The sequence below is a fragment of the Macrotis lagotis genome, chromosome 2 (assembly GCF_037893015.1).
Source record: "Macrotis lagotis isolate mMagLag1 chromosome 2, bilby.v1.9.chrom.fasta, whole genome shotgun sequence".
Lineage (NCBI taxonomy): Eukaryota > Metazoa > Chordata > Mammalia > Peramelemorphia > Peramelidae > Macrotis > Macrotis lagotis.
This window is the reverse complement of record NC_133659.1, coordinates 7,582,963-7,654,458: the sequence shown is the minus strand read 5'-3', so window position 1 is coordinate 7,654,458 and position 71,496 is coordinate 7,582,963. Positions and strand designations below refer to the sequence as shown.

General features: G+C 44.1%; 2 protein-coding genes across 2 annotated transcripts; both read right to left on the bottom strand.

Annotated features, from left to right (window-relative positions):
- Window positions 1-13,876: 13,876 nt before the first annotated feature.
- LOC141512338 (BOLA class I histocompatibility antigen, alpha chain BL3-7-like) lies at window positions 13,877-16,650 on the bottom strand. The gene is made up of 8 exons (XM_074221192.1): window positions 16,558-16,650; window positions 15,905-16,177; window positions 15,489-15,761; window positions 15,010-15,285; window positions 14,823-14,927; window positions 14,326-14,358; window positions 14,130-14,174; window positions 13,877-13,994 (listed from the first exon to the last, which is right to left on the bottom strand). The coding sequence occupies exons 1-8, from the start codon at window positions 16,622-16,624 to the stop codon at window positions 13,990-13,992; spliced, it is 1,077 nt and encodes a 358-aa protein (XP_074077293.1). The 5' UTR covers window positions 16,625-16,650; the 3' UTR covers window positions 13,877-13,989.
- An 11,504-nt stretch (window positions 16,651-28,154) lies between these two features.
- On the bottom strand, window positions 28,155-46,217 carry ZRANB2 (zinc finger RANBP2-type containing 2). The gene is made up of 10 exons (XM_074221190.1): window positions 46,059-46,217; window positions 43,118-43,170; window positions 42,921-43,029; window positions 38,864-38,946; window positions 38,702-38,778; window positions 38,025-38,159; window positions 33,925-34,094; window positions 31,597-31,683; window positions 29,572-29,730; window positions 28,155-28,269 (listed from the first exon to the last, which is right to left on the bottom strand). The coding sequence occupies exons 1-10, from the start codon at window positions 46,112-46,114 to the stop codon at window positions 28,206-28,208; spliced, it is 993 nt and encodes a 330-aa protein (XP_074077291.1). The 5' UTR covers window positions 46,115-46,217; the 3' UTR covers window positions 28,155-28,205.
- Window positions 46,218-71,496: the final 25,279 nt, after the last annotated feature.

Sequence of the window (71,496 nt, the reverse complement as noted above, 5' to 3'; positions counted from 1 at the left end):
TTCTTTTCTAAGAAAACCCCAAATATCTCACAGAGTCAGACACAAATCAGCTTCAAAATAAAAAAAGAAAGAACTGAATTATTAGAACACGAAGGAATGTTTCTGTTTGTGATGGGTTCTGAGTTCCCCAGCAGATGAAAGATGAATTCCTAGAGTTGCTTTTTACAGAAACACAGCCTGGGCACCTTTGGAAGCCTTAGCCTCTTGTCCCATCGACCCAAGCAGGAAAGCAGTCAGCTTCAAATGTGATGGAGATCATGTGGACAAAACTGGAAAGGGCCTTGGAGATGATCTCCTTTATTCTGCGCATGGCAAAAGTGAAGACCAATGATGCTCAGAGCTTTGTCCAAAGGCATAGAGATAGGAAGTAGAAAAACAGAATCAGCTTGACCCTATCCATGTAAATCCCAGCCTCTTGCACCCCATGTGTGTCTAGAGACAACGCTGGCCTGAAATGCCCATGAGAAATGACACTATGTGGAAAGGCAGTGAGAGGAGAATAATTCAGTTTTTTATCTGGTTCTGCTCTCAGACTATTCAGACCAAGTTCTGCCTCATCTTTCTTATTTTGATCCCAAAGGAGCCTAAAATAATTTTCCTCAAAAACAAACCAACCAATTCCTGCCATTTCTCCCTGAGCCTCCCTTCTCTGCGGTTGGACTGTCTGGTCCACCAGTTTTCTAGGAAGAATGGAGACAAGTCCTTGGATTCTTCCATTCTTTCAGGGACAGATCCCCTGTGAAAGATCAGGAAGAAGTCTCCTCAGTCCTTCTCTCCCTCAGTGGTTTGGACTCTCCTCTCTCAGAATGGTCCTTGTCCCTACCCCCCCCCCCCAAGCTGCCTCCGTTAGGCCACATCTGCAGTTCAGGCTGGGGCTCCACATTTTAGAAAGGTATAGAAAATGTGTCTGGTGGAACATGGCTAGAAGACAAGGACCGGCCTGGTGAAGGGACCAGAAAACTTGCTGTAGAGAATTGGTGGGAGGAACTGGGAATGTTTCCCCAAGGAGAGGAGCAGCCATTGAAGAGACTAGAGGGGTGTCTTCAAGTATTTCAAGGTTTGGAAACAGAGGTCAAGAATGATGATTCTTCTGTTGAGTAATATGATACTTCCAATGAATTTAAGAATCATCATTTCGTTTCTAGAAATCCTTTTGGCAGGCAGCCTCTGGGCCAGGGAGAACAATGACAGGTCCTGCATTTTCCCTGAATTGTGCTCTTCCAGGATAAGTGAAATGTATCAGGATGTAACCCCTCTTTTGCCTAAAACCCCAGATTATACAATACAATTATACTCACAGGACTCCTCCTTGGAGGGTCACGAGTAATGTCATTGTTGTAATGTCCTGCATGCTGGATGTGGCCTGGGAAGATCCCTCAAGTCCCAAATCTGAATGTTCTAAAATCCCCCTGCCCAGGTCTGATCATATAGCTAATATCTGGCTCCAGAACTGCAAGGAGAGCTCCAGGGACCAGGGCAATCCCAAGATTCACAAATTGGTTCCCTACAAAAGACATGATTGATAAAGTGCTATCTGATGCACCAGCCCTCAGCCTCTGGCCTGCTTTGTAAGGACCAGGTTAGAGATGGCATAGAAAAAGCCTGGATAATGTTAGATAAATTGTCACAGGTCAATTAAAAAAAACTCCCTTTGTTCGGATGGATTCCCAACATGAGTCTAATCTGACAGTCAATTATATTGTCACAGACTGTCAAAAACAGGGCTCAAGATTCGCCAGGTGGGCAATTCTCCCTTTCCAGAAAGAAGAGTGCATCACAGGGAAACAGAGTCAAGAGCAGCCTACTTAGCCTGTGTCCCAGGCTGTTTTCCCCAAAACCCTTTTCCAGATCAGCACTTTAGCAGTCCTGAAACCATCACACAGGCCATTCTCTATTATAGGTTTGATGACAGTTCAGACACCATCCTGGGAGTCAAAACTCAAACCAAATGATAGTGCCTGTCATTTATCCTTTAACAGCAAAAGGTGATCATTACCTGTCCTGTGTTATGTGAAGCTTTAGTATATTTAGAAAAAAATTACTCCTTCTGTGATTCATTAAAACTAGAGGAACACTATCCAGGAGAAGGAAAATCTTAGTTTAAAGACTGAGTGACTTGGCCCAAGTTTGGTTTCTTGGGTCAGTGTCGACCTCATACGTCCGCTGCTTTAGACGCACTGTATTTTCAAGGCTAGGTCACCTGTGGACTCCACAATCCAGGTGGGTGTTGCTGCCCTTTGAAGGTGTTTCAGGTGGATCCAGGCCTCCACTCCCCAGGGCCTGGCAGCATTGGAAGTGGTGAGCAAGTTTTCAAAAGGATTTCTCCTTCATGGCTACAAGTAGTGAGCTTGGAGCTGTCCTTTCCAGTGGACCTGTTGACTGGATGGGATCAAGGCAGAGTCTCACCTGGGCTTCTAAAGAATTGGACTGTGAAACAAGTTGGTAAGACTGATATTTCCTGTGGGAACCAATACAGCACGGCAGGAGGGAGTCTGTCTGTGCTTCCCATCCAGGGGTGCGGTGGCAGTGGGAGTCCTCTTACTACTTCATGGGGACTGAACTTATGAGAACCAAACAATCTGGATCTGAGACCTAGCAACGCTAAAAGAAGGGCTTTGGGCCAGGGAATACCTAGCTCCTCAGATGCAAGGATTTAAATTTCCCCTTCATTCTTTCAGCCCTTCCTACACATTGGAAGTGACAGAGGAGTTGTTGAGTAATTGGTCAGAATAAAAACAGCTTAGCCAATGAAGCTCCTGTGACATGGGGATGTCTATCATGGTGCATTGCTCTAGGAACCCTCCATAATGAAATAAGTTTTTTCTATAAGAAAGTGTTTCTGTCCCAGGGACTGCTCTCCACCCACCAAGAAAACATGCAGACCATAACAAGTCATGTTTCCAATGTGGGGCAGGTGGTACTTGGCCTTCATTCTTCTTTCAGATTTGAAAAAGGTACATGCAGAGTAATCTGTCCTGGAGCTAGCTTTAGTGGCTTGGGCTAGGTTGAGGCACATCTCCCAGGCAGTGATGGCAGCCCTGTGAGAACTCTTCCACCAGTGTTTTCCAGCCAGCTCTACCAGCTTGGTGGGTGCTCAATGACATGATGAATGAAGGTATTCCATTACAGGGAGGGGGAGATTCTTAGGGAGATCTATAAGTCCATTGGGCCAACCCATAGTCCTGAATGCTTATCCAGTTGATGTCCTCCTCTTGAGGTCTTCCCTGGTTTGTGAAAAGCATTATGTCTGAGCAGTGGCTATCTCTTCTTTGGTTAGGTTAAGAGGGTGTGCTAGGGGTGGCTAGGTGGCGTAGTGGATAAAGCACCTGCCCTGGAGTCAGGAGTACCTGGGTTCAAATCTGGTCTCAGACATTTAATAATTACCTAGCTGTGTGGCCTTGGGCAAGCCACTGAACCCCATTTGCCTTGCAAAAAAAAAAAAACTTATAAAAAGAGCGTATGCCAGATGAATTGAGCAATGAGCCTGAACTTTGGGGGACTTTTCCTTCCTGAACAATTTCCTCAGGAATTAAAGGGGTTAAAGCTCCACTTTGAGCAGCCAAGTCATTTCCATGGGCCTGAATGCTGTTTCTCCAATGTCCTTTGGAATTTCAATTACTCCAATAGATAGAAAACCTGGTTCTGATACTACCTGGGCTGTCCTGAGGAGGGGAGGAAACCGTGATGTTTCCAGGACATCCCTAAAGCATGAGCCAACCCAAGTATAGCTGGTGTCTACCACCTCAGGTTGGACCTGAGCTGAATGGGCCTCAGGTAACAAGGAAGTTGCAGCCCCTGCTGTGCTGGTGGTGATGCCAGGGCCGGCCACCAAGGCGCCTTTCTCATTTCTGAAACAGGATCCATCACAGTATCAGACCATGTCTGCTCCTTCTAGAGGAGATTCCTTCAAGTTCTCTCAGGGTCTGGGGGGAGGGGAGGAAGCAAAGCTTCCATACATATTTTACAGTCCTGATTTAAATTCTCACATTCCACCTCAGGTAGATAAGTGGCAGGACTGGGTGTGTTTACACCAACAGAACATTCTCTCTTCCTGGAGGTGAATAAATCTACAGCATCTGAAACCAGCAGACTAGAGGGAACTTGGCTAAGAGCCACATGGTCAAAAGGGGTTAAAGGACATCAGGACTTTGTCTCTAGTGGGTCAAATGGGTCAAATGAAATGGCCTGTCTAGGGGCCTCGGGGGCCAGGACTGAAGGATTAAAGCTACTGACCCCTCCAATAAAAAGGGATGGTGCTTTGGAGATGTAGCTATATTGGTCTCACTAAAATCTCCACACCTGGGATATTCCCTTGACTCCCAGAGGGAGGAGTGGAGAAGGCAGAAGGTGTTAAAGCTAAGAGATTTAAATTAGAGCCAACACCTCTTGGTCCTGTATGAGCAAGGAGATATCATGGACAGGAATCATGGGGAAATTGGGCGTGATCTATATATCCCCTCCATTTGTCACCCTCTCCTGCCAGGGCCACCTGTACCCTAATCATGCAGATGGATTGGGATTGCGGTGGGCTTCCTTCATTCCTTCCTAAGTGGGGGGGGCCCTCTGGTACCAATTTCTGCTTTCTACCTGTCAGTTTTGATAACCATGAGTCGACACAGATCTCCATACTGTGGTCTGCCATAAACAAAGTGCCGTCCCTAGCATTTGATTGACTCTAGTCTCCCTTATAGATTATATAAAGCCTCCCAAACTCCCATCCACATTCACTTGGTGGCTTTTGTGGAGTCACCGCAGCCTGCCTTGTCGTCCAGACAAGGTTCCACATGGAGATGAGAGGCTCCATATCCAGAAAAGTGTCATTCTGTCCTTGGTACATGTTCCAGCTCTATGACCATTAAAGTATCCCTCCTTTCCGAAGTGTTCAGTGATGTGTGAGTGTAGACCTGTTGTTAAGCAGGGTCAGGCCCCAGGCCTGGGACTCACCTGGGACCTACTGACTGCAGTAACACCTCAGGTAACTCCAGGAAATCCTAATGGGTCCTTTGGCTTCTGTGTTTAAACAGTAATTTCATCAGAAAAATTTAAAAAAATGCATTGTTAAACTTAGATTAGGGTATTTTGAATTCTAGGGGGTGTCTCCTACTTTTTACTTGGGCCTCAGCAAGGCTGGTTCCCAGTCGATTATCTTACCAAATTTATAGCCAGCATGGCTCAAGACTTCACCTGATTTCTGCACGAATGACATTTAGAACATTTTTCAATTTTCTCCTCAAGTCCCTACTTTTTCACTGCCTGGGCCCAATCCACACCACAGTTCCTTCCAGTGGAGCTGCCAACCTCCTGTGTCCTGGGGCAGACACTGGGCACAGAGCTGGTGTCCACTACTCTGAGGCTTGAACTGTTTTAGTGAAAATCCTGGGCAGTGGAATATTGCATCAGTGTTCCAGGTAAAGTAAAAAAAAATAAGATAGATGGAAAGGAGGCCTGAAAAGAGTCTCCCAAGGCAGTTGCTTTGAATTTCTCTCGATCTCTCCAGAGGGGAACTCTTCTTGGTCCAGGGGCTGCTTATGGACTGAGCAGCAGAGGGGAGGCCCTCCCTTGCCCTGGCCTGGAGGCCTGGTGTCCTTCATCTAAGAGATGCTTGCACACACTTGCCCTGTTGAAGGGGAGCCCAGATTGAACTCTGGTGTCTCACCTCATTTTATCTAAGTTTTTTGTTTTCAGTCCCATATTTCTGAGAAAATTTTGCTTTCTCAGCCTCTAGTGAGGGTTTATGAGTCTGCATGTTAACTCTGACCTTCTCAAGATCTGTGTCCCTATAGATGTACATCTGAAAGCCAATTCTGCCTGTATCCCACAACCTGGTTTCCCTGACTGCAGATGCAAGCTTTGACAGGTCCCTAGAGAACACACTGTAGAGACCCTCCTGAGGAAGCAGGACCTGGGCTGGTTAGTCTAGAACAGCATGCAATAGTCTCCCTTTTCACTGAATCCTTAGCAGATTTCTTAGCAGAGGGCAGACGTTGTGGGCTGGTTATAAATTAAATTGTTTTCTCCTTGTATTCTTTAGTAAATTTTTATTTATTTAAGGCAATGGAGTTAAGAGTGACCTGCAGAGGTCACACAGATAGGCAGTTATTAAGTGTCTGAGGCCACATTTCAACTCAGGTCCTCCTGACTCTAGGCCAGGGTTCTATCCACCGTGCCACCTAACTGCCCCCATGTGTTTTAATGTGTTTCCTGAAGGGTTGACCACACACAATTTTAGGTGTCATTGCCTTTTCTATATAAATAAGCCAGGCCACTTTGTATCAGGGCTGGGGTATGGTAAGATGCCAGAGAATAAAACTTCATGGATAGACTCACTTTTTTTGTGATTGAATGTTTAGCCTCAGAAAATAATGGTTCACACAACCTACTACCAAAATAGCAAATTGCTGTTTACATGAGTCCTGGGAACGTCTCAGCATACTGTGGGCAATGGAAACATTTCAGGTGCGAATATTAAACTGAGGCAAGAGCATTAGTTTTCTAAGCCAAGATCTAATGGATAAATAAAAACCAAACCAAATTGCCCAAGAACCAACAGCAGTAGCCACCAGGCCCTTTGGGGTCTAGTGATGTCCTCTTTGAGGGGCAGAGCAGAGGCTCCTTCATTCACCTGGATCAGGACCCAGGAGATCTGGAAAGTTCTCTGGGACTGGATGGAGCCCTTGACTGACAGGCTTAGGAGCTTCCTGAACCAGACCTGGAACAACAGGGAAGGGATTTTCCCAGAATCACTTAAGGAAACCTTGGGCTAGATGCAGACATTAGACTTTCCTGCTACAAGACAAGGATCTCGGATTCGCATTTTTAAAACAAAAATCCCCAAGAACCTTCTCCTCATATGTCTCTGGCTGACCTTACAATGACTGGGGAACCATCACTGTTATCCCGAGTTATTATTAAAGAAAAGGTTTGTCACTTCCTCAAATGAATAAAAAATGCCAACTTTTCTCAAAATTCCTCAAAACATTAAGAATATCAACAGATGTCCCCACTATCACTGTAACAAGAAAGGAGCGGTTCAAAATTCAGATTCCCCTTGACTTACATTGGCCCCACCTGGGGCATGCTTGCCTGGATTTCTAGGAGTCCTCCATCTTCCCACTTTTCTTTATCACTCCTCTGATCTGAGTAATAAAGATGTGAGCAGGCCAGTCTCCTTCCTCTCATTGTTTCATCCGGAGTACTTTACTGAATCTCTGGACAGAGAGGAAGCTCATCTCCACCATCTTGCAGAAGTGGGAGGGAATGGAAGGGCATCCATTGCAGCTTTTTCTGGTGCCTTTACCAAAGGCTATTAGGAAACTGAAAAGCTGCACATTTATATTTATGAACCTACCAGCTCAAAGTCAAGTTTTCGGGTTGTGCCAAAGTATAAATCTCAAAGAAATAATTCTGTGGTCGTCTTAAAACCAAACCTTAATTAATTTTTTTAATAAATGTATTTTTTTGTTTGAATGTTTACCACACAACTGCCCCATGTTAAAGGCCGACACTCAAAGATAATGCAACCACTTAACTCACAACTGCACACAAGACAAGGACAACATAGTGGCATATAACAGCACAAATACAAATACGTAAATCAAATTAATCCCCCGGGTGCTAGCAATTCAATTAAACTACACGAATTCATGTCCTGTAACTCTAACCATGGTAAAGATGTCCACAACCACCAGTTGAATATCATACAGAAAACCAACCAAGTCAGCAATTCTTACCAAAAAGCTTATGCATGCAGCAATGAGAAAAAAAACATAAAAAAAAAACAAAACAACACAGGCAAAAACTTTACCAAGCCTTGTGCCAGACAGAAAGAACAAAAGAAAGGCCTTACCCCAGGGTGATCCTGGTCACCAACAGGTCCTCTATCACATTCCTCACAATGAAAGGGGAGCTTGATCAAAGGCTGATCTGATAGTGGAGTTTGGGCCAGAAGCCTTTGAACTCACCAGGTAGAAAACTCTGGAACAAGGTTCCCAGGTCCTTTTGTTCCAGATCAGCTACTGAATTTCTGAACTAAAACAAGCATTTCCCAATGCAGTAGAATAAAACTGTGACTGCACATGAAACTGCAAACTTCTTTTGCCCAACTTGCTATTCCTATCAAATATGCAGTAATGTTATCAATGTCCACCTCAGCCAGCTTAGAGAATCACTGTCACCAATGAATGTTGCCCTCCATTTTTACTGCCCCCACTCTATCCTGTCCTGACAAAGATGGTCAGAGACAGAGACAGTACCTTAGATGGGGTTTATTAATGACTCTCTTTTTATATGGATCCAATGTGTAAGTCACAGGATTACTCCATGCCCAGGAACTCCCCCTTGGTGTTTTGGAACCAGGACATTCATCCACGATCACAGGGGGATCATAGAAAAGTCAGATGTGGGGCTTGAGGGATCCTGCCGGTCCCAGTCCACCAGGCAGGACAATACAAAGATGACACCCTTTGTGATCATCCAAAGAGGAGTCCTGTGAAAAAACACCTGGGGTTGATTGTTTAGTTTGGGGGCATCAGGGAAGGACAAGTTTATACTCATCCCCTTCACTTAAGACAGGCAAGCAAAATTCAGGGAAAATGCAGGAACCTGTTATGATTAAAATGATGATTCTTGGCCCCTATTTTTACTGTTTCCCAAGGCCTAGAACCTTCATGTTCAAGGGATCTCTAGAAACTAAGTTATTATTATTAAAGTCATTACACATATATTAATGAATATAAAATTATAACATTTGACACAAGAAAGACAAAGTCCAGATTTTCTGACTTTTCTCATCCTCATTTTTTCTTCCTTTTGGCTACTCTATGGGGAGGTAAAGTATTTGTCTTCATGTCTGGGATTCCCTTGACTTGGACAATGGTCTAACAAAATCCTAAAAATTAGGACATGTGCAAAAGTTTTTTAGATGTTCTGTGGATCAGGGGCAGCTAGGTGGCGCAGTGGATGGAGTGCTGGACCTGGCATCAGGGGGACCTGAGTTCAAATCCAGCATCAAACACTTAATAATTGCCTACCTGTGTGACCTTGAGCCAATCACTTAACTCATTGCTTTAAATAAATGAATATTTTTTTTAAAAAAGGGAAGTTCCATGGATCTTTGTGGCTGATATGAAACGACCAAGGGAATTTATCTAGAAGGCAATAAAGGTGCCCCTAGCATTTGATTGGCTCTTTACTCCCTTGAGGCAGCTTTCTGGTCATCCAAAGGTAGCCAGAGTCCCACCCACATGAAATTGGGGTCCTTTCAAGCTGATTGCTTTTCTCCAGTATGCACACCCTACAAGTTCACCAGACAAGTTTCCACCTGCAGATGAGAGGCTCCATATACAGAAAAATGACTGTGTGGCCTTGACATCTCCTGGCTGTGGCAGGACAAAGTAAACTTCCTTTCTGTATGATGTCTGAGGGCCTCAGTTCATCCCAACATTGAACCTGAGCTATCAGACAAATGTTGTTAAGCAGCATCAGATCTTCAATGCCTTTGGGAGGAATAAGGACTCCAGGATAGGGCAGGGAATTACTGGAAGGGATGAAAAGACCAAAGACGGGCCTTTTGTCCCATTTCTTTCCCTATTAGCACTTTGCCCTATCTTTTTCTTCTTTTCTCCTCATGGAGAGTGGCTCCAGGAAACTGGGTTCTGGATGTGCTAAACAATCCATAAATCCCCTCAACCAGGGCCCAGCCTCTGGCTTAGTCCCTGCTGCCTAGCCTGGAGCTGACATGAGCCAGTGCTAGTAGCTTTTACTGCTGAAATTTTGGTTCATTTTGAATTTCTGAACTAAAACAAGCATTTCCCAATGCAGTACAATAAAACTGTGACTGCACATGAAACTGCAAACTTCTTTTGCCCAACTTGCTCTTCCTATCAAATATACAGTGATGTTATCAAGTAATTTTCTTGTTTCCCCTTTTCCTTCCCATCCCCCAGTCTTACAGAAGGACCACTTTAGATCCAAACATGGATAATGTGTGTTTCTGTGTCCATGTGAACTCATTTGACACACAATTCCATTCATCATTTCTCTCTCTGGATGCACATAGCACCTTCCTTCATATTTCCTTTGTGGTTATTTGTGTTTGTAATCACCAACATGGCTCAGTCATTCAGAGTTGCTCTTAAACCAAGGTCGCTGTTCCTGTGAACTACCTTGTCTTGGTTCTGCTTATTTTGCGCTTCCTTATTTCATGCAAGTCTTTCCAAGTTTAACTCATTCCTTATACGACAGTAGTATTCCACCATGACTGTAGAAAACTCGTTCAGCCCTTCCCCAACCGACGGGCATCATGGCACTATTCAATTCTTTGCCACCACAAAGAGAGCTGCTATAATGATTCCATTTCAATGAGAAATAAGTCAAAATAAAGATGCATTATTCCGATCTCAGGTTCACAGATGCCTGAAAACCCCCATCCAATTACCAAGGGCTCTGTGTACCCCAGAAGAAGAGTCCCTGACATAGATCAGGGTCACTTGTGCCTTGAAGGTCAGAACCCATTCTCACTAGGAAGCCTTCTCTGGGTGTCCCAGACTATCCCCTCTGATCCCCTGTGGCTGACCTGGCCTGGACTTCATTCTCCTCTGTTGTTTGCTATTTTCCCATATGGGCCTATCTTATTTCCCAGTGACACAGAAACACACTCCAGGGCCTCCAAGTTCCACAATCTTCCCTCGGTAACTTGCTATTTATCATCCATCTTCTCCAGAGTCACTGTCAGGCAGATTTTCCTTTCATAGTAGAGGCCTGGAGGTCAGAGGAATGACTTTGGGGATTGGAGTCCATCAAGCAAATAGCCTTTACCAAGTCTCCTGTGTCCCAGGCACTGTCCTCAGCAGCTGCACCAGGGGCCTCCAGGGCCCTGAGGGCAGTCTCTAAGCTCACCAGGTAAGAGGAAGACTCTGAGAGCTGGTTTTCCAGAGGACACCACCTCCCTCCCCTTCCTCTTCACACATGCCATTTTGAAGGACTGGCACCATAGCTCTAAATCCCCCTCTGATACTGGGACTGTCGCTATCTCTAGCATTTTATGTTCTGCTCCAGGATGGGATTTCTCTCCCAACACATTCAACATCCACCAGTATATACTGTGGAAACAAGGTAAAGGGTATCAGACTGCCTTGGGGGGGGGAGGGGAGGGAGGGGGGAGGAAAAATTGTAAAATTCAAAAACCTTACAGAAAATGACACATAGAAACTACTATTGTATATAAGTGGAAAACACATTAAATATAAATTAAAAAAAAGAAGCAGTGGCTGCCCATTGGTAGGAAGGAGTGACCCTCCTTGAGGAGAGAAATGACTGCAGGCTCCTTCACCCTGATAGGAGAGGATGAGCATCATTACTGTAATGAGTAGCAAGATGCTGAAAGGACTTATGGGATAGACAGTCACCGAAATGAGCCGTCACAAGCCATGATCAGATCAGCTAGCATTTCGATAATAAGCTTTCTGAACTTTGAGTCTGAAAATGGGATTAGAGCTCTTTCTAAATCTGAGTCTGAGGCCCCGCTAACTGAGCACCCCACTGCCTTGAAATTTCTGCTGCAAATGAGGACTGTGAGGCCCAATTTCATCTCCCATGGATGAGAAGGAACTTCACCTGATGCTTTCCTAGTCTCCTCACGTTGCATAGGGCAGGTGGGTGGGTCTCAGCCAGGCCATGGAGGTTCCAGGGCTGCAGAGATGATGGAAGCACCTGGCCATGAGCCCAGTGAGGCCTCCTCTCCTGTCCAGGGAAGGCAGGGCAGCAGGGGGAGGGCGCCGTAGGTAGGGGATTCAGTGGAGACAAAGAAGGAGGAGTGCAGAGTCAGACCTCCCCAGCTCTGCCCATGCCATGCCCCAACCACAGGCTCACCTCTGAGGTCATCCTAACTCTGCCTTTCCCCGGGGGTGTGGCTCTGAGGACCACGCAGAACCTCTCTGTGCCTCAGTTTCTTCAACAGTAAAATGAGAATCGCTCTTAGTTTAAACCTATGCGCTATAGGTGACTTGCTAGCAAAGTGGATGGCCCTGTGTTGGCAGGTCCTGGGCCCACATCACCTGGCGCTGTAAAGAGGAGGGCCTGGGAAAGCTGGACTCTGGAGCCACAGGGGTGAGAGGTCAGGGTCAGACAAGCCCCTCCACTTCCAGGAGGGAGGTGGCCTGTTTCAGAGAACTCATTATTCCTCAGAGACAGGAAAGCAAGATCTTTGTCCTGCTGCTTGGAAGCCACTGGGGGACAGGAGATGCTGGGAGAAGAGAGAAGACCAGGCCTCCATGGCCAGCCCTGCACATCTGGGAGACTAAGGCCTGAGGAAGCTTCTGGGCTCCAAGAGGAACACAGGGCCGCTCCTTCCACGCTCTTTCCCTACTTCAACCCCAGGGTCCTGAAATCAAGTCTGGCCATGGTAGGAGACGGCTTACACCCCAGGGGGATCATCGCCTCCTTGGGAGATGAACAGAGACTCAGGGAGGCCTCCAACCTTCCATGGCCAACACGATGTCCTGGACACTGCTAGTGTGCTGCCAAGACAGCAAGGCCCCACATGACCCAGGATCCGAGCTGACATGTCGGTAGCAGAGGCTTTCTCCTCCTGATGCCCTGTCCCCGAGGACAGTCAGGCCTAAGGCCCTGCCTGCTTCCTGCACCCTGTGACTGCAGGACTCAGATCTATCCAGAATTGTAAGGGGAAAGTCCCACTCGGGATTGTAGAACAAGGGAACAAAGCTGGGGTGGCCCCGGATGAGGAAACACCCAGTGTGGGATGCTAAGCTGGCACAGGGATTATATGATGGGACAGGAACAGCCGTGGTGAAAGCACTCCTTCTTTGGAGAGTGACATCAGGGCAGAAGCCAAGGGGGAAGGGCAAGGTCCCAGGGGTGTGGATCCTTGCCAGTGAGGGAGGGGAGTTGGGGAAGAGGGAGGCTGGAGGTGGCGGGGCAGGGACCCCAGGGAGGCAGGGAGGGGGCAGGGGGGTCCTCCTGTCAGAAACCAGCTATTCCCTGCTTCAGCCATTCCAAAAGGAAGCCTTCCCTTCTCCAGAGGGCAAGAGAAGCCCCTAGCCTGGGACAGTGTGAAGGGGCCAAGGCCATCCCTCAGGGCAGGGGCCATCACCCCAGAGATGGGGGCCCAGACCCTGCAGAGAGGCCAGAGCAGAGGCCACAGCAGACCTGACACACACAGACAGAGACACACACACACACACACACACACACACAGAAGACACACAAATAGAAATAGGGGAGGAGATGACAAGAAAACAGAACTGAGACTCTCAGAAAGTGGGTCCCGAGAGGGGGACTGGGGCCAGTGACTCATCTTCCTGGTGGGCACGGTGCCAGTTCTAGGAGGCGGAGGCCGCCTGGGTTCTGTCTGAAGCCCTGGAGCAAGTCAGAATACACCAGGTCCACAAGGGCCCCCAAGGAGGGAGAGATCAAGACAAACATGTGCCCCCTTCCAGGCTCCCCCCGCCTGGCCCCAGCCCCCACCTCAGGCACAGACTTAAGAGAACAGTTTTTAGACTTCTTCAGCCTTTATTGCCCCTTCCCAGGACCAGCTCAGCTGCTGGTTTTCATCCCACCCCCACCCCCACCCCCCACCCCCAATGTAAAGCTCAGTGGAGACTGGAGAAAAGCTGAGGACTGGAGACCAAGGATCTCCTGGGCAGGTTCTGCAGCAGACAAAGCTCCCAGAGGTCACTGCGACATCCACCCTGGGGGGGGCATCACTACATGAGTCTGACCCCCTCACTGCAGAGGGGGACAGGCCCAAAGAGGGCAGGTGGGAGTGGGGGAGGCTGAGGGCATCAGGAGAGGTCTCAGCTATGTGGGGAGGGGAGAGGAGGCTGCCCAGGGTGTGGGCAGGATGGGGGGTTGTGGGGGCACATGGTGGGCGTCACAGGGCCCAAGGCTGGGAGAGAAGCCAGAGGTCAGCAGGAGCAAAGCAGGACTGGGGGGGACTCAGTTTCTCTCTCAGGTCCACACCACGACATTTTTTCAAACTGAAGATGAAAGAGAGGGAGATCCTCAGTCCCCTCGGGCCTCCACCTCCCATCATGCTGAAGGGCTTGTCTCACCCCCCTCCTCGGACCCCCCTCAGCTCTTCCCCAGTTCCTCCCAGAGCCCCAGGGTCTCACCTTTGGGTGAGAGGGAGCAGTCAGAGCCCTGATTACTGTCATCGCCTGGGGACAAAGGAGGGAAACTGCAGTCAGGGACAGTCTCCAGAACTAGGGGATGGGGGGAAGGAACCCCAAGGCAGGCCCCTGGGGCAGCCTCTCCTCCCCCTGCTCCTGTCCTCATGGCCTGGGCCCTCTGGGCCCACCCCTCACTCACCTGCAGCTGGGGCATAGTTCTTTCTCTTGGCACCTGGAGAAGAAAAACCATCCAGTGAGGAACCCAGGAGAGGAGGCCATGGGGAGGGCTCAGAAGTTGCTGGTTAGTCCTGAGACAGTCAACTGAGGCTGCTCCCCTGCCCCCCTCTGCCCAGGCCAGCATCTAGATGCAGGAGAAAGGAGGAAAAGAGGTCCCCCAAGGGGGCCCATCCCCCCGCTCAGACCCTGCATCTGTGCTCTCCAAGGCTGGTCTCCACCTTCTCTACTCCCCCCCCCCAGACCCCCAGCTCCTTTGGCTGAAATTCCCGGATTCCCTGGGACCCGAGGCTGAAGCCCCTCTCCCCCAGCCTGTGGGACCACTGCCTTTGCCCCCCCACACACACACAGGTCTGTCCATCTGGAGTCTTGGGGCCTGTCTATGGGGCCCTAACATGGGAAATAGAGGCCGTGGGGCCAGAGGGCCCTTCCGGGTTGGGGGGCCCCTCCAGGGTGGTCCACCTGAGCTCTTCTTCCAGGTCACGAGCCCCACAATGACTGCAGTGAGGAGGAGGAGGACCCCGAGAATGACCCCCAGGATGGTCCAGGTGGAGGAGGGTGGAGGCTCTGAGGGGAAAAGGGAGGTGACAGGCCCTGCCCCCACCTCCCTCTGCCCTGCTCCCAGCCCCCCCCCCCCCAGTGTCCTTACCCCATTTCAGGGTCAGGGGCTCCGCCAGGCCCTGGTGCTGGACTCGGCAGGTGTAGCTCCCTTCCTGGCCCGGGGGCACCCCCGTGGCGACCCACGTCTGGAAGGTTCCGTCTCCCCCAGGCCTGGTCTCAATGAACTCCATGTCCTGGAGCTGTTCCTGCCCCTCCTTCAGCCAAGTCAGAGAGATCGGGGAGGGGTAGAAGTCCTGGGCCCGGCACCTCAGGGTGACCTCCCCGTGGGGGCCAGTGTGGCGGGTCACTCGGGCAGAGGGTGGGTCTGGGGGCAAAGGGCAGAGGCGGTGTCAGGCTCTCCCTTCCCCTCCTCTCCAGGGGCACGAGGCGGGTGGGGGGGGACATCCGATGTGCCAGGCCCTGAGGTCCCGGGGTGCCCGGGGGTCCCGAGTGGGGCTGAGGGAGCAGGGCCCTGAGTGCCGCGCCCACGGGGGAGGGGAGGGGAGGGGAGGGGAGGGGAGAGAGTACCTGCCCGGGTCAGCGCCCCCCGGCTCATCTGCAGGTACTTCTGCAGCCACGGGGCGCACGTGTCCTCCAGGTAGGCTTTCACTCTCTCCGCCTCACTCGCCGCCTCCCACTTGCGCTTCGTGTTCTCCGCCTGCGGCGGGACCGCGGCCCACGTCCAGGTGTCCGTGTCCAGGGAGATGTAGTCCTGCCCGTCGTAGGCGGATTGGTGATACCCGCGCAGGAGGCGCCCGTCGGAGACCTCGCAGCCGTACATGTTCTGGAAGGTGTGGGCACCTGCGGGGGGGGGGGGTCAGCGCGGCCACACCCCGGCCCCGCCCCCCGGAGCCCCTCCGGGCACACACACCCCCCGGCCCCCCCCCGGAGCCCCCCGGCACGCACCCCCCAGCCCCCCCGCCCCCGGAGCCCCCGGCACGCACCTCCCCGGCTCTGGTTGTAGTAGCCCCTCAGGTTCTCCAGGCCGGCTCCGAAAACCTGCGCCGCGTTCTTCGATGCGCGCGTCTCCCGCTCCCAGTACTCTGGGTCCTCCCGGTCCACCTGCCCCATCCAGGCCGCCCGCGGCTCCTCCCTCCCACGGGCGCTGTCGAAGCGCGTGATCTCCTGCTCGTCCACGTAGCCCACGGTCACGAAGCCGGGCCCCCCCAGCTCGGAGCCGGACCAGCCGGTGTAGAAGTATCTCAGGGAGTGGGAGCCTGGGGGGGGCGGGGGGGCCGAGGAGACTCGAACCCGCGCCCCGCCCCGCCCAGGGGAGCCCTTCCTGACCCCGCCCCGCCGGTCCTGCACCTGGACCCCCAGCCTCCGGCCCCTTCTAGACGCCGCCACGCCCCCGTGGCCCCCACCCCTGCTCCGCATCCCGGGGTCTCCCACGCCCCCCGTGCCTCCCCGCCCCCTTAACAAAGCGGCCCCCGGGTCTCTGTCCCCGCCCTCGGAGGCTGGGGGGCGCTGGGGGTCCTGCCCTTTCCTAAGGCCCCAGGACGTTGCCCCCCGCCCCGCTGCCTCCGTGTCCCCCGCACTCTCCCCTCCCAAGCCCCCCGGCCGCGTTCCCCCCTCCAGCTCCCCGGTCTCCCCTCACCTGCCCGGCTCGGGGTCGGCACCCCCAGGAGGAGGAGGAGGAGGAGGGCGCTCCGCTGGGGCTCCATGGTGCCGGGAGGGACTGAGCCCCGGAGGCCGGAGCCGGCTTTATAAAGGGAGCGGCCCGGCACTTCTGATTGGCTGCGCCGAGGCCCCGCGTCCAATAGCAAGTGGAAGCCGGCACGCGTCACCGGTGTCCCGGCAGGATGAGCCGGCACAGGTTCCGAGAGCAAAACCGAAAGTGACCCGGGGGGGGCGGCCTGGGACCCCGGGCGGCCGGAGCTTCCCTCCCCTTCCCCTGAGATCCCGCCTGGACCACTCAGCCCTCTTGCTCCACCTGAACCAGAGAAAGAGGGTCCCAGTCCCCCACTTCTGCCCTCCAGCCTGCACCCCTGCCCAGTGGATCCTTTCCCCCTTAGAAGTGAGAAAGATTTCCAGATTCAAAAAACTGCGCAAATAAGAACTGCTCATGGATGGACCGAGCTGACATCCTAAAATGACAATTCTCCCCAAACGGAACGACTCATTTAGGGCCCCAACAAGCAAAATTCCAGAAATGAGGTGGCTCTTGCACCTTAGTGAGTGAGATAAATTGTCAGCAAACTCATGTGGTGAAGTAAAAAGCCAAGAATCTCCAGGGATTCAATGAAACAGAGTGCAGAAGAAGGGGGCTGAGCCCTGCCTCATCTAAAATCATATTAGCAAGCATCAGTCATCAAAACTGCCTGGTATTGGCTGAGAAACAGAGGGGTGGATCAGTGGAATAGACTAGGTGCCTTAGAAGGCAACGATTATAGTGATCTACTGTTGGGAGATAAAAACTCTATCTTTGATTAAAAACTCATTACTGATGACAGAAAGGAAATTAAAGCTTCTCTGAGGTATCTCCTCACACCTCTCAGACTGACCAATAGGACCAGAAAGGATGATGAGCAATGTTGGAAGGGATGTGGCAGATCTGGAACACTATTACATTGTTAGTGGAGCTGTGAACTGATCCAGTCTTTCTGGAAAGAAATTTGGAATCACACCCAAAGGGCAATAAAAATGTGCATCCCCTTTGATCCAGCAATACCACTACAGGGTCTATACCCTGAAGAGATGATGAAAAGGGGCAAAAACATCACTTGTACAAAAATATTCATAGAAGTCCTGTTTGTACTGATAAAGAATTGGAAATTGAGGGAATGTCCATCAATTGGAGAATGGCTGAATAAACTGTGGTATATGTAGGTGATGGGACACTATTGTTCTATTGGAAACCAGGAACGATGGGAATTCAGAGAAGGCTGGAAGGATTTGTAAGAACTGATGCTGAGCCAAATGAGCAGAACCAGGAAAACACTAACAGCAGCATGGGGGTGATGGTCAACCTTGATGGATTCGCTCATTCCATCAGTGCAACAATCAGGGACGATTTTAAGGTATCTGTGATGGAGAATACCATCTGCATCCACAGGGAGAATTGTGGAACTTAAACAAAGACCAAAAAGTATTCCCTTGAATTTAAATATTTTAAAAACATATATTTTATGTAATTTTGCTATCTTTTATACTTTATTTTCTTCCCTAAGGATCTGATTTCTCTCTCAACACATTTAATTTGGATCAGTATAGAGCATGGGAACAATGTAAAGACTAGCAGACTGCCTGTTGGGGGGTGGGGGAAGGGAAGCAGATTGGGGGGGGAATTGTAAAATTTTAAAAGCAATAAAATTTTCTCTCCTGGGGGGAAAAAAGAAATTTGGAAGATTTCTCCTGATAGAGGGGAAGGAGTCAAGAACTGAAGAAATCTCTAAACTAATTGGGGGGGTGAGGGCTGCACCTTCATTTTAATGACCTCCATCCCAGCTGTGATTCAGCCAAATCTGGTCATTATAAAAAGCTCTGCCCTGTTCCTGAGACTCCACACTTGGGCTGCCCTCAACCACAGGATCACTAGGCCTGTCTTCTCCCTGGGAGATTTGACCACTTTGCTGGGACAAAACCAGCACATCTGTTGCATTCTGGGCATATGCCCCCACTGTGGAGACAAACTCCATGTGTCTCTTCCTATAGGGTTGGGCCGACCCCAAAGGAAGACAAACACTCCCTGTAATAATGCCACCTGGGCTTCATTTACTGCTCTCTTTGTTTAAAAATCCTATTACAACCTACACTCAAAATAGAGATTTTGCTTCTGATTCAGGGGAAAAGAGGCTTTTGCCAGGAGATTTCCCATCTCAGGACTCCTTGGAAGTTGTGAACCAGGGCTCCCCAGCTAGAAAAATCCAGAAGTCGGTCCTGCCAAGGCTTAGGGATGTAGGATGTTCTTATTACTGTAATCTTGTGTAGAATTGTAGCCATCTCTGCTAAATCATTACTTCAATTTGTCTTATTGTTGGTGGACTTACTTTATATACAAACAGACACACACACACACACACACACACACACAAACACAAAGAGAGAGAGAGAGAGAGAGAGAGAGAGAGAGAGAGAGAGAGAGAGAGAGAGAGAGAGAACAGGGAACTTTATCAAAGCCCCAGGCTGCCCCCTCCTGGGATCATAGACATTAGCATCACTGGCTGGCCTTCCAACATACAATCTTTTCACACAAGAAGTCCTGTTTGTCAGATAGTTTCACATTGTCCTCTCCCTTTTTTTCCCAGATCAAATATTTTATTTTTTAAATTTGTTTTTCTCCTGCTGCTTTCAAAAATAAGTTTCTACACCAACTATCAAAACCTTAAATTCCAAATTCTCTCCCATCCTCCCACCCTACTCTACTCAGTGAGAAAGTAAGCTACTTGGTGTGGGTTGCCAATGTGCAGCCATGAAAAACATTACTACAATTGTCCTTTCGTAAAAGTATAGATAACCCTCCCCCATAGAAAGAGGACCGCAACAAAAATAAAGTGAGGAAAAAAAAATATGCCTCAGTCTTTATTCAGAAACCATCAGTCTGTCTTTCCGATGGAAAGCATTGCTTTACCATTCTTTTTTACCCACAAGTGCTATTGCTTCCTGTATTTTTCTCACTACTCTTCCTCCACCCTATTTATTCTATTCTTTCCTTTTTCTCCTTTCCCCCTGTACCTCCTTAAAAGGCTGTTGTATTTGACTACCCTTTCCCACCATCTTTCTGCTCTATCTACTATATTCCCCCTCCCCTCCCCCTGTCCTCTTTGGCCTATCCCTTTCCTCTCCCATTATCTTCTAGGGTAAGAGATTTCTATACCGAATTGAGCATGTTTGCTATTGTCTTTCTGAGCCAATTCCTAGGACAGTAAGGTCCATTCACTCCCCCTCCCCTTTCCCTCTCTTCTACTACACTAAAAAAACCTTTTTTATATCTTTTATCTCTCTTTTCCCTTTCTCCTGGTACATTCCTGTCTTCCCCATTAACTCCAAATCTTTAATATCATATACCTTCAAATTCAACTCCCTCCTATGCCTTGCCTACTTATGTTCCTTCTCACTGCCCCATTAAATGACAAGGCTCTTTTGAGTTATCAGTCTCATCTTCCCATGCAAGAATACAAGCAGTTCAACAATATTAAATCCCTCATCATTTTATTCCCGATCACCTTCCTGATGCTTCTCCTGGGTCCTGTCCTTGCAGTTCAAAGCTTCTGTTCAGCTTGTTGTAGTTTTCATTAGAAAAGATTGAAAATTCCCTATTTCACTGAATTTCCAGCTTTCCCCCCAAAAGAGTATGTTCAGTTTTGCTGGGTAGTTGATTCTTTGGTGTAGTCCAAGCTCTTTTGCCTTCCACAATATCATATTCCAAGTATTCCAAGTGCTAAAGCTGCTAAATCTTACGCTATCCTGAAGGAAGCTTGAGGATATTTGTTACTCTCTGGATATTTGTAATATTTTCTCCTTGACATGGGAGTTCTGAAATTTGGCTATAATATTCCTGCTAGTTTTGATTTAGGGTTCTCTTTCAGGAGGTTGTCAGTGGATTTTCTCAATTTCTAATTTATTCTATGCTTCTAGAATGTTAGGGCAATTTTCTAAGTGAATTTCTTGAAAAATAAAACCAAGGTCATGACTTTCAAGTTGTCCAATAATTTTTAAAGTATCTCTCCTCCATCTGTGGTCCAGGTGAGCTATTTTTCCCATTGAAATATTTTATATTTTGTTCTAGTTTTGCATTCTTTAGGTTTGTTTTATTATTTTGCTATGTCTCTCAGAGTCATCAGCTTCCTCTTAGCAATATTCTACATTTCCAGAAATTATTTTCTTCATACAGCTTTAGTATTTCTTTTCCATCTGACTGATTCTGTTCTTTATGGCATTCTTCTAATTGGCCTTTTGAACTGCTTTTTCCATTTGACCCAAACTGGTTTTTAGGAGATTATTTTCTTCAGCATTTCTTCTTATCTCCTCCATGAAATTGTTGACTTGGTTTCATCATTTTCCTACATCACTTTCATTTCTCTTCCCAATCTTTCCTCTGCCACATTATTTGGGATTCTCTGATCTGACTCAGGTGCCTGTTTAATCTCCCAGGTAACCAGTACAGGCTGTTTCACTAATCTATAATAATTTGCAACATCAATTCTATGGAAGACAATGTAGAGAGAAAAGTTGGGAAAACACTTTATTGGGATTGACATGCCTTAAGTTTAGTTGTGACTGCAACATTTTAAGTTTGGTTAAACTATTTGTTTTCTATCAGTGATCTCTTTGCCAGTTTGTTGCAGGAATGTTTAATAGATCACACTAACATTTTGGAAAATGACATTTCTTGTGAAAGATTAAACATAGGTTTCTTCTTTCTAGCACAGTGTTCAACTGCTGTTAAATTTCATTACCAAGGCTCTTTTCATTCCAGGGTAAAAGTCTGTCTTCTTTTCTTAAGATATGTTCAAATATTGGGATGAAAATGAATGAGCCAGGCACTTGGGATCAACATCTATGATTCTATTTGATCCATTTGATCCTCATAAAGACCCTTATAAGTAGGTTACCAATGGAAATGGAACTCTTTCTCTTTGTTCATGATCAGTTTTGCTTAAAGATTTTTTTTTCTCTTGAATGACAGGGAACCATGAATGGGGAGGGAGAGGTCATGGGGAAGTGAATCTTGTCATAAATAAAACCTATTAATAAAATATTTTTAAAGCTGCAATTATATTGTAATTGAAAAATAAGAATTCCCCTTAGTGAAGCATTTAAAACATTTCAAAATGAGAAAACCTAGGAGAATTTATGAACGGACATAAAGGGAAATTAGCAGAACCCAAGAACAAAGATTTTGCAATAACAAAAGTAGTGTAAAAAGAATCAGCTTTGAAAGATTCCAGAATTCTGATCAATGCAATGACCAACCAGGATTCCAGAAGTCTGATAAACACACTGTCCTCTACCAGACAAAGAGAATAGTGTCCAGAAGGGAATATATGGTTTTTTTGGACAAAGCCAATGAGGGAATTAATTTGTTATACTTTTGGTATAAAGATTTTTCTTCATTTCTTTCTTTTTCTCAATGGAAGAGAGGAGCATAAGGGAAGAGTATAATCATATTCAATTCAAAATTTAAATTAAAAGCTTTTAAGTCCAATAAATGTAATTTGAATACTTCAAAATTGAAAAAAAACAAATCCCATAATCTGGGAAGACTTTCTGAATAGATACACAGTCACATGAGCAGTGAAACATTTATACACTGAGTAAAATTACTTAAAAGAAAAGTTTTGAAAGTCTTAAAAATTCTGATCACAGCAATGACCAGTCAGAATTCCCCAAGGCCTAGAAATGATTTTTCTCCTTGGGAAAGAGATACTGGACAACAGGTGCAGAATGAGCATTGCAAGGCCATAGAGCCAATGAGTTGTTTTGTTGTAACTGACTCCTTTGTTCTAAGGGGTTTGGGGATTGGGCCAATTTGGGAGCTGGTAGTGAGAGTCAGACGAAAAAGAGAGAAGAAGAAAAATACCAAAGCAGTCTACAAATAGAGGAGAGCTATGAGGAAATTTAAAACCAATAAAACAGGTCAGTGTGGGCACCGTGGTGTTTATAATTCTGTACAAATGCATCATGTGAAATAAGCTGGATGGAGTCACTAGAAATTCCAAATACATTTCATTTTTCTCTTCTTTTTGAAGGTAAGACCATGTTTATCAAGTTCATGGCAACAGGAAAGTAGAAATAACAGTGCTCTGACCAAAAGCAGTGACAAAACACTGGTCCTACATACTCCTTGCTATGGTGTAAACATTAAAGGGCTGGTCCATGTTTTTTCATCCTCAGCACCTGGAGCAGTGACTGGCATATAATTGGGGATCAATAAAGATTTTAGGCTAAATTGATTGATTGTTGCTTCTTATGGCCTCTCATACAGAGACAGGCAGACTTCTGTTCATGTGTCTGTATTCCCACAGACTCCTAGGTACAAAAGTGGTCAGCGACAACTAACATAGAGTTGAATTTCTCTCATGACTCTGATACAAGGAAACAAATCTAGCTCTCAGTATTGTTATAGCCTAACACACGTTTGCTGCTTTATGATAAATCCTGACTTTGTATCTAAAAATATTTGACCAATGTGGATTCCAGGATGGTTCCCTTGACCAACCATTCATAAGCCAACATTTTACTAATGACATGCTCTCTGACCCCATTCACATCTATAACAGACCTGGCACCTTGCGTTTCATGTCTCATCTGGTAAAGTAGCTATTAGGCCTTTCTTTTACTCAAGACAGATCCTGCATTTTCTCTGAATCTGTTAGTGAAGAATATCGGTTCCGACACCCCAAAACTACACAAATCCACCCAGCCCATTCCACTGGACTCTTATTTGGTCACAAGTGATGTCCCTATTGTGTTTTCCCAGGCTCCACAACAACCAGGGAGAGGGAACTCCAAGGAAGAGGGAAAACTAATGATTTGCAAATCAGTCCTTTGTAAATGATTCATTAAACTCTTGACTGCTGTCCTGGTCCTCTGTCTCTGCCTGTTTGCTCAGGACCAGGTTGGGGAACAAAGGCTGGTAAAAATGTGGATGATTAGAGGAGTCCTAGCAGGCCCAACTAGGAGCCGAGTGAACATTGCCCACATGGGGATTTCCCCTCCATAAGGATCACGTCTATGGAGACAGGCAAAGGCCCCTCTGAAGTACCAGCTTCCTTCTCCCTCCTGGAGGTTCTTCGGCAGACAAGACAATCATGTGGTGAGTTTGGGGAAGGGACTGTTGTTCGGAAAGGAGCCGGAGGGGATCCTGGTAACTGAGCTTTTACTGAAGCCTCACAAATTCTTCTGAAGTTGACTCAGTTCCATTGACCCCAAAACAAAAGACTGTGGCAACAAAACCCAGAGACAATCCAGGAGGGACCCAAGTGCCCAATGCAGAATGCAAGGCAGTCATCAAGATCTTTTTTTAATGCCACATATTTTGCAGTTTTGAATTTTTTTCCCACCAGCCACTTGCAGAAGCAAGTTTCAACATTTGCTTCCAAAATCTGGAGTTCCACTCCACTTTCCCTATTGAGAAAGCAAGTGGCTTGGTGCAGGTTAAGGATGTGCAGCCATGAAAAACATTATTACAATAGTCCAATTGCAAAAGTAAACATACCCTGTCCCCCGCAAAGAGAAACTTCAAGAAAAACAAAGGGAGAAAAAAACATGCTTCAGTCTGTATCCAAACACCATCAGCTCTGGTTTTGGGATGTATGGCCATCTTTTTCCTAAGCCCATCAGAGAAATTGCATCCCTATTTTTCCCACATTCTATTGCTTGTTGTATTTCGTTCCATTGTATCCCTCACCCTCATTTATTCTATTCTCTCCAAACATATGCATTATCTTTCCTCTTTCTTATCACCTACATGCCCCCCACCCCTCCCCCTGCCCCATTTCTTTCCTTCCATTGTTCCTTTAGGGTAAGACAGATTTCTATACCCAATTGACCCTGTATGTTATTCCCTCTGTGAGCCACTTATAAGACTGAGACTCATTTATGCCCCCTCACTTCCCCACCATTCTCCACTAAAAATGTGTTTCCTCGCCTCTTGTGTGAAATGACTTATTCCATGCTCCTTCTCCTTTCTCCTCCATTGAGTGTTACTTTTTAGGTTTTTGCAAGGCAAAGGGGTTAACTAGCTTGCCTAAGGTCACACAGCTAAGTAATTATTAAGTGTCTGAGGTCAGATTTAAACTCTGGTCCTCCTGACTCCAGGGCCAGTGCTCTATCCACTGAGAGCCACCTATCCACCCCCATTGACTCTTTAATATCTTTTAACTTCAAATTAAATTCCCTGCAGTATCTTGTCTACACATGCTTTTTCTAATTTTTCTAATATATGAGAATGTTCATGAGTTATCAGCATCATGTTCCCTTACAGGAGTATGAGCAGTTCAACACCCAAAATTGCCACATGATATATCCTTTCAATCTTCGTGCTTCCCCTGGGCCCTGTACTTGAACAAACTTACAGTTCAGCTCCTGTCTTTCATGGGAAAGTCTGAAGGTCCCTTTTTCCTTGAATGTCCAGCTTTTACCCTGAAAGAGGGTGCTTAGTCTTGCTGGGTAATTGATTCTGGGTTGCAATCCAAGCTCTTTTGCCTTCTGGAATATGAGATACCAAGCTCCATCATTCCTTAAAGTAGAAGCTGCTAAATCTTGTGTTGTCCTGACTGGAGCTCTACAATATTTGAATTGTTTCCTTCTAGTTGCTTATATCTTCTCCTTGACCTGGGAATCCTGAAATTTGGCTATGAAATTCTTGGAAATTTTAGTTTTGGGATCTCTTTCAAAAGGTGATCAGGGGATTCTCTCAATTTCTATTTTACCCTCTGCTTCTAGGATATCAGGGCAGTTTTCTTGGAGAATGTCTTGAAAAATGAAATCTAGGGTCTTATTTTGGCATGACTTCTGAGTAATCCTATAATTTTTAAATTATGTCTCCTCCATCTGTTTTCTAGATGAGCTTTTTCCATTGAAAAATTTTTTTTTTATTTTTGGTTTCTTTTGTTTCTTGGTTTCTCACAAATTCATCAGCTTTACTTAGCTCCATTCTACAGTTGAAGGAATATCTTCTTTACCCATAACAGGTCCTCTCTCCTCAAAATTGAGGATCTCACTATTTCCTGAAGGACAACTTAAAAGAGATGGCACAGTAGATTCAGGGTGGGTCCTGGAGGAAGACTCAAGCTCAAATCTGAGTTCAGACACAAATAGTTATGGGATCTTCTACAAGTCATTCACCCTGGCTGATTCATCACCAAATGAAGCTGGAGAAGGTAATAGCAAACCCCATCAGCATCTTTGAAAAGGAAACCCCAAATGGGGTCCTCAAGGTAAGCCAGTTATGACAATCTACAGACACTCAAACGGCTTCTACTGCAATACCCTTGTTGTTCTCCTACCCTGACTAAGTGTGGGTATTTCATCACTAGCTGGGTCCTTACTCTCCTCTGGGCTTCTCCCATCCTATCCCTCCTCAGGTCAGCACTTTTGAAATGATCTCCTTGCAATGCAACTCTGCTCTATTCTTGGGATGCTACACACATTCTTGGTTCCCAGAGCCACACCTTTCAGATCATTCTCTTTTCTCTATATGTCCATGACATTCAAGTATTCAAATTGCCTCCCCTAAAATAATGTAAGCTCCTTAGGAGAACCTCCCTTTTTGGAGGTGAGGGGCAGGTTTCCTTCTGTACTCACTGCTTAGTACAAAGTCAAACCAAATATATACTATTACACAATGCTTAATGGATTTTGACAAAACAAGGAATCGGAAGTGATGAACCATTCAAATGACAGGAAATTTAAAACTAAACAATAGTTCTGAGCTCAGGATTGTACTTTTTATTTTAACAAACACCACTCACTTGGCTGGCTTGATTCACAAGCTTTATTTCCATATTTCTACAGCATTATTTCTTAATGAAACAAACTAGTACAGTTTAGTGAGACTAAAGAAAATCATCATCAGAAACTTCTAGTATCTACCATTTGCCAAGTACATAAAACTTTTGGTTGCTAAGGACAGCAAAATAGGAGTATACCAAACCAAATACCAAGGGGAACATGAAGCTTCTAGATCATCTATCTTATCTTCACAATGGAGAAGCTGTGACTTTCAAGAAGTCAGAGGCACAATTATAAGAGATTCAGTGTTCTGTGCAACTTACAGGCTACACTTAGTAAAGTTGGTGGGGATATACATGTATGTTATGTATGTTTTTATATGAATGAAACTGGAAGTTCAGTCCTTTCCCAAAAGATTATCAAAATATCACTACCTAAAACATTTGCTTTGATTTTGAGATTAGTCCAAAAGAAAATTAAAGTTTTCTTTGAAAATCAATAAAATTGTTGCCCTAGTTGCCTCCATTTGTTAATCATTTTATTATTTATGCTCAACTCTTTGAAGTTCCCTCATTCAAATAACTAAACAGTTTCTCATCTTTTCATAACAATAAAAAGATACAAAACCCAACTGTTCATTTCCTTCCATACTTACCTTGCAAAGCCACTTGAAGAAACTGTTAAAGAGAAACCCTCCCCACCCCACTGTAAGCGAGAAGTCAGAACCACCAGAGGAATTTCAGAGACCAGATGTTGATACAGAAATCAAACAAATTCCTGAAAGCATTTTAAGCCATAAGTTATTTCAACTGAAGGAGACAACAGTTTCCTGTTCCATCATGCAGAAGGGAATTCACTCAGTGTCTAAGTGTGAACCCCATCAGGGCCCCTGGCTCCCTGAAGCTGAATGCAGATATCACCATGACTGGCTAAGCTTACAACGCACACTCCTTTCACAGGAAAAGTTCTATTGCTCAGATAGTTTCTCAATTTCCTCTTCCTTAAGCTCTCTGAGATTCCTCTTCCTCTGGGACTCCCAGATTTGTGGCCCTGTCTTCCCCACTCATCTCTGTGCTTTTGTGAACATCCAAGCTCTTTAAAAAAAGAAAACAAAACCAAAATCCAAAAAAACCAACAAAAAACCATGACTTTATATGCATTACTACAAATCAATATTGAAAATGTTAATATGGTCAGAAAGACATAAGTTTCCCCCCCCTTAATAACCATGCTAAAGACAACAGAAGAGATAACTCTTATCAGTCTCAGTCCCTACACCCCAAATTAATTCAGGGAAAAACAAGCTATCTCTTCTGGTAACTCAGAGCAAGGTCTGACCCTTGTCTTAGGATGTAATACTGAGGAAAAGTAAAGAGAGAAACACAAAGTCACAGTTATACAATCCTGGGGCACTTTTTATGGATTCCTACAATCTACTGTCATTGAGTACAATCTTAAACTGAGTGTCAATTTGTGAAAGGTGGTTGACTATATGAAGATTCATAGATCAAACTCTAAAGGTGGCAGACTCTTTATCGTCAGGAAATACTTGGAAATGAAAAACAACATGGTGATACCAGAAAACAAAGCTCTCTGGGAAATTAGGTAGAGAAAACCTCTAATTTTAACTAACAGAAGCCTAAACACGTAACTATTATGGGGATATTATGGCTTAAAATGCTAATGTAACTTCCAAAATGAACACGGCTGTAGTTTTCCAGAAAGCAACGACGGACATGCACCTCCACTAGCGGATTTAAGACTTCTGATCAAGTAAGACACCAAACTTCTTAAAAATAGGCTTCATGCACTGTACTGCAATTGGTTTTAGGTGTAAATTTTAATACATTATTTCTTTTTAGAGCTTGAACGGGAACCCGATTGGGATGATCCAGATGATGACCTGCGGCGCCTGGAAGATAAAAATGGAGAAATCGGCAAAGCCTTGAGTGGGCCCTGACCAACACTACACACACACAACACCTGGGCGGCAAAGGGGCTTATTCTACACTTGGATTGGGTCACCCAGTTTGTGAAGAAGTTGCTAAGAGATCAAATTCAGTGTTTACAGGGAGTAAAGGTTTAGTTAACACTAGTTTTTACAGAAAACTCCTCTTCCTCAGAAGCCCTCCCAGGCCCTGCCAACTCAGAGTCCTGCAAGTCTCAGGCAGTATGAACCTTAGACAGAGCTAGCATTCTCACTTCAGTAAGGCTTTGGTCTTGTCTTCTGAGAAAATCATACTCTGGAGCCCAAGATTGTAAGAGAAGCCAAGCTGCTGAGAAGGCTGAAGCTCCCAGGAAACTTATAAGACCCAAGCTACCCAGCACTCCAGGGGGCTTAGCTTCTGGGTGTCTTTCATCTTAATTGAAGTCTGACTTTAGTGCTGGGACAGGAAAGCAGGGAGTCTAACTTCAAAGGTCAAAATCGGGAGAAGGCAGCATAGGAAGGGATAAAAATCCTAAAGAGTCAAACTTCTATCTGATATATGGCCTGAAGGTAGCAACTGTCTCAGGCAGTGTGAAGGGGAGCTCTCTCTGGGGCAGTGGCCCTGAGGCACAGGAGGTCACCAGCAGAACTGAATCAAAGGTGCCTGGAAAGCTAACCATCCAATTGAACTGCCACAGAGGCTTCAGGGAGGCTAATGGGTGACTCTGGAGCAAGGAATGCTAAGAAGCCTCAAAGATAATCCCCAACATCATCCAATAGGAAGGGGACAGTGACAGGGAAGGAAAGTCAGGAAGAAAGCATCGAACTCTTGGAGTATCTCCTCAGAGCCACATTCTCACCCATCTTTAGAATGGTTAGGAGCTTATTGGACAGAGAGAGCCTTAGGGCACCAATGGGCAATACCCAAAATGGAAATGAAATGTCTGACTTAAAACTTGGAAGAGATTAATTAAACTCTTCCTTCTCCCTGTTTATTGAGAGATGGACTAAGGAACAGTTAGAAAATAAACTAGAAGACAAGGACAAAAATGGAATGGAGACCAAAGCCATTCAGGAACAACTGGGAGGTGCCAACTGTACAAATACCTTAAAAACGTCCAAACGGACAATCTGACTTATATCTTTCCTTGACATAACTGGGTCTCAAACAAAATAACAGTGTGTAGTTGGAAATGAAAGTGACACAAATTCAACCCTTTCCCAATCCTTTAGTAAATATATTCCAGTCTCAAAAGTACCCATTCTTATTTCTACAGAAACCCAAACCTTTCGGGTGACCGTGATCTGGTGCGTCTTTTTTTGCGATCACCGGGTGAAGAAGATCTAGAAGGGCTTCGTTTTCTGCCTCTCTCAGGAGATGATGAGGAACTTGAATAAGATCTTTTTCGTGGGGAGGAAGACCCCCTGTGGGACCTGGAGCTGGATCTTTATCGATTGAGAAATAAATTAAACATTTCATTAAATCACAGAGCGAAAAACTGGTCTACTTAGCTAACAGATCCAAGACTGAGCATAAGTCACCAATCTCCTAAAAAACATACTTACTGCTTCCTCAACAGAAGACACTCTGTTTTGCCCATGAAAATAAACTAATATTCAATATCAAATTCTGAAAACTTAGTAGCTGGTATGGAACTATAAACATGATGCATTCGATGTCATTTTCTATTTGCATCAGACTACATTTTTTCTCCACATCATTCCAAAAATGAAGCAGAGAGGGAATGAAAGCACAAATCTTCACTACCCTTGGAATTGTGCATTTGAAAATTCAACTTTGCCATTTTAGAAAAGCAGAAACTAAATACCTGATTACCAATTTCCTGAGGATAAGAAAATATAAACAACCATCTGAAATTAGGCAACTGAACACAAGTTGCAATCGAGAAAGCAGGGATGGCCAGGGGAGAGAAGAGGGGAGGAGGGAAGGAGAAAGAAATAGCAAATGTGTCAAATCACCATATGTTGAATGACAATATGACCAATTGTTTACTAAAACTGGTTCAAAACATTTACAAATTTCATCCAAGAAGAGACACTATTCATGAAATATGACGTGTGGACATTCACATGTTTGACTCGGGAAAACATCCATTTTGTTATATGTAATGACTATTTTCATTCCTCACTTCCAGAATTCTGGTTGAAGCATTCAGCTCCAACATCCCAAAAAATTCACCTTTGGGCTGAGGTTAAGAATAAAAAGCCCAAAAGGAGAATTCTTTGGAATGTTGTGAGCAAGAAAAATGGGAGGCTAAGAATGGAGGCTGCTCCAGTCAACTCTCTTGCTAAGAGGAACTCTAAAGGGTGCCCACCTTCACTACCCTGACTGGACCAAAAAAAGGCAAGGTGGCTTTCTAAAACTTGGGAGCAAAGGACTCCAGGCCTGTGGCTCACATTGTTCTTACTGCATCAAGTCCGGTAAGTCTAAGAACTACTAATTTCTTATTTGGCTTCTGTATTTGCCAAAAAGGAATATTTTTTAAGCTCAAACTGAAGTCTTTTGGATTCTAAAAATTGTCTTCTAATTCTCGTTAGGTTCTAAGACTAGGGGCCTCTGTAAGGCAGGGTCTCAATAAATTATCTGAAGAAATTTCAAGACCAATGCAGCTCTAGATTTCACCTGTTTTTGCACAAATAAGGTTTAGAACATTGTTCAATTTGTTCCCACTACCCAATTTCTTCACTGTACAGACTCAGCACCAAGAATACTTCTAGAGCAGGTGCCAACCTCCTGTGCCCTGTTGCAGACACTGGCTGCTGTCTGATATTCTAAGGCTTCAATTGTCTTAGATGAAATGTCCTGGGCAGTGCAATATTCCAGCCACCATCACGAGAAAAATTAACAAAGGGAAGGAAAAGGGGCCTCAAAAATGTCTCAAAAGGCAGTTGCTTTGGTTTTCACTGGAATCACAACCGAGGGGATCTATTTTTGGTCTAAATGTATTTATGGGTGAAGCTGCAGCAGCAGGTGAACCTCTCCTAATAGATGCTAACACACTGGTGATGATACTCCAATGGGGCTGTGGGATCCCACCTCATGGCATTGTACCACCAACATAACAGATTGTCATTTAAATTTAATCATGGGAATGTCTTGGCACACTGCTGGCAATGGAAACATTTCAGATGAGAACATTAAGCTGAGGCAAGAGCATTAGTTTTCCAATTAAAAAAACAAAGGGACAAGTAAAAAGCAAATCAAAGTTGTCCAAGCAGCAGCAGCAGCCAGGCTCTCTGGTGTTGTTTGATTTCCTCTCTGCAGGGCAGAGTGGATGCTACCTCATTCACCTGGATTTCGACCCACGAGATCTCGAAAGTTCTCTGGAACTGGACCGAGACCTTGACCGGGAGCTGGAGGAGCTTCCTGAACGGGACCTGGAACAACACGGAAGGATTTTTTCCAACATCACTTAAGCACTGCTGGTAAGAATCAGACATTTGACTTTCCTGCAACAAGACAAGGGTCTGGGATCCATGTTTTCCAAACAAGGATTAACAAGGACCTTTTCCATGTCTGCTTTGGGCAGAGTTTAGGAGGGCTTCTGAATCATCACCATCACCCTAGTTATTTTCCTAAAAGGAATAAAAATCTACCAACGTACTCAAAATTCCTTACAAGAATATGGAAAGATGACCCTACTGTCATTATAACAAGATCAAGTGCTTTCCTATGTTCATGGTACAAAGTTCAGGTTCAGCCTTGACTGACACTGGGCCCAAGTGGGGGCACCCTGACCTGCATTTCTAGCACCCACTGGTCTGCCCACTTTTCCTTCCAACTGGCCTCAGGCTACTGCTAGTGAGTAAGCAGATGTGAACAGGCTGCCCTCTTCCTCCACTTGTTTCAGTCCAGACTACTTTATGGAAACTCTGAGCAGAGAGAAAGCTCATCCGGTCCATCTTGTTGAAGGGGGAGCCAATGGCAGGGTGTCCACTGAAGCCAGCCTTTGGTTCAGGTGTCTTTAACATAGCATTAGAAATTGAGGAGTCCCACATTTAGAGTTATTAACCTATCATCTCAAAGCCACCTTTTCCCAATCTGTGCCAAAGAAGAAAACCAAAAGAAATTCATTAGTAATCTTAAAAAGAAAATACTTTTTCCTTTGAAAAAAACAAATCCTGTAAACTGAAAGACTGATGATTTTCTACCTGAAAATTTCCCCTCAATCACAGAATTTGATTCCTTCAGGGAATGATGATGGAAAATTGCCCAATCCCAAAGTGCAGGACACTCAAGTTTGTACGGATCTCAATGTACCTTGGTTATTAATACTACTGAGGGATAAATATTACAACTTAGTCTAACTTACAGAACACTACTATTCAGGGACAAAGATTTCACCAGAGAAAAGAAGCAAACAACTTCTGGTTTCTATTAAGCCCCGTTTCGGCAGCGGAGCTTAACTTCAAGCTTAAGTCTTTTTTAGATGCTACATGCTTTCACTGAGAACAACTTGTAATCAAGAATACCCCAAGAAGCCTTTTATCCCAAGGATTGGAGAGTCAAAGAAGGACAGGCATTGGAAGGAATGAGAACCATAAACACTCTGCCTGTTCTGGGGTTGGCCAGACCTACATATGAAAAGAATCAAACTCAGTCTGGTGTTGCCAATGCTTTATAAACCTCATCCCCCTGCCTCGAAGCAACCCCAGGTCATGGAATTCTGGTAGTCTGTTGTCCTTATCAGGGTCTGTAGAGAATCATTGGCAATTTACCAGAGGCTCCTCTAGAGACAGAGAGACACTAATGACAGGAGATACTTAAGATGAATTCAGGTCTTAGTAGCATCAATCTGCCTTTTTCATTCATTTCTTTGAATCTTAAGAAACAGAAGTGTTAAGTAATGGCTTCATCTGAGAGTCTTATCCCTCAATAAGAGGTTTACAAAAAAGAAAATGGAGGGGAATAAGCATTTCCAGAGTACCTACTGTGTGCTAGGACTGTGTTAAATGATGGAGATATAGAGAAATGAACAGTAATAACACCAACCGTAACACTAACATTTAGGGAGATATTACAGTGTGCCAGCACTATGCTAAGCCCTTTACAATAACACCTTGTTGGATAGATAAGAAAACTGAGGCAGGGGTGAAGTGATTTGGCCAGAGTCACACAGATACTAAGTTCCAGAGGCTACACTGCAACTTGGGTGACTGAATCTAGGTGCTGAGCTTCATCTACCAGGCAACTCTGGCACCCTTAAAACAAGAGAGTTTTCTAACACTGGTAATATCATATTTCTTCACAATTAAAAAAAAAAAGACCAAATGTCTTACACAATAACAGGTGTAGATTAAACAATCATAGTATTTTATGCCGATTCTTTTCATTTCAACTATTTCAGTAAAGAAGGTATAGGGCACATATGAACCATACTTTAAATGCAAATTCATTAAAACATCTTAATTTTGGAGGAGAAATGGAGAAAATCTACATCAACATATCAAAAAGTTAAGTGAGAGAAAGGCAGTATCTACACGAAATCACTTGTTCTCCAAGATGAAGTCCCTAAATAAAGTTGAAAGTTTAATTCAATCTAAGAAAAGCATTGTGTAAATAAAGAAGTTAGATACTGACATTTTGCCTGGTGTTACCCTGGACCTGTACCCGTTTACCTGGACCTAGACCTTGAGCTTGAGTGGGAGGAAGAGCGGGAGGAAGAGCGGGAATGGGAGGAGCCAGACTTAGAGCGACTTCTTCTGGTCACTTTCTTTTTACTGCCATCTTCCTCTTCACTGGCATCGAGGTTATACTTTGACAGATCAGCATCATCTTCATCCTCATCCTAATGAAAATGAACCCATCCCAGTCCATTAGATTTAGGAATCTAGGTATTACCATAATAAAAAGACAACTTCCTCTGCTAACTGAGAAATTACCCTGCACCCCCCACAGGCCATTTCCATGTAGATTCGGAAATTCCAGAAGAAAAATTCCCCAGAAAAATTCAAATGAGGGTACAAAGTTCAATTTCAGGGTTTCATCTTTCAAAGAACTAGATATGTGTCAGTGGTGGAAGTGATCCTCACAATGTATTCTGGTAACCAGGGGCTGGCTTGGGTATGGCTTTGTCTGACATAGAACCTAGGAATGCTGCCTCCATTTCCTCTGAGATTCTCTCCCAGTCCGAACACAAATGAACTAAACCATTCTCTTGCTTTGAGAGTTAAAGAACTTTTCCCTTCTAATTTGATCACTCTAAACCAGAAGTTTTTGAGGAGAACCTTTCATTGTCTTTACTGCCAGTGGTAATGATATTCATAATAATTAGCATTAATATAATGTGATCTAGTTTTCATTCTCCTAAAATTCTTGGAATGCCAGTTTATTCTCCTAATTTCTTTGCTGCTGTTTAATTTTGCCTGAATCTTCAGGACACCAGTTGGGATCTTGGCAGAGATTCTGGGGTAGTTTGCCATTTCCTTTTCCAGCTCATTTTAGAGATGAGGACCTTTGGCAAACAGAGGTAAGTGATTTGCCCAGTGTCACACAGTAAATACCTAAGCCTGAATGTACCCTCAAGTATTCCTGATCTCTGGCCTAGAGTTCTAGACTGTGTCTATACTGTGTCCTCTAGCGGCCCTATCCCCATTTTATAGATAAGGAACCAGAAGCAGGCAAAGTTAAGTGAACTGTCTAGGTTTCCAAAGTTAGTCAGGATCTTGAACCTGGAAGTGAAGTCAAGAGTCCCTACCCACTGGATGACACAGCTGCCTCTAGACTCGAAGTCTGATGCACTGACAAGATTTTCTACTCAAGTGAAAACAAGGATCTTAGATTAAGATACTATGCAATACTATAACTCATCATTTCAGAAGCAAAAAAGAAAAAAAGTTTGTTATATGCTTCCTGTCTAAGTTAAGGTTCCAAATAATATCTTCAAATGCCAAAGTAGTCAGCAGTATGGGTTTAGGGGAACAAGAAGTCTCCCGACACACAGGAACTGAAGTTAGTCCAACTTTTCTAGCCTGTACCAGTCTCGGCTGAAGGGGTAGGTGTAGGGATGGTATCTCATAGTTCCTCTCTGTTGACACAACTGGAACAGGGTTCTGGGAGGATATAACTTATTCCATAAAACATGGAAAAGAATGAGTGAGTTTGTGTGTTTATGGGAGGAGAGAGGTAGAGGGAGAGGAGGGGGGAGGGAGAGTGCTGAAGAGTACCGTCTATTCAGGTTTACTGGTATGAGGAGATATCTAGGTACCTGAGGAGGAAGTGTGGTAGAGAGCACTGAGTGGAACAAAACAGCAATGGGAAAAGAAAAGTCTTTTTAGATCATTAGGGCTGAAGAGTTGAGTTCAGGAAGCCCCACAGGTTGGTGAGACAGAGGGGCAAGGGCTGAAGTGTCTGTTAGGGCTCGGGGATAACCTCACTCATCTAGAAAGTTTGAGAATCAACAAGAGGGAATTCTATTTTGGATCTGATTCTCTAAATGAAGAATCAGATCCTGGGATAAAAGGATAACCTTGGAGGGGCTAGGAGGGAGAGGAAGAGAAGAAAAGGCCATCTGAGCTCCCTGTGACTCAGATCTGAGGAGGGAAGATTTTAAAGTGTATTAGAGAAGGAATGGTGGGGACTACAGTTCCACTTGTAAAGCTGGCCAAAGAGGGAGAAGGAAATCTCAAGAAAGAAACTCTCCACAGGAAACAGTTCTGAGGAGAGAAAGGCCAGTGGGTCTAAGATCAGCTGCAGAGACAACTCAAAGACACTGGTGGTCAAGCTGGGTAACAGGTCCATGGAGTGCCCAGGCCTGCTACAGGCTTTGAGCTAGGGCAATGGAAAAGTGCAACCCTGGGAGGTTTACTAAGGGGCCTGATTTACTAAGAAGCAAGCACCTGAGTTCTCAATCCAAGTCTGGCCATTGGCACTGGAGATAAGCGAGGCAACAACATCCTCATCTAAGCATCAGCATCAGCAACACTGACTTTGCTCCACAGGCTGGGCCCTTTGCTGAGATTTTTGCAGTTATTCTCTCAATGGTTCCTCACAATAACTCTGGGAGGCAGGAGACTTTATGATCCCACTTTATAGATGAAGAAACCAAGGAAGAGAGAGGCAACAGGACCAAAGAACGTCCCAGATCTGGCCCTCTATCTCCTGTTGCAGAGGATGTGACTGCTGAACCATTGTCAGGGATGTTTTCACCTCAATCTTTTAGGAGGGGGAAAGAACAGCTTTGATGTGGACACCTGAGGAAATTCTTGAAGAAATCATTATGTGTAGAAAAAAAAAAGTGGTGGCATCAAGAACAGGCTGTGATGGGAGTAACTTCCCACCCCATCTCCTTTTCAAGCCACTAAAGGCAATCTTGGAATTCTCCAGGTCTTCGTAACGCATAAGAACGCTTCTCATATTTCTCTTCTCGTGTAATAATGAGATGGAACATAACCAGGTTGACCCAAATGCCTCAACATTGGCATTCAAAAACTGTAATCAGGATGTTTTGATGAGGATCCTGCAGGTCTCCAGTGGAGGGACCCTAGGAATCTGCACCTTCTCCATCCTTTTAGAAACCAGTGACTCAAGATGACAGTGCTGATGACATACTTATCAAACCCATAGATGCTCCTGAGCTGGGAGGAGAGCTATCACTCATAGGAAGAGCCAGGCTACCCAAAGATCATCAGTTTGTCAAAGACCGGGCTTCTGAACCCAAGTACTAAGTCTAGACTCAGAAACGACTCTGTCGAAAAGGAAAAATTCTCCAAAACAAAACAAATCCTCCCAGAAGGAGACAAGCAAATCCCAGTTAGACAGCCTTGGAGTCATGGAGGTCAAAGAGTTGAGAGGCACCAGAGAGGCTAGGCTTTCAGGAATAGGGAGGCGTCAGTTCTTCCAGACTCTGCCCTCATTAGGTTAGATCCCTTCTGGGCACCATTTTTCATCTACAATGATCAACTTCCTGAATGCCTGAGGACAACAGGTTGGCCACCAAAGGCTCCAGGCTCTGGTCACATACCACCCAGCCATTCCCCTGCAGAAGATCCCTAGACACAGTAACTGTTTTCTAGTTTCTGAAGGGCTTTTGAGTGGAATAGGGTGCAGACTCATTCTCTTCCTAAATAGATGGCAGAACCAGGGACAAAGGGACAAATTCAGGCTTTATGGCAGCAAACACTTCCTTCCAATTTCTCATTAGTCTAGAGAAGACTTGGCAAGATGAGAAGTTTCCCTTCAAGGAGGCCTCAGGAAATCCACCATTGGAATGAAGAAGGGAGCTGAGCATCCACCCCCCGTCACATCTCAAAGGACCAAACTTAGATCTGTTCCAAAGAAAACCTCACTCATATCAATCGGACTCCACATGGACTAGCTGAGGACCTGCTGCAAGGTCTAAGTTGGCTGCCAAGACCTCCCCGTCAATGTAAAAACATTATGACTACAAAGAACTGTGTTTACTGAAAAAGAGTGGGCAGCCTCAGAGCTTTCCCCACTCCTGCAAGTGTCGAGGGGAGAATGGACAAACTCATAATTCAAATGTCAGAAGGACCAGGACTAAACATTTGAGACAAGATGTGAAAAATGACATTTGCAGCCTCTTTCAATTATGGAAACCTGTGATTTTTTGAGTTTAATACCCAACTTTACCACTCAATTATTCTTGTAACCATGGATACCTTAAAATGAACTAATATGAATGACTCACCTCCAAGGGTGGTCGTGGAGTTTTTATATTATATAGGAAACAATCCTAAAATAAGAAGCGCATCATTACCTCATCCAATTTATATTTGGATAGATCTTCATCCTCATCCTCTTCTTCACCCTCTGATTCTTTATCTTCAACTTCCTTTAAGATAGAGGCAGGTCCAACTGCTTTCCCTCTATACTTTTTCTTTTTCCGACCAAACTAAATAGAGAAAAATAGTGAATCTTTCTTCACCAGCCAAATGGAGACGTCCATTTCTGTACTAAATGCTACTTTTAAATAAATTATTACTGAAGTCTTATAATAATATTATTCACTTCCCCCCCTTGAAATACTAAAAATATATTCTTATGGTTTTTGTTCAGTCATGTCTGCCTCTTCATGATCCCATTTTGGATTCTGTGGGCAAAGATAGTAGAGGGGCTTGCCATTTCCTTCTCCCAGCTCATTTCACAGAAGAAGAAACTGAGGCAACCAGGGTTAAATGACTTGCCCAGATTCACAGACCAGAAGTGTCTGAGGCCAGACTTGAGCTCAGGTCTTCCTGACTCTAGGTTCAGGCTAAAATACATATTCTGGTAAATAAACAATTTTAATATGAACTCACTCAAGTTGTGCAGAAAACAGAAATGACAATTTTGTCAAACAAAAAGTAAAAACATTCAGTTGCCTTTTTTTGAACTAGAACTACTTCCACTCTGCTGTTTATAATGCATTCCATTTTAGTACTCAGACAGATTTACCTCATCATATTCTCCATCAGACTCTTCTCGTTCAATATATTCCACATTTTCTCTTTCATTAAAACCTCCACCATAGCCTAAAAAAAAAAATAAAATTCCCTCAAGTTCTTATCATCGGTTTATGCTTCTCTATCAAATGGCCCCAACATGACTCTAGCTTACCCGTCCTCTCCTCCAGCTTGGCATACTTGGGGGTGTTGCACATATTACACTCGGATCTTCGGGCCCAGTTGACATTACTACAACTAGAAAATGCAAAGAGCTGCATGTTAGAGAAATGTGGAGACTGAGAAGATGGAGACAATTAAAGACAGAGAAAATTCAATGCTGAGCTCATGTTTAGCACCACAGAGAACAATTTTTTTTCTTTTTGAAGAAACTTCAGTATTTTTTTTTTTAAAGAAAATTACTACAATAGTTGTTGTAAAAGTAAACATACCTTCCTGCTCCCCGCTGGCCCCCTCCCAAAAGAGAAACCTCAAGAAGAATAAAGTGAGGGAAAAAATTCTTCAGTTTGTATTCAGTCACCATCAGCTTCTTTGGGCTGGATAGCATTCTTTATACTAAGCCCATCAGGGAAATTGCTTCAAATTTTTTTCCCCACAGTTGCTATTGCTAGCTTTATTTCCTTCAATCCTATTCTCCCCACCCCCATTTATTCAATTTTCTCTCTCCTTTCACCCTGCCCCTCCTCAGAACTAGTTGCATCTGACTACCCTCTCACATGATTTCCCCTCTCTTCTGTCACCTAGAACCTACTCCCTTACCCACCCTGAAACATTTCTCCTATCCCTTTCTTTCCCCTCGTTTTCCTCTAGTGCAAGACAGATTTCTATATCCAATTGAGTTTGCATTTTATTTCCTCTTTGAGCCACTTCTGATGGGAGTAAGGCTTACTTTCTCCCCCTCACCTTCCCCCTCTTCCAATCCACTGAAAAAGCATTTTCTTGACTCTTTTGTGAAACAACTTACCCCATTCTACCTTTTCCTTATTTCATTTCCCCCCCATTAACTCCATCTTTTTAATATCTTATCCCTTCATATTCAGCTCCCTCCTGTGCCTTGTCTACATATGCTCCTTCTAACTGCTCTAATAAATGAGAAGGTTCACATGAGTATTATCAGTATCATCTTTCCATGTAGGAATACACAGTTCAGCATCATTAAATCCCTTATAATTTACCCTTCTCATCCACCCTCTCTATGCTTCATTTGAGTGATGTACTTGGAGATCAAACTTTCTGTTCAGAGCTGGTTTGTTTCATCAAGAAGATTTGAAAGGCCCCTATTTCTTTGAATGTCCATCTTTTCCCCTGGAAGAGTATGCTCAATTTTTCTGGTAGTTGACTCTAAGTTGCATACCAAGGTCTTTTGGAATATCACGGCCCAAGATCTCTGAGCCCTTACATAAAAGCTCTAAATCCTGTGTAATCCTGACATTTGACTTGTTTCTTTCTGGCTTTCTCCTTGACTTGGGAGTCCTGAAATTTGGCTATAACATTCCTGGCAGTTTTCATTTTGGGATCTCTTTTAGGAGGGGATTGGTGGATTCACTCAATTTCTATTTTACCTTCTGTGCTTCTAGGATATCAGGGCAGTTTTCCTGAATTATTTTTGGAAAAATGAAGTCTAGATTCTTCTTTTGGTCATGACTTTCAGGGAGTCCAAAAAATTTTAAATTATCTGTCCTGGATCTGTTTTCCAGGTTAGTTGTTTTTCCAATGAGATACTTCACATTTTCTTCTAATGTTTCATTCTTTGTGTTTTGTTTTGTTTCATCTGACGAATTCTGCTTTTTAAGGTATTCTTCTCATTGTTCTATGGCCTACATTTTCCATTTGACCTAACATAGCTTTTAAGATATTCCCACATCACTCTGAATTCTCTTCCCAAATTTTCCTTTACCTTCCTTACTTGATTTTCAAAATCTTTTCTGAGCACCCCCATGTCCTGAGACCAATTCATATTTTTTCTTGGAGCCTCTTAATTCAGAAGCTTTGATTTTGTTATCTTCTGAGGGTGTTTTTCAATAGGGAAGCTAGATGGTGTAGCAGATAGAGAAGTGGCTTTATAGTCAGGAGTATAGAAGTTCAAATTCAGCCCCAGACACTTAATAGCTGTGTGACCTTGGGATGCCTCGCATCCAGAGCTATATTCAGTCCTCTTGATTCCCATTCTGGACCTAGATGGCTCTAGAGGAGAAAGTGAAGCTGGTATTTCAGCACAGCACCCACCCCACTCAAATCCAATTCATGTGCTTGTCATGGCATAACTTCCCTGATGTCATGGAATAAAGGACAAACATTATTATTCTGATCCTCCATAGGACAAAGTACAATTTTTTCTTCTTCTGTAGTTTGCTCATTTCCCCTGCCTGTGACTTGATTTTACGTTGTGGTTAAGGTGGGGCTCTGATTCCAGGGGATCCATTCCCAAGCTTTTGAGGGTATTTGCAGCTCCCCAAGGACCCACAAGTTCTCAATTTCTCCAAGGTCTTTTGAGAGGCTCCTCTCCTAGCCTGTTCTCTGGTCTTTAGATGAACACAATCTCTGGCCTCTGGCTTGGAGTTGTGAGGAGCGTCCCTGTTCTACTGCAGGCAGTAAGCTTTTTTGGGGCTTCCACTCCTTTTTCTGAGACTGAGGCCCCAGACTGCAACCCAGATCAGAGTGTCGGAGAATTAACAGCGTCCTGCCTTGGGGGGGACAAACAAAATTTCCCGACCCTAGAGTTCTGGAAGCAGCTACTGGCTAGCTCTGCAAGTCTGCTCCTGGTCCTCGGGGAACCAGGGCTTCCCTGAGGCCTGACCTGGACTGGGCTCCACTCTCACTCTGCTGTGAGGAAGCAACTTGCTTCCTCCTCACTGAAGGACCACTTCCATCACAGCCTCTCTAGGATAATGACCTTCAAAAAAATTGTCCTGGGTTGAGAGGGCTAGAAATCGCTCCTGCTGTCATGGTTCCAGGTGCCCTAGGTATCCCCAAAGTCTGTTCCTACACAGCTGAAGCCACTTTGCGCTGCCAGCCTAGGCTGCACTGTGGATCCTTTCTAATCCCAAAGTAACACTCTTTCTTCAGATCTTCTAAGTTGTCTTGGGCTGGAAAATTGCTTCACTCAGTCTTTTTCTGGGTTCTGTTACTCTAGAATTTAGTTAGAATCACTATTTAAAGGTATCTGGAGTGGTTTGGAGAGAGCCTCCACAAATTCCTGCTTTTATTCTGCCACCCTGGCATCACTTTTTAATGAGTAAAGGACAGAATCTATCAAGTTGACAGAGGGATATTTGTGGAAACAAAGAGGGAAACAGCCAACAAATGCCAAATGGACCCATAGCTCCACTTAACAGCTAATGAACAAACCAAGCCAAACAAATGTTTCTTTTTTTTTTTGGGGGGGGGGGGGGAATACCACAGGATTTGGAGCTATCAATGCCATCAGTCACCATTGAGTTCAATAGCTTCTCACATTTGAGGAAAAATGGGGAGCAGAGTCCTGGTCTGAGGTGCCAGAAGTCTGAGGGTATAGCTGCTGAGCTGGGAGCCCTTTCATTCTACCATACTGTCCCATGAAGGCAGAACTTCTAAAGTCAAAATAAGCTTCTTAGGATTCCTCCACAAAAATAGGAAAACAAACAATACTGAATCTTTGGAGGATAAAAGCCAAAATTCTCTTAAGTTCTCTAGTGTGTCTAATCACAAATTCTTACTCCTGGGGAAGTGGCCTTGGAGATCATCTATCCCTCCACTTCATTTGATAACTAGGGCAGCTAGATGGCATGGCCTTGGAGTTAGGAGGAGGGGACTCCCAGTCAGACTACTGATGACCCATCCAGCACACAAGGCTGGGATGGGCTTTTATTCAAGTTTCATTTGTTATGGCAGTTGTGTATACTTACAGATAAAAAGCAGACTCAGGACAATGGAAAGAGAACTCAAATGTCTTTTATATAACAGTGAATATCAGTCCCCAGTAAAATGACAACAGAACAAAGCCTTTTTCATTAAAAGGTTATTCTGCCTAATGAGAAATTTATAGAAATTAGGGTTAATTTTTCTCCTAGAGCATGGCTTCTGACATTGAGATAGGAGAGAAAGAAGGCCTTACAACTCTTCTCACACGCCGCTCCTGAGCATATCTGAAAAAGCTGGCAGCCTCAGTGCTAAGTTGTGATTCTATCCACAGAGACTGTAATGAAGACAAAAGAGTAATTCTAAAGACATACGTTTTGCACTGCCAGTCATTAGCGCTAAAGAGGCCCCGGCTCTTCTCAGCTAGCGTCTTTCCAATTTCAGTCCCACCCGCTTTCATCATCTTGGCTTCAGTCGTTTTTTCTGTAAGTGGAAGAAAAAAGATATGAAATGAGAACTAGACAACATGGGATAACTAGTCAAGAGACTATGATGATACTGGTATATTTACCTCGACCACACCGGTTACAACTGGTTCTTCTCGCAAAGTTCACATTTCCACATCTAAACAAAGGAAAATACATTTCAGAGAAATCCAGGACACACAACACATCCTTGTTTTATGTGCAGTACTATTCAAAGAACTTCAACCTTGTGATTCAAAGAACTGGTTTGGGTTTGTTTGTCAGTTGTCTCTGACTCTTTCTGACCTAATTTGTGTTTCTGTTGCAAAGATCCTGGAGGTAGTAGCCATTTCCTTCTCCAACTCATTTAACAGATGAGGAAAGTAAGGCAATCGGGGTAAAGTCATTTGCCTAAGGTCATCAGTGAGTGTCTGAGGTTACATTGGAACTTGGAGAGATGAGTGTTCTTGACTCCAGGCCTGGCACTACCGTGCCACTGAGCTGGATACTAGAGCTTAGCAATAATTCTAACCATATGGCCTTTGAAAAAGAAGGGAAGGGTAGCCATGTAGAGAGCCCAGTGGATAGAGCAGCAGCCCTGGAGTCAGGATGAATTGAGTTCCAATCTGATCTCAGACACTTGCTATTTATTAGCTTTGGGACCTTAGGCAAGTCACACTGCCCAACAAACAAAACAAAAACAAGAGCATGAAAAAGAAGAGAAACAGATCAGTGGATGAGAGTGTAGCCCAAGATCAAGGAGCATTCATCAAGTGTTTCCTACATCCTAGCTGGGTCCAGTGCTGTACTCCTGGCACATTAATTCAATAAGGAATTGGGAAATTTCCATAAACACCTAGAGGCAGAATGTGGCTGTCTTAATTTAGTGCTTTTGTATATGCCAGAGACTGGGCAAGATGGAGGAGATTGTTGCCCAAACAATCCTGACTAAAGAATTCCCCTTTTAAGGAGGGAAATGAGGACCCAGAAAATAGATATAATGTGACTAAAAAGCCAAATAGTTTAAAACAACTTGGATTAAAATACTCGAGGAGGAAAGTCCATTGAAAACCTGATAGTGTCTTGGTGTAATAATATTTGAAATCTTCCCAACCCCTACAAGTGTCTTGCAGGTCCCTGGATGCCTGAAGAAAGTTGCCACTTCTTGCACAGACGCCATTTCAGCATTTGTCTCTTCTTTACTTTCTACTATAGACCTTGATAGGAAGGTTCAAATAGGGTGGCTCTGGGACCCCCCAAGAGAATAACCAAAGCTTCCCCTGAAATCCTGCCTGCTCTTTTCGCTGTCTTCCCCTTTGCTTTGCCCTCAAATGCCCCACCATGCTGGGGTTCAGCAGAGGTTCTGAGAGCTTGGCAACTTGCTTCCTCCTCACTGAAGGACCACTTCCATCACAGCCTCTCTAGGATTTTGAAAACACATTTCTATCCACAGTTGCCCCCCCCCCCCCCCCCCCGGCAGTTCCCTCAGTTTTCTGGTGAAGGCAGTTACAAGTTCTTGTGAGGCCTCTGGTGATTCACTGAAAACAGTTTACATTGCCCTGGGAAAAAGTGAGAGTCCCTGTCTGTCTTTTCTTTGTCCTTGACCATCTTTATGCATCAATGGTTTATGGTTGGACAATTTAGAACGTCACCAGGTGTCTGCTTATATCATTTTTGTTTTTGTTCTTTCTTCTCTGGTATCTCAATCAACTTGGAAATGGAAGACAAATGTCAGTTAAAATTCCATTTCATTTGAGGGATATTGTTTGGAGACCAGCTAATTCAGTTTCTTGAATTTCTTTATGACATTTATGAAATCTCAGAGTGACTTTTTGTACCAGCTACAAGCCTTTAGATTCCTTTTCATTTTAGTCTTTTATATCACTTTGCAGTCTTCTTTTTTTTGAGGGGGGGTCTGCTCTAATTTACGTCACTGTATGCAAAAGTCTATGTTCATTTATTTTAGCAAGGCAATGGGGTTAAGTGACTTGCCCGAGGTTATACAGGTAAGTAATTATTGTCTGAGGCTGAATTTGAACTCAGGTTCTCCTGATTCCAGAACTCATGTTGTATCTACTGTACCACCTGGTTGTCTCTATGTTCATTTAATTTGGAGGATTCCTATTATGTCTTTTGGAGAATTCCTCCATTTCCCATATCATTTTCAAACAAACGCTTCTCCTAACTACCGCAAGTCCAGCCGATCAGATTTTCGTGAAATGCACTGGCGTCTTCGAGGAGAACACCTGCAACTTCACGCTGCGTTCTTGTCTCGTTGTCAGCACGCTGGGGAAGGGCTGGTCCTGGGACAAGTCGCTGCCACTCTGAGCACCAAGCAGCCCCCGCCCCCGAGTCTCCCACACGTCCGCACGCTTTCCCCCGCCGGACAGGCTTCCAGACCGAGGGCTGGGTCTGCTGGGCCCCCCAGGCCGATGCCGCCCAGACTAAAAGGAGCCCCGGTTGTGCGGCGGTCCAGAAGCCAGGTCCGGCCCGGTCAGGCTCGATGAATTCGGGGCAGAGGCGTCACAGCGGACCCGGAAAGGCCACCTACCCGCGGAGGGCTGGGGAGCTGCTCGCAGCGACAAGCAACGATTGGGGGCCACCTAATTGTGCTTTCGAGACCCCCTACTCCAAGCACCGCGTTTTCCAAACGCGGCCCGAAAGGCTGCGGGGCTCCCACCCTCCTTAAGGAGCGGCCTGGGACCGGGCCGGGAAGGGGCTGAGAAGCGGCGGCCCCGCGGATCCGGGGCGGCTCCGGCCAAGGCCGGGCTCCGGGGCGCCCCACGCGGGGCTTTTCCAGGGGCCCTCCCGCGGGGCCCCCCGCCGCCCCCGAGGCCTCCACCGGGCGGGCCGGGGCCGCAGGCGCGGACAATGGGGGCTGCGGGGCGGGGGGCGCGCCGGCCACGTGCCCGCGCCGCCCGTGGGCCCCGCTCCCCCGCTGGGAGGCGGCCCGCTCCCGGCCCGGCCCCGGCGCCCCCGGGCCCGGACGCTCGCCCGGCGAGGGGAGGCCGGCCGCCCCGGAGCCCCCCGCCGCCCGCCGCCGCTCACTTCTTGTCGGGGCAGATCCAGTCGCCGTCGCTGACTCGGAAATTCTTGGTGGACATGGTGGCCGCTCCGCCGCCGCCGCCGCCTCGCCCCTCCTCCTCCTCGGCCGCCGCCGCCGCCTCAGGACCCCAGGAAGCGGGCCGGGAGGGGCCTGACGCAGCTCCGGGGCTGCCCGCGCCGCGCCTGACTCGGGCGCGCCGCCCCTCGAGGCCCGCTGGGGCCCCCGGCGCGCCGCCGCTGGGGACGCGCCTGGCCCGGAGCGCCCGGAGCCGGCTTCGTGGGAAGGCCGCCCCGAGAGAGGGCTCCTTTGTCCTCTTCCCCGACGGAGCGGGCAGGCGGAGCCCGGGGCGGCCCGCAGGGGAGAGCGCCGTGGCGCCCGGCGTGCCGAGCGGGCGCGCGCTGCCGCCCACGGGACCGGAAGGAGGCCCGAGGAAAGCCCGGCCACCCCCTGGGCGGGGCCGGGGGCTGCGCTCCTCCGCGTCCCTCTGACCGGAAGCAGGCCGGGCGATACCACCGTAGCGCGCTGCGGGGGGGCGAGCGGCTGGGGAGAGGAGGGCTATTCCACCTGCGCCGGCAGAGGTGGGAGGCACAAGTGGCACCTCCTCATTGGTGCACACGTGCTTCTCCGGAGCGTCTTCCTCCTCTGGTGGACCCCGCCCCCACCCGGGGCACGCAGCTCGCTGGTTAAAGCTCCCCAGAGCCTGGCAGGGAGGAGATGGAGGGCAGAGAAGGAAGGAATGGGGGAATGAAGGAATGAAGGAATGGATGGGTGAACCAATGAATGAGTGAATGAAGGAATGGATGGGTGAACCAATGAATGAGTGAATGAAGGAATGGATGGGTGAACCAATGAATGAGTGAATGACTGAATGGATGAGTGAACCAATGAATGAGGGAATGAAGGAATGGATGAGTGAACCAATGAATGAGTGAATGACTGAATGGATGGGTGAACCAATGAATGAGTGAATGAAGGAATGGATGAGTGAACCAATGAATGCGAATGAAGGAGCGAGGGCATGGAGGAACGGGCTCCTCCGTGCCTTCTCCAAAGCAATGGCCTGTACACCTTGGCACCACTGCTTGTTTTGAACAAGTTGCAAGCTTATAAGTCTAGTGCAAACATGGAACTGAATAGCAAAGAGAGGTTCTTTAAGAATTATAATAGCAGGGGGCGGCTAGGTGGTGCAATGGATAGAGCACTGGCCTTGGAGTCAGGAGGACCTGAGTTCAAATCCGACCTCAGACACTTAACAATTATCTAGCTCTGTGGCCTTGGGCAAGCCACTTAACCCCATTTGCCTTGCAAAACCTAAAAAAAAAAAAAAGAATTATAATAGCAATGATAACAAGGCCCAGCATTTATCTAGCCTTTAAAGTTTACAGAGCACTTCACCTTTGTTACCTGATCTGATTGTGACCTTTCTAGAGGGGAGCAAGAATTAACACCATTTTCCAGATGAGACCACTGAGGCCAACAGCTTAAATAAATTGAAAAGATACTAACACCATTTAAATTCTTCCTTTTGCTTTCATCCCAACAAGGGTTTCCCCCAACTTTTTGAATGCTCTTGCCCAGATTTCCAGAACTTTGTTTCTCAGTTTCCCCAAATAAAAACCTACCAGACTCTCATCATACAGCATTTGTAGCTTCTGTGATCAGTCCTTGTGGATGTTAAGTAGGTGCTAACTCTAGACTCTGGTGAGAAGCAGAGGGGGAGGAATGACTACTATGGAGGCACTCAGGTCTGTGATTTCTTTCTTTTTTTAAAAAATTTCTTTAAGGCAATGGGGTTAAGTGACTCACCCAAGGTCCCACAACTAGGCGATTATGAAATGGCAGGCTGAATTTGAACTCAAGTCCTCCTGACTCCAGGCCCAGTGCTCTATCCACTGTGCCGCCTGGCTACCCCAGGTCTGTGATTTCAAAAATGTCTCTGCAGCTGTGTCCATGGACCCCCACCCACCCCTCCTCTAAATCTGCCTTCTTTTCCAGTCATTTGTTTCTTTAATAACATCCTTCAGGTATATGTAGCTTCTTCCAAACTAGGATAAAAAAACATGAGGAGATCCAGAGGGGCGAGGACACCTCTGGAATGGAGGACAGGCCCTTGGCCTAAAGGTCACATGTCCAGACTTGGAATCAGAAGATCAGAGTTCACTGTGCCATGCAGTGTATACTTTTTCTTGACTCTTGAAAACTTCTAAATGTCTCTGAGTTTCTTTCTCAGAGTTGAGAAAGAGCCCTAGTCTGACCATGGATGGAATTGGCATCCCTTCTACTTTTAACTTGACAAAAGCTCATCCTGCCTTTGTTTAAAGATCACTAGGCAAGAGGTGGCAGAGTTGCTGCTTCCTGAGGTAACCATTCCATCTTTTGAACACTATGAGTCTTCCATCCAAACCTACATCTATCTCTCAGGAACATGCTGAAATTGGCAGCCAATAGCTTTGCACTTGGAAGAAACCACCAAGGTTATCTGAATCACTAGACCACTTTTGCTAAAGGAGGAAGCCAAGGCCTAATTTTCAAAATTGGTTATCTTTTTACTCCATACTTAACAAAACCAAATAAAATGAGCATCGCTGCAGAATAGAAGAGGGATACCCATGAAGTTGTGAATCTCTCTTACAGAGAGCTTGTCTGTATTTGAAAAATTACAATCCAGTTAACTTGTAATCTCCAAAGCTGTCCTGTTTTCTATGGCTTCTTCTAGCAGCCTTCACTTCTCTTCTTGTTTTGGGTGGGAAGGGAAGGGGAAGACTCAAATATTTAACCCCCTGTTCTCTCCTATCCTGCCCTTTGGGGAAAAGGAAAAGAAAACCATCCACCAAAGGCATAGTCAACAAACTCCTGTGGTGGGCAGTGAATGATATTCCTCATCATCCATCCCCTGCTTGGTCATTGCATTGTTCAGAGTTCTCACTCTTTTACACTTGTCTTCCTGCACTTCTCTCTTATTCTCTGCCTTCTGGACTCAGGTGGAAAGTAATTTACTGGATAGAGGCCCTTGCCGCTCTGGGCACCATTCACACATGGCCTCTGTTTATTAGATGAGGGCTCCCTTTGGGAAGCACGCTAAGGTCCTTCTCCCCCTTCCGTGTTTTGGAAAACGTTAAGACAAAATCTTATTCCAGTCTAAAATAGTCTTGATCCAGTCAGAAAAACAAAACAAAAATCTAGTTGATCCACAATCAGATTCTGAGAAGTAAGAGCGAGTCAGTCAACAAACACTGACGAAGCACCTACTATGAGTCGGTAACTCAGTGCTGGACTATAAAGAAAGGCAACAGACAGCCCTGTCCTCCAGGAGCTTCCAGTCTAGTAAGGGAAACCAACCCATAAAAGGGAGCTAAAGGTGGGAGCACCAACTTTCAGCTTGCCCCAAACTGGTATCTTGGCAATAGCTACTTATTTGCCTGTAGATTTCTTCCCTAATTATTTGCTTCAGCCCCTCCCATAATGTAGTGCTCTGTAGCAGGCACTGAAGAAGATAGAATGAAGACTAGGACCTCTAGAACCTACCCTCTAGAGCTTCTGATCTCACTAAATATATGCTTATAGACTAAATGAAAAAGTTGAAAAATTCCAACACATATAATTGAAATGTTCTATAAAAGAATTTATATCTCCAGAAGAGGACTCCAAAGTTGGGTGAAATGAGAAACAACCATTACCACTGTGCAACAGCGATGCATCATCACAATCCTGGAATAGCCCTGGCTATTGATTTGGGTCTCCTTGCTGCTGAAGAGAGCTGGTGGCTGGGATGAGCATTTTGGAGCAAAGTCAAGGACAGGAGACTGACTAGGGACTTTAGCAGGCCATGGCCTCTTCTTCCTTTGCTTCTAGTTATGAGCTTCAAGGTTGAAATCACTGATGGGTTGGCAGCTGAGCACATTTGAGAAGTATGCCAGTAGCATTAATTATTTACTAAGAGGTGCATAGAGATGACAGCAGACACTCTCTGGCCTACCATATGGGTGGCACTTGGGACCACAGACTGAGGGCCATCTAAGCTGGAGCATGGAACCAGGGTATAACCATTGCAAGTCAATTTAATTTTTCATTCATTTATTCAACAAATGTGCCTTCCTTTCTCATGTCTGTGTTTCATAAATATCTTTTGATTGGGCCAATTGAATTTATTGAACTCCAAGGTATAATAGTAAACTGTAATATGAAGGACATAAGTACCATATTACTTCAAAAGAGGATAAAATTGCTTCAGACTGACCAGATAAGAGAAGTCTTTGGTGGAGCCTTAGCTGTGGAATTCCATGGGCACAATTAGAAGGAAAAGCATCCAAGGTTAGAAAACAGAATATGTGGCTCCTGGAGGGACTTTACCCCAGGATTTTGGGATTTGGAGGAGGGGATTCAAAGCCTTCTACAATGCAGAAATGGTGCAGAATTTAGCAAGAATAAGTCAGAATATTTATGCTCTTATGTGCCTACAACTAAGTTAAGTGATGAGGGATATACCTATAAAAGCAAAGACAACCCCTGGTGCCCTCCGAAATTATCTTCAACTGGAGAGACCACAAACTGAGGAAAGTTGGCTGCAGACAATGATACTTTGGTATGGAAATTTATAGTTTTGGGGTATATGTGTATGGGGGGCATTGGGGAGTAAACAGACTATTTGAGGCCAAAGACTTAGATGATGACTGTGCTTTGTGTGTAAATAAGGCAGAATAAAAGTGGAAAAGAGCAAAATATAATTTCTAAATGGTCTAGAAAGGTAGGTTGAGACAAGGTTCTGAATGACTTTAAATAGCAAACAGAAAATTGTATTTGATCCCTGAAGTAGAAGGGAGCCACCAACCTTCAGGAAAGGGACATGGCTAGCATTGAACTTGAGGGAAATGATTTTGGCAGCTGTGTATATTGCATGGGGAGTGGTTATTGAAATAGGCCAGATGAGAGACTAAGCTAGGGAGGTGTTTGTATGAGTGGAAAGAAGGGGTAGATGCAAAGAATGTTAGAGAAGTAGAAATATTTAGCAAGTGGTGTATGGGAGCTGAGAGGGATGATTTGAGCATCATACCAAGGCTGTGAAGTGGGCTGATTGAAATGATGATGAATGAGACCCCCAACAGAAATAGGGAAGCTTGGAAGAAAGGATGTTATTAGGGGAAAGATACTGAGTTGGGTTGGGTATGTCGAGTTTGTAGATGTTTGCAGAAGACCTTCTATAGGCTGATTGGTGGTGCTGTGGATGAATGTTGGATATATAGTTAGGAAGATTTAGTTTCAATATCTGCCTCAGGTACTTACTAGTTGTGTGACCCTGGATAAGTCATTAAACCTCTGTCTCAGTGGTGTCATCTGCTAAAAAAAGGATAATATGGCATCTACTTCCCAGGACTATCATAAAGATAAAATGATATATTGTTCAAGAGCTTTGCAAAACTTAACAAGCTAGATAAATACTAGCTATTAAATAGGTAGGAAAGCTAAGTGGTGCACAGTGGATAGTGCACTGGGCTCATTCAAGAAATCTTGGTTCAAATGTGACTTCAGACACTAGCTGTGTGACCCTGGGCAAGTCACTTTTCTCTGTTTACCTCAGACTTCTCATTTGTAACATGAGTTGGAGAAGGAAATGGCAATCCACTCCAGGATCTTTTCCAAGAAAACCTAAATGGGGTTGTCAACTGGATGCCAAGGTCTCTCTTTTTAAAATTTTCATCCGTATGCACATGTATGTTTTTAAATGACAAAATTTCTTTCCACCCTCGCTCCCACACCGCTTCCCTCAGTGGCTAACAGTCAGGTTGGCATTGTACATACAAATTTTTGATAAACATGATTACAGATTGGGTATTTTCAAAATGAGGAATAAGGATTAAGGCAAAGAGATACAGAAGACATAATTTTTATCAAGTGTTCATCAGATTCTGAAGGTTTTTGTTTTGTTTTGTTTTTCTTCCTCTGGATGCAGATAACATTGTCCATAGCTAGTCTAATGTGGTTATCCTAGTTCTCTGAACTGCTGAGAGGAGCTGCTGCCATCTAGGTTCTTCTTCTCATAATGATGTTGATGTATATATTATTCTCTTGGTTCTACTCCCCTCACTTAGCATCAAATCCTGTTAAGTCATTCCATGCTTCTCTAGAGTCTGGCCATGTAAGGTTTCTTACAGAACAATAATATTCCATAGTATTTATGTACCATAACTTGTTTAGCCATTCCCCAACTGATGGGCATCCCCTCAATTTCCATTTCTTTGCCCCCACAAAAAGAGCTGTTATGAATATTTTGGAACATGTAGGACTTTTCCTATTTTTTATAATTTCTTTTGGATATAGTCCTAGAATTGGAATCGCTGGATCAGAGGGTATGAACAGTTTTGTTGCTCTTTGGGCATAGCTCCATACTGCTCTCCAGAAAGGTTGGATCTGTTTACAACTCTACCAGCAATTCATGAATCTGTCCCAATCCTCCCACAACCTCTCCAAAGCTGATCATTTTCCCTTTTTACTATCTTGGCCAATCTGATAGGTATCAGGTGATACCTCATTGTTCTTTTAATTTACATTTCTCTAATCAAAAATGATTTGGAGCATTTTTTCTATGATTATATATAGTTTTAAATGTATTCATATCCTTTGACCATTTATCAACTGGGGAATGACTTGTAACCTTATATATATTTTTTATTTTTATTTATTTAAAGCAATGGGATTTAGTGACTTGCTCAAGGTCAGACAGTTAGGCAATTATAAAGTGTCAGAGTCTGGATTTGAACTCAAATCCTCCTGACTCCAGGGTGGATGCTCTATCCACTGAACCACCTAGCTGCCCCATCACCTTATAAATTTGATGCAGTTCTCTCTATATTTTAGAAATGAGACCTTTATCAGAACTCCTAGCTGTGAAGATGGCAAAGTCTCTTCCAGTGTTGACTTTATGATCTCATGCTTTTATCAGCTCAGATGTTCCTCTCCAGGGGTTGAAGACAGGAGAAAGCAATAACCTGGAGGCAGAGAATAAACAGTCTATATGGACTTCTCTGAGCTCCCCCCCTCCACTCTCAGGATTAAATAAGAAATCTTATGTTTGCCTTTTGAAGGCCCTCAAGACCATGGCCCTGTCTGACCTTCAACCTCTGCAGCCTCCCTCTCCTCTCCTCTCCCTCTCCTCTCCTCTCCTCTCCTCTCCTCTCCTCTCCTCTCCTCTCCTCTCCTCTCCTCTCCTCTCCTCTCCTCTCCTCTCCTCTCCTCTCCTCTCCTCTCCTCTCCTCTCCTCTCCTCTCCTCTCCTCTCCTCTCCTCTCCTCTCCTCTCCTCTCCTCTCCATTGATTTCCATAGGCTTACATGGGGCTTCCTCCCTCACCCTCTTCCCTCCCATTCTTGGCTCTCTCTCCACAGCTCTGCTTTCCCTTGCTCAAGACCACTTTCCCCAAGGATCCTTTCTTGGTCTACCTTCTTCTCAATGTCTTCCCTCTGAGATTAGGTTCTTGGTAGCTGATTTGTCCATAGGAAGAAAGGAAAGAAGGAAATCAAGCCTTTTCTAACAAGCTTCCCAGGTATGATCTCATTTCCCCTACCTCCCTCTCCCCCTTCTCATCCTCCTCTTTTTTCCCCTCTCCCTCCCCTTCTCCATCTTCAAAGATGGATTTACTATGGCAAAGAGATCACTAATTAACCAGCTTTAAGGTCTTCACTTGGAAGGATTCTTCTTTAGATGGGAAATTCTTGGATCTGTAGTTTTTGTTCATGAAAATGGTGGTCTTTCCTTTGCTGTCTACTGGGTTCCCATGAGGCCCTGGGTCATGCCTTCCATTGGGCTGCTCTCCTTCCACCTCTTGATTTCAGCTTGCAGTCCTCAGTGGAGGAAGCTGGTTCCTTCCCATGAGATGAGGAGTGGGCTTGACCAATACTCTTTTGGCTTTAAAAAATCAGGGCCTTCACCTATCCATTTATTGGACAAGTTTAAAAAAAGCTCTTAGCCACCTTTCCTCCTTTCTGTTCGTAGAGCTCTGACTTTAAAAGGACATTTCTTCTTGAATGGGAGGATTCTTACCAAGATCCAAACACAGAATCATCCCCAATCACTGATGCCCACAGATTTAAATCTACATTTTCACCTTAACTTCCTGCTCACAAAGAGCTGGGCCATTGTCAGGAGCCCTCCTTGGAGTGGGGGTTAGAAATTCCCTCTCTCTCCTTGCTTAAGGGAGTTTAATGTCTGCTAACCCAGCAGCATCCCATTAGAAGCTGCCTTTCAGACAAACTCTCCAGGGGCTTTGATTTCAAGATCTTCCAGTCTGGTCTAGTCTAAGATTCATTTGGTTTCTCAGGCAGATGAATGCAACAGGCAAACACAGGATCAGATCTCAAAGAGAGTTCTGTTATGATATTCCCATGATGCCTTGGTAACAAGGGAAAGACCCATCCCAAAGACAAAGGTCTCCCACTGTATCTAGACCATCACCAGAAATCCTGTTTCCTAGGAGATCAGGAAGAGTTCTGGAAGTGGCAGTGAGAAGGATATCCTCGCCCAACACTCCCCTCACTATAATCACCCACTGTAAAAGTCATGCCTCATTTATAGGAGATCATGCTCTTCTTTGATTACAAAGGATAACAGCTGATCAATCAGTCACTTCACATATCTGAGGATCAAGTGAGATCACTTCACTTAAAACCCTTTGTAAATCTTTAAAATGCCATATAAATGTCAGTAACAATAATGAAAACTATTATTACTAATGCTAATATCTAAACTATCTACCCTATAATAGTGGAAATTATTGCAGCAAACATTACATTCTTGACATACAACATGTTAATAATTGGTCATCCAGTAACTAAGCCTTGGGAACTGGACCACCATAAAGACTGTGTGGACTTATGGAGAGAACAATTGGGTTTGCTTCAGATCTCACCCCAGACATTATCTAGGCTACCTGTCGTGAGTCACTTAAGTGATCCGTGTCTTGGTTTCCTTGTCTATAAAATGGGGTTGTTGGAGCCTGGGAGTTTAAGGCTCCAATTTGGGGGTGGGTCAATTCTTTTCTTGCTAGGTTATTTCTTCTTTTCTCATTTGATCTTCAAAACAACCCTGTGAGGTTGGTGCTAATAGGATAGAAAACTTTTGTTTTTAATTAATTGTGTCTTCTTCCTAACTACCAGAGTCATCACAACCTTGACAGATTGTGAACTATAAAGGTTTTGATTGGATTCCGACCTTTAAAATAACTTGAACTTGAAATCCCTTTATTTGGGGGAATCCCTGGATGAATTGGGAATACCCCCAGATGACATACTGTTATGTGGCTAGTGATCACATTAGTCCTAGAAAAAAATTAGGCAATGGGCACTTCATCTGTGGGCTTTTACTTGTTTGGGGACCTCAAATAGAAGACCCCATTTCTCTTTATTCAAGTTTCTAATAGCCTGCCTTTAAAATGTACCTGTGACCAGTAAGAAGACCTTCTATCTATCTATCTATCTATCTATCTATCTATCTATCTATCTATCTATCTATCCATCCATCTAGCTATTCTTCATATTCCTCTGATGTCAATCTCTTATCCTGTCTCCTTCTGCCCCCATCCACTCCATACATCTTTTGGTCCTGGATTATTGACATTTTTTCAGAAATTCACCTTAGAACACCCACCGAACACACCAGCTAGGGGACCTTTACTATTTTAGAAGGTTCTGAATGGTACTTGGGCTGAGTCACCATTATTTCTCATTCCTTCTACACTATGAATCATAAGAATCGCCTGTACAAAGTACATTTACTAACCATTTACAAGTATCATCTTATAGTATTCTTGTAACAACCCTAGGCTATTATGCCCATTTTTATTGTCGAGGGCAGTGGACAGAGCACCGGCCTTGTAGTCAGGAGGAGGCCTTGACACCTGACTCTCATTAGCTGTGTGAACTCGGGCCAGTTACTTAACCCAGATGGTTTCACAGCCCGAGCCACCTCTAGTTGTCCCGATTCATAACTAGCTAATGGACCCAGATGACTCGGGAGGAGAAAGTGAGGCTGGTGGCTTAGCACGGCCTCCCCTCATGCATCACCTCCCTGATATCATAGTCATCTTTGGAAATGAAGGACAAACATAATTACACAGTTGAGGAAATGGAGACAGAGGCTACGTGACTAGCCTAGGGGCACATAGCTAGTAAATATTTGAGGCTTAATTTGAACTCAGATGTTCCTGACTCCAGGCCTGGCACTTCAGTCACCTAGCTACATACAAATGAATGTATGAGTATTTGTTCAGTGCTTGGCTGGCTTGAATCTGGTTTTATTGCTCCTCAGGACAGACTGGAAGCAAAAAAGCTCACAAGCTCTACTTCTTAGGAAGGCTAATCTCTGCCTATATAAGTGGTACCACTCTTTACTGTCTCCTCTTCCAGATTTTCTCCTGTCATAACCACTCACCATTTTTTAACTATTTTACTAATTTGGTTTCCAACTACAGTGCAATGGTAACACTCATCATTTTTGAATCCCTCTCGGTCACTAGTTTCTTCTCTGCTAACTACAAACATCTTTTTCTTCTTCAGCCTCACAGGTGCAGTGGGCAGAGCACTGGCCTTGGAGTAAGGACAGGAATTTGAATCCAACCTCAGACACTTGCCACTTACTAGCTGTGTTTTTTTGGGCAAGACATTTAACTCTAATTGCCTCCCATTCAGGGCTATCTTCAGTTGTCCTGATTCATAACTGGCTACTGGACCCAGATGGCTCTGGAGGAGAAAGTGAGGCTGGGGACTTAGTCCACCCCCCCCCACTCAGATCCAATTCATTTGCTTCTCATGGCATCATGGCCCTGATGTCATAATCCTCTTTGAGAATGAAGGACAGACATCACCATCATCCTCACAACAATGAACAAAACCCAGAAAACCCTCACATGATCCAACCATTCCAATTATTGTCCTGTATCATCTCTCTTACCTTTTGTGGCTAAACTCCTTGAAAAGGTCATCTATAAGGCTCTCTCTCTCTCTCTCTCTCTCTCTCTCTCTCTCTCTCTCTCATTAATTTAAGATAATGAGGTAAAGTGACTTGCCCAAGGTCACACAGCTAGGCAATCAGGTGTCTAAGTCTGGATTTGAATTCAGGTCCTCTTGATTCCAGGGTCAGTGCTCTATCCACTGTACCACCTAGCTGCCCCGCCTTCTCATTCTCGCTTAATCATTCTCCATACCTGTTTTTTCCAAAGTGATCAATGATCTTCTCATGACCTAATCCAAAGGCCTTTTCTCAATCCTCATTCTTTTCAACCTCCCTGCAGCCCTTGATGTTGCTAATCACTCATTCATTCTTCTTTTTTTAAAGTTTTACAAGGTAGTGGGGTTAAGTGACTTGCCCAAGGTCACACAGCTAGGTAATTATGTGTCTGTGATGGGATTTGAACTCAGGTCTTTCTAATCTATCCACTATACCACCTAGCTGCTCCTCATTCTTTCTTCTTTAGTATTTTAAGACACCTTTCTCCTAGTCCTCCACTTATCTGTCACACTCCTCTATTTTCTTTGCTGTACCCTCACCTAGACCACACCCTCTGTCTTTAAGTGTTCCTCATTGGTCTGTCCTGGGCCCTCTGCTCATTTCTCTCTATGCTATTTCACTTGATGACCTCAGCAGCTTCTAAAAGTTTAATGACTATTTCTATGTTAATTTTCAAATCTGCCTGTCCTGTCCAAGATTCCTTGCTGACCTCATTATCTTACATCTCCAACTACTTCTCAGGCATCTTTAACTGGCTATCCAGTAGACATCTTAAATGTCATCTGTCCAAATGGAAACTTATTATCTTTCCCTCTCTATCTTGACCCTGTCCACCCTCCTACCTTCCGTATTTCAGAGGGCAGCCTCAACCTTCCTTTCATTCAGGTTCACAGCCTAGGAGTCTCACTACCGTCAACATCCTATCTTTTGCTGAATCTTATCAACATCTCTCAAATCTGCTTCACTCTCTCCTCTGAGCCTTCTACCCCACTCGAGCAAGCTTTCCTCACCTCACACCTGATTACAACAGTCTTCTGGAAACTGCTTGCTTTAAATCTCTCCCTACTCCAATCCATTCTCCACTCAGCCACTAGAGAAAGAGATTTTTCTAAAGAACAGGTCCAAACTCATTACTCTTCTACTCAATATACTCTGACAGCTTTCTGTGTATTCCAGGATCAAATCCAAAATGCTCTGCTTGGAATTCAAAGCCATTCTTCTCCTGACTTCTCCTCCCTTTTCAGGCTGTACACCTTACTCTTTGGTCTAGTCACATGAACAATGGGCTCCTTAGTGGTGCTTTTACAAGATGCTCCATTTCTTGGCACTGGACACCTTCTCTGGCTGTCCTCTTTGCCTGACTTCCTTGCCCTCCTCAGTTCTGTCCACCAAAATTCCTAATGCCTTTACATTCCAACTAGCATATCATCTTTAACAGGAAGACTTCATTCTAGTACCTTCTGGCTCTTACTTATCCTTTTGTGATTCTACATGAAGCTTGGGCCTGTTTGTTTATATGTTGTCCATTAGATCATAAGCTCCTTGAGGACAGGAATTGTCTTTTCCCTCCTTTTGTATCCCAGTGGTTAGCACAATGTTTAGTATACAGTAGACATTTAATAAATGTTTATAGATGGTACAGTGGGTAGCACTCACCCTGAGTCAGAAGGACTTGAGTTCAAATCAAACCTCAAACACTCGACACTTACTAGCTGTGTGACCTTGGACAAGTCACTTAACCCTGACTGCTTCACATCCAGGGTCATCTCCAGTCAGCTGACCCATATCTGGCTGCTGGATCCAGATGGCTCTGGAAAAGAAAGTAAGGCTAGGGATTTAGCAGAGGCCCCCTCACTCAAATCCAATTCACAATCTCGTCATGATATCATCTTGTTGTGGTCTCCTTCAAGAAATAGAACAAAGGACTTCTGGCCAAGATGGTGGAGAGAAGACAAGCACAGTTCTAAAATCTCCTGATCTCTTCCCCATCTATCACATGAAACAAACCTCTTAAAAGAAATCCAAACCAGGAAACCCAGAAAGAAAAGCCAGGAGAGGAAAATTTACCTCAGGATTTGTCTCCCACAGCAGCCTTGCCTGAGTACCAGCAGGTGAGTCTGGGCTCTGAGGGAAGATCAGCCCAGGATCAGCCAGATTAACAGCTGAATTGGAACTGGGAGTCTGAGGGCCCGAGAGCTGGACCTGCTGGATCAGCAGTAGGGCTGTATGAAGGGAGCTTGGGTCTGTGGGGAAGCAGAGGTGCTGGTGTTGGTGCTGTCCCCCTGGAGCTTGGGGAAGGGGCTGCGGGGAGAGGTCTGGTGCAGGAGAGCTGTGGACGCCATCCCTGGGCTCCTCGGGTCTGAGAAACTCTAAGTCCACACCTCCATTGCACTGAGGCCTCCTCCAAAACAAACAATTGCAAACTACTTCTGCCTCAGGCCCAGGTGTGTGAGCAGAAGAACCAGCCCAGCTGAGGAATGACCTCAGGCCAGGGTAAAGCCCACCATTGATTGAAGGCAAAAGAATTCAATAGCTCCAATTCCTTCCCTCAAGCAAAGGGAGAAGGCCTCTCAACCAAGGTCACAGATACGCCAGAGAAAGCAACCAGCACCGCCTACTGGCCAGCCAGAGAAACTGCACCCAGTAAAGCCTTTAGCTATCCCAAGCTCAGGTGAACCAGCCCCCCCCAACTCAAGGTCTTAGCATAATGAAGAAGGGTCAGAGGAAATGTGGATCCATAGAAAAATTCCTGGAAGGGAAAGACCCCAACTCAGAGAGACCTGAACCTCTGAGGAGAATACAATCTGGTCTCCAGCACAGAAAGACTTCCTTGAAGAAATAAGGAGGGAGCTTAAAAATTTGGGAGAGACAATTAATACCTTAGAAAGTACAATTGGACAAACACAAAAGGAGAATAAATCTCTCAGATCATCAATTGGACAATTACAAAATGAGAATAATTCTCTCAGATCCTCAAATGAGCAAATGCAAAAAGAAATTAATTCTCTCAAAACCTCAATTGGTCAAATGGAAAGCTCTTTCAAAAGTAGAATTGACCAATTGGAAAAGGAATTGCAAAAGGTTAATGAAGAAAACTCCTCCCCCCAAAAAAGAATGGAGTCTACAGAAACTAATGACTCCATGAGACAGCAAGAGTCAGTTAAACAAAATCAAAAAAATAGAAAAAATAGAAGCAAATGTAAAATACCTCATCAACAAAACCACTGACCTCAAGAATAGATTGAGGAGGGGCAACCTGAAAATTATAGGACTTCCTGAAAACATTGAAGAGAAAAAAAGCCTGGACTTAATATTACAGGATCTAGTGATGGAAAACTGCCCTGATATCATGAAATTGGAGGGCAAAGTAGTTATTGAAAGAATACATCGATCCCCACCAGAAAAAGATCCTAAAATGAAAACACCAAGGAATGTTGTGGCCAAACTGCAGAACTATCAGATAAAAGAGAAAATCCTGCAAGCAGCCAGAAAGAAACAATTTAAATATCAAGGAACCACAGTAAGGATCACACAGGACCTGGCTGCATCAACTTTAAGGTATTGAAGGGCCTGGAACGAGATATTTCGAAGAGCATGGGAGCTTGGAATGCAGCCAAGAATCTACTTTCCTGCAAAGCTGAGCCTTCTCTTCCACGGAAAAAGATGGACATTTAATGAAATGGAAGAATTCCAAAAATTTCTGATGAAAAGACCAGAGCTAAACAGAAAATTTGGACATCAAACAGGAGGTTCAAGAGACACATGAAAAGGTAAAAAAAAGGGTGGTGGTGGTAAAAGAACAAAAAATGCAATCCAGTAAGTTGAAACTGGCTATATTCCAGCATTGGGCAGGGGGAGACTCTCATAAATCCTGAGAAATGTAACTCTAACAGAGAGAATATACCTAGCCAGAAATGATGGACATCCATGACCTATCCATGAGACTGCTATCTAATGGGATGTAACTGGATTTAACCCCACTTGGGAGAAAGACTCTAATAACTCTCAGGAATTTTGACTCTATTTAATAGAATATACTGAACTAGAAGGGACAGACACTCAGAATTTTCTATGACCTAGATAGAATGATCTAAAAAAAATACACTACCTCCCCTAAAAAGGGGGACAGGAAAGAGACGGGAGGAGGGAGGGGATTGAATGGGACAAATCTCATTACACTAAGAGGTACAAAACCCCTATGGTAATAGAGGGGAAGAAGGGAGCAGAGGAGAAACACCTGAATCTTCTTCTTATCAGACTTGGCTTAAAGTCAACCTACACATACTCAGTTAACTTATAAAGCATCTAACTTTTCAAGTATTAAAAGGGGAAAAGGGGAGGGGGGACAGAGAAAGGGAAGGGGAGTGGGGGAAATAAGGGGAAATAACAAAAGGAAGGGAAGGGAAAAGGGAAAAAGGGAAAGGGGAAAGAAAGAGGAGGGTGTGATATAGGAGGCCAAACACACTGAAGGGGGTGGTATTCAAAAACAAAATACTGGGGAATATGGATAAAAGGGGGGGAAAGGGGGGAAAAATACAAACAGAGGGAAGATAGCACAGAGGGCGATAAAGAATTAGTAATCATGACCTTGAATGTGAATGGGATGAACTCTCCCTTAAAACATAAGCAAATAGCAGAGTGGATTAAAAGCCAGAATCCTACAATATGCTGCTTACAAGAAACTCATTTGAAGCAGAGAGACACATATAGACTAAAGGTAAAAGGTTGGAGCAAAATATATTTTGCTTCAGCTGAAGTAAAAAAAAAGCAGGGGTAGCAATCCTTATCTCAGACAAAGCAGCAGCAAAAATAGATAGTGTTAAAAGAGATAAGGAAGGAAACTTTATCCTCCTAAAAGTTACCATAGACAATAAAGTCATTTCAATTTTGATTATATATGCACCCAGTGGGACAGCACCCAAATTCTTAGAAGAGAAGCTGAAAGAATTACAGGAAGACATAGACAGCAAAACTCTACTAGTGGGAGACCTCAACCTTCTGCTATCAGATCTAGATAAATCAAATCATAAAACAAACAAGAAAGGAATTAGGGAGGTAAACAGATTGTTACAAAAATTAGATATGGTAGACTTATGGAGGAAACTGAATGGGGATAGAAAGGAATATACCTTTTTCTATTCAGTTCATGGAACTTATACAAAAATTGACCATGTAGTAGGACATAAAAACCTAATGATCAACTGCAGAAAGGCAGAAATAGTGAATACATCTTTCTCAGATCACAATGCAATAAAAGTCATATGCAATACTGGGCCAAGGAGATACAGACCCAGAGCAAATTGGAAACTGAATAACCTCATTTTAAAAAAATGAGTGGACCAAAAAAACAAATTATAGAAAGAATTAACCATTTTATCCTAGATAATGATAATAATGAAACAACATACCAAAACCTATGGGATTCATTCAAAGTGACTCTCAGGAGATATATTATAGCTCTAAATGCTTATATGAATAAATTGGAGAAAGAGGAAATCAATGAACTAAACATGCAAGTAAAAAAATTAGAGAAAGAACAAATCAAAAATCCCCAATCAAATACCAAATTAGAAATTTTAAAAATTAAAGGAGAAATTAATAAAATCAAAAACAAAAAAACTATTGAATTAATAAATAAAACCAAAAGTTGTTATTATGAAAAAACCAATAAAATTGATAAACCTGTGGTCAATTTGATTAAAAAAAAAGAAAGAAGAAAACCAAATTGCTAGTATTATAAATGAAAAAGGTTAACTCACCACCAATGAGGAGGAAATTAAAGTAATAATTCGAAATTATTTTGCCCAACTCTATGCCAATAAATTTGATAATCTAAGTGAAATGGATGAATATTTGCAAAAATATAAGTTGCCCAGGTTAAATGAAGAAGAGATTAAATACCTAAACAACCCTATCTCAGAAAAAGAAATTCAACAAGCCATTATTGAACTCCCTAAAAAAAAATCTCCAGGGCCTGATGGATTCACAAGTGAATTCTACCAAGCATTTAAGGAACAATTGGTTCCAATCCTATATAAACTCTTTGGAAAAATAGGGAAAGATGGAACTCTGCCTGACTCTTTCTATGAAACCAATATGGTACTGTTACCTAAACCAGGAAGAGTTAAAACAGAGAAAGAAAATTATAGACCTATTTCCCTGATGAATATAGATGCAAAAATCCTAAATAAAATCTCAGCAAAATGACTACAACATGTCATCACTAGGATAATACATTATGATCAAGTAGGATTTATTCCAGGAATGCAGGGACGGTTCAATATTAGGAAAACTGTTAGTATACTCAATTATATCAACAACAAACCTATCAGAAATCATATGATCATATCAATGGATGCTGAAAAAGCTTTTGACAAAATACAGCATCCATAGGAATAAATGGACTGTTCCTTAAAACAATTAGCAGTATCTATCTGAAACCATCAACAAGCATTATATTCAATGGGGAGAGGCAAGAGGCATTCCCAATAAGATCAGGGGTCAAACAAGGGTGCCCATTATCACCACTACTATTCAATATTGTATTAGAAATGTTAGCAGCAGCAATTAGAGAAGAAAAAGAAATTGAAAGAATTAGAATGGAAACAATTAGCAATTTTAGCAAAGTTGCAGGTTATAACCCCGCCCCCCCCCCATAAATCCTCAACTTTTCTATATATGTCTAGCAAGAAACAGCAGGAAGAGCTAGAAAGAGAAATCCCATTCAAAGTAACCTCAGACAGTGTAAAATATTTGGGAGTCTATTTGCCAAGACAGACTCAGAATCTTTTTGAAAACAATTATAAAACACATCTCACACAAATTAAATCAGATTTAAATAACTGGGCAAATATCAACTGCTCATGGATAGGGAGAGCTAATATAATAAAAATGACAACTCTACCAAAACTAAACTACCTGTTTAGTGCCCTACCAATCAAAATTCCAAAAAAATTGCTTTAATGAGTTAGAAAAAATTGTAAGTAAATTCATATTGAGAAATAAAAAGTCAAGAATTGCCAGGAGCTTAATGAAAAAAATGCAAATGAAGGTGGCTTAGCACTACCCTATCTAAAATTATATTATAAAGCATCAGTCATCAAAACTGTTCGGTATTGGCTAAGAAATAGAGTGTTGGACCAGTGGAATAGACTAGGTGTAAAAGCAGGAGAGGATTATAGTAATCTGCTGTTTGATAAACCCAAAGAGTCAGGCCACTGGGATAAAAACTCCCTCCTTGATAATAAGTGCTGGGATAATTGGAAGTTAGTATGGAAGAAACTTAGATTAGACCAACACCTCACACCCTTTACCAAGATAAGATCCAAATGGTTACAGGATATAGACATAAAAAAATACTATAAGCAAATTAGAAGATCAAGGACTAGTCTACCTGTCAGATCTATGGAAAGGGGAACAGTTTATGACTAAGGAAGAGTTGGAGAACATCACTAAAAACCAATTAGACGATTTTGATTACATTAAATTAAAAAGCTTTTACACAGATAAAACCAATGTAATCAAGATCAAAAGAAAAGTAGTAAATTGGGAAACAATCTTTACAATTAATGATTCTGACAAAGGACTCATTTCTAAAATATACAGAGAACTGAGTCATATTTTTAAAACAAAAAGCCATTCCCCAATTGACAAATGGTCAAAGGATATGCAAAGGCAATTTATAGATGAGGAGATCAAAGCAATCCATAGCCATATGAAAAAATGCTCTAAATCATTAATTATTAGAGAAATACAAATTAAAGCTTCTCTGAGGTACCACCTCACACCTCTCAGATTGGCCAGTATGACCAGGAAGGATAATGATCATTGTTGGAAGGGATGTGGGAAATCTGGGACACTATTACACTGTTGGTGGAGCTGTGAACTCATCCAACCCTTCTGGAGAGCTATTTGGAACTATGCCCAAAGGGCAACAAAAATTGTGCATACCCTTTGACCCAGCAATACCACTACTGGGTCTATACCCTGAAGAGATGAGGGAAAAGGGTAAAAACATTACTTGTACAAAAATATTCATAGCAGCCCTGTTTGTGTTGGCAAAGAATTGGAAATCCAGTAAACGTCCTTCAATTGGGGAATGGCTTAGCAAACTGTGGTATATGTGTGTCATGGAACACTATTGTTCTATTAGAAACCAGGAGGGATGGGATTTCAGGGAAACCTGGAAGGATTTCCATGAACTGATGCTGAGTGAGATGAGCAGAACCAGAAAAAAACTGTACACCCTAACAGCAACATGGGAGTGATGTTCAACCTTGATGGACTTGCTCATTCCATCGGTGCAACAATTGGGAACAATTTTGGGCTGTCTGCAAAGGAGAATGCCATCTGTATCCAGATAAGGAGCTGTGGAGTTTGAACAAAGTACAAGGACTATTCCCTTTAATTTGGAAAAAAACCCCAGATATCTTATTGTCTGATCTTGTTACCTCTTAGACTTCTCTTTAAGGATATGATTTCTCTCTCATCACACCCAATTTGGATCAAGGTACAATATGGAAACAAAGTAAAGACTGACAGAGTGCTATCTGTGGGGTGGGGGTGGGGGGAGGGAAGCAGGATTGGGGGGAAAATAATATCTTTACTAAAAAAATAAATAAAATGAATGTTGATGGGGTGGGGGAGGGAAGTAAGAGTGGGGAAAATTGTAAAACTCATAATAAATAATAAATAAATAAAAATAAATTTTAAAAAATAAATGTTGAGGGCGGCTAGGTGGTGTAGTGGATAAAGCACTGGCTTTGGAGTCAGGAGTACCTGGGTTCAAATCTGGTCTCAGACAGTTAATAATTACCTAACTGTGTGGGCTTGGGCAAGCCACTTAACCCTGTTTGCCTTGCAAAAAACTAAAAAAAAAATTAAAAAAAAATGTTGAAAGCTATCTTTACATGTAATTAGGAAAAAATAAAAACTATTAAGTAAAAAAATAAAAAAAGAAATAGAACAAAGGACAAACATCATTATTATTCTTTTTTGGCTTTCTTTAAGCTTCACTTAAAATCTCACCTTCTTTGAGAAACCTTCACAACATCCCTCAAGTCTAGTGTTTATTCCCCAGTTGGGCCTGTCTATAGCTTGTTTGTATCTGATTGTTTGCCTATTGTCTTCTCCATTCCATTAGAGGATGACTCCCTTGAGAGCAGAGACTGGGTTTTCACTTTTCTTTTTTGCCTTTCTTTATATTCCCAGCACTTATCAAAAGCATCTGGTATAGAGTTGGTTCTTCATCAAATTTCTTTATCTGACTTGAAAACATTCTGGGTCTTCTCATATTTATCATTTCTTTTCATTTGAGATTCACTTTGACCATTTTCTGTGAGCAGAATGCAAGTAGAGGCCTGACTTTCTTTTAAATTTATTTATTTTTTATTCTCATTTTGTACAAATTTTTTTTTACATTAATAAAATATTCTTGTTTACAAATAAACAAAATACCCCTCCTCGTCCCCCATGAATATAGATAGACTTGCTTGGATGAAAAAAGTAAAGGGGAGAGGAAACAAATAATAATAGTAATAATTGTAGGTATGGCCAGGTGGCGCAATGGACGAAGCACCAGCCCTGTAGCCATGATCACCCGAGCCCATAACCAGCATCGTAAACCCAACAATCACCCAGCCCTGTGACATGCAAGCCACCCGATCCCCACTGCCCTGCAAAAACCAAAAAAAAGAAAGAAAAAAGACCCAAAATAAAATAAAATAGTAATAATAGTAGGGGTGGCTGGGTGGCAGACAGAGCATTGGCCCTTGAGCCAGGAGCACCTGGGTCCAAATCCGGCCCCAGACACCCAAAGATCACCCTGCTATGTGGCCCCAGGCAGGCCACCCAGCCCTACTTGCCCTGCACCCTCCCCCAAATAATCATAACAAAAAATGTGCTTGAGTCTTTGTTCCAACACCAACAACTCTGTCATGGGTGGATCTCATTCTTTATGATAAGTCCATCACAAAAGTTATTTTTCCACCGTTGCCATTGCTGATCGCAACTCCCTCCTTTCTTATTTCTCCACTACCATGTACTCTATTTTCTCTCTCCTTTCACTATGACTCTGCTGTAGGGTAGCTGAGTAGCACAGCAGACAGATCCCTGATCCTGGGGCCAAGAAGCCCTGAGGCCCCACACCACCCCTTAGGCCCAGAATCCACCTGGCCCTATGGTCCTGTCCTGGGCAGACCTTCCAATCCCAGCCCCATGCAAGAAGTAAGAAAGAAAATGTGTTATATCTGGCCACTCTCCCCCCATGGTCCATCCTCTCCTCCTTTATTCCCATCCCCACCCCTTCCCCCTGCTCCCCCCTCCTTCTTACTCCAGATGTCTATACCCCATTGAGTATATTTGCTGTTTCCTCTCCTAGCCATCTCTGATGAGAGCAAAGTTTCCCTCATTCCCCCTTGCCTCCCCCCTTCCATATCATTGCAATAGCTCATTGTAATAAAAAAAATCTTATGTGAAATATCTTGGACTATTCCCCCTCTCCTTTTTCTTTCTCCCATTCCATTTCCCTTTTTTTCTATTGACTCCATTTTTACATGATATTTTATCTTCAAATTCAGCTTTCTCCTGTGCTTCAACTATAAAAGCTCTCTCTACCTGCTCTATTAACTGAGAAGGTTCATATGAGTATTATCAGTGTCATTTTTCTATGCAGGAATACATGCAGTTCGTCGTCATTAAATCCCTCATATTTCCCCCCTCTCCTCCAATCTCCATGCTTCACCTGAGTCCTGTATCTGAAGATCAAACCTTCTGTTCAGCGCTGGCCATTCCAAAAGGAACCTTTGAAATTCCCCTGGTTCATTGAAAGTCCATCTTTTTCCCTGGAAGAGGACATTCAGCCTTGCTGGGTAGTTCATTCTAGGCTGCATTCTAAGCTCTCTTGCCTTCTGGTATATTGTATTTCAAGCCCTATGAGCTTCCAATGTAGCTGCTGCTAAGTCGTGTGTGATCCTGACCTGCAGCTCCACCATATTTGAACTGTGTCCTGGCTGCTTGTAATATTTTCTCTTTGACTTGGGAGTTCTGGAACTTGGCTATAATATTCCTAGGGGTTGGTTTTTTGGGTTCTCTTTCTCGGGGGGATCGGTGGATTCTCTCCATTTCTATTTTGCCCTCTGCTTCTAGAATATCAGGGCAATTTTCCTGTAGTAATTCTTTGAAAATGATGTCAAGGCTCTTTTCCTGATCATGACTTTCAGGTATTCCAATAATTTTTAAATTATCTTTCCTAAGTCTGTTTTCCATATCAGTTGTTTTTTCAATGAGATATTTCACATTTTCTTCTAATTTTCATGTTTTTGGGTTTTGAAGTATTGATTCCTGCAATCTCCCTGAATTCTATTCTTTGTCTGAAGGATTTGTTCTCCTCAGAGAGTTTTCTTATCTCTTTTTCCATCTGGCCAATTTTGCTTTTTAAAGCATTCTTCTCCTCAATAACTTTTTGAACTGTTCTATCCATTTGACCTAAGCTGGTTTTTAGCATGCTATTTTCTTCAGCATTTTTTTTGGATTTCCTTGACTAAGCTGCTGACTTCATTTTCATGCTTTTCCTGCATCTCTCTCCTTTCTTTTCCCAGTTTTTCTTCCAACTCCCTTATTTGATTTTCAAAGTCTTTTTTGAGCTCTATCATAGCCTGAGCCCAATTTCTGTTTTTCTTGGCGTCTTTAGATGCAGGAGCTTGTGCTTCCTCATCTTCAGACTGAGTATTTTGGTCCTTCTTGGGCTCATTTGCAAAATATTTCTCAATAGTCTTCTTTTTGTTTCTCTGCTTGCTCATTTTCCCAGCCTGGGCCTGGTTTGGGGTGTTTCTTGAGCTTTTGGGACACTCCCTGGGGTCTCAGTGTGTGAGGTTCTGTCCTCCCTCCTGGTCTGTGAATTACCATAAGCGCCGCCCTCTGCCAAGGGGCTGATGTGGGGGGCAGGGCTGCTGTTCTATGGGGGGGCCTAGACTGTGGTCAGGATCTGAATGTGGTCAGAGCCCCTGAGTCCTGTTTCAGGGGCAGAGGACAGAGCTAGGCAGTCTCTCTTCACTCCCCTCCCTCAGCTCAATGGGCTCATGCCCTGGGGCTCCTGCTTACTGGCTCCGCCTGCTTCTGTTTCCTGGATCAGGGCTGGGGAAAGATGATGATGCTTGCTGTGTGCCCTGAGGGCTGGGCTCCAAGTGCTCACTCTGGCAGAGGTCCTCTGCTGTTCCCCCACTTTGTGCAGGGTGTTCCTCGGGGTGTAGCTCAGGAGACTCCCCTGCTGCTGTGAGCTGAGACCCCCAGCTCCCTGGGGCTGCCTCTGGGAGGCTGAGGTTCTTTGGCTCTGGTGGGCTATCCCTCTGGTGGCCACCTCTCCGACCCTGGGGAGTAGAGCCTTTCTGCTCTTTTCCAGGTTACCTTGAGTAGGAGAACTGCCTCACTGGGTCCCTTTCTGGGTTCTGTCTCTCAAAATTTTAGTTAGAGTCCTTAGCTGATGAATTTTACCAGAGAGATCCTAAGACTCGATCCCTTCTTGTCACCATCTTGGCTCTGGCCCCCGAGGCCTGACTTTCTAAGAGCAACCCATTCATAACCAGGCATGTCCTGAGAGCTGAGCTCAGAGAAAGAAAGTCCTGTCCCTGACACAGGTACCAACTGATCTGGAAATGAGTTGATTAATCTTCCCATATTCCAGCTATTCTCACTGTAGGGCAGTGACAATATTCTTTGATGGAAAAAGTATCTCACCTAAACCAATGAAACCATAGGTTTGTACTCACTAAAATACCTTGTCAATTTTAATTTCATGACATCATTCAAGGTTCTTCACACCCATATTCTTTCCTGAAGGAAATACTTGTGAGATGCAGAAATGGGGCTTCTGAGATATCCCCAGGGTTCTGGCTTCTTCATTGATTGATCTTGAAACCCATTTTTCACTATCATGTAATTCCACCTAGCCTCCTCCAGTTTCTCTTGGGCAAGCTGCTTCTGTTCCACGTGACAGTGTTCTGCTCCAGTGACTTCTGTTCCACCGGCTTTGTTGTCACATTCTTGCAACCCAGTTCATATCCATGGTTGGACAGCTTAGATGGCACTTTTAAGTCAAGTGATTTCATGGGGTGAGTGGTAGTGGGGGGAGGGAGGAAACTTGAGGGTGAAAGGTATAGCCAAAAGAGAGAAAACATGATGTTCTTGGCTCCACATCAAAATGTTCACCATTCAGTGATATCTTAGAAGTGTTCTATTCAAGTCATGATGACTGCTGACTTTCTCTGGACCTCTAGCCTCATGAACTCATTTAAAAGAACAAGGTGAGTGACACATCAAGCCTTTTAGAGGGTAGGAATATGAAATATCTGAATTCCATTAATTAATTAGGTAAATATAGAGCATTTCAAAGCTTGAATCTTACAGAATTATGTGCTTGTTCTGTTATTGGACCTTCTTCAATAGAACCATTCAAGGTGTAGCAAAAAGCCCCCCCCCCCAATCCTGAGAGATGGTCACAATAGTTTGCTAATCACAGTACTAATGGGTGGAAATTTCTTCCCCTTGTTTACCCCGCCCTCCAAATCTCATTTTCTTCATCTATAAAATGGAAAGGATAATGCAATCATATATGGAAAACACTCTGCAAACACTATAAGTATTAGATAAATGTCAACAATGATAACAGTTAACAAATGATGCTTGGCAAAGGGTTTTACAAATATCATCTCATTTGATCCATACAATAACCTTGGGAGGTAGGTGTTACATATATCCCCATTTTACAGAAGAAGGAACTGAGGCAGACAGAGATTAAGCAGCTTGACCAGATTCCCATAGCTAGTTAAGTTTCTGAAACTTTATTTGAGCTCGTTTCTTTGTGACTTCAGCTTCGGCATTCTATCCAGCTAACTAGCTGTCCAATTAACAATGACAAACAACTATTGGTCTTAAGCAATAATGCCTAAAAACAGTATTTCTTATATGGAAGATTTCAGTGCCTCAGAAACCAAGTTAGTGATGTGTACTATGTTGATTGTTCACCTTGTAAATGAATCAGGTCACCTATGGTGGCTCTTTGGAGGTAGCTTAGATTAAAGAATAGAGTTCTGCCCTTGGTTCAAATCCCAGTTCAGGAACTGCCAGCTGTGTGACCTAGTCAAGATCATTTACCTTCTCTGTGACACCTTTTCCTCATTTATCAAACAAAGGTGAAGAACCAGGTTGCTAAGTTTCCTTAGGTTAAGGCAATGACCTTGAATCATAAAAGGAGCTTCAGGGAGAAAGAGTGTGTTTTCAAGAAGAGGGAGCCACTCTGCTTTCATAATTTTGGGTTAGGAGAAAGAACTAAAAGACTAAGTTCTACCACAAACTAACTGGCTGTGTGATCTTGGGCAAATAATTTGACTTCTGAACTCACATTTCTTTTTTCTACAAAATGAGGGGATTGAATTGAAGGACCTCTAGAGTCT

Coding starts and splice junctions, on each gene's coding strand:
- LOC141512338 (XM_074221192.1), bottom strand. CDS start 16,624: ATGGAGCCCCAGCGGAGCGCCCTCCTCCTCCTCCTCCTCCTGGGGGTG. Junction 16,178..16,557: donor GCCGACCCCGAGCCGGGCAG/GTGAGGGGAGAC, acceptor CGCCCCCCCCAG/GCTCCCACTCCCTGAGATAC. Junction 15,286..15,488: donor GGGGGCGCTGACCCGGGCAG/GTACTCTCTCCC, acceptor CTTTGCCCCCAG/ACCCACCCTCTGCCCGAGTG.
- ZRANB2 (XM_074221190.1), bottom strand. CDS start 46,114: ATGTCCACCAAGAATTTCCGAGTCAGCGACGGCGACTGGATCTGCCCC. Junction 43,030..43,117: donor TTGTAACCGGTGTGGTCGAG/GTAAATATACCA, acceptor TTCCACTTACAG/AAAAAACGACTGAAGCCAAG. Junction 34,095..38,024: donor CCAAATATAAATTGGATGAG/GTAATGATGCGC, acceptor CATTTTCATTAG/GATGAGGATGAAGATGATGC.